Here is a 72089-nt window from a genome sequence, read left to right as displayed (position 1 = left end):
GGAAAACCACTGTTTGGGCACACTGCAGGGTTTGGAAGAGAAGGAGCGCCATTTGACTTTATGAATGTAAAATTAGCTTGAATAATTAGCGGATGCCATGTTGCGTTTGGGGAGCCTCTGATGTGCCTAAACAGTGGAAACCCCCCACAAGTGACCCCATTTTGGAAACTACACCCGTCAAGGATTTTATCAAGGGGTATAGTGATCATTTTGAACCCAGAGGTACAACACATAATTTGATAACATTAGGTCATCATATTGAATAAGTTGTCATTAGTCTTGAGCACCAGTGCTCATTACTTGAGTTTGCATCAGGTACTCTGGTATGCACCAAATGTCGCGGGTGCTCAAGTGATATTCTCGAGTCCCCGCCCCGCATGTTTCATGGTTATTAGGCACCAAAAATGAAACATGCGGGGATCAATTGTGCATGACAATTAAACTTCGTCTTTTGCCTAGTTTTTTTTTATTTTTTTACCTTGTTCACTAAAGGGGTTAATTAGTGGGACAGTTTCATAGGTCAGGTCGTTCCGGACATGGCGATACCAAATATGTGTACTTTTATTGGTTTGTTGTTTTTTTTCATAATAATTTTTATTCATGGATACAGTATATAAATTTTTTCTTTTAGATTATTTTTTCATTTTTTTTTACATTTTTACAATTTTTTTTTCACTTTCTGAGTCTTTTTTTTTACTTTTACACTTTGTCCCACTATGGGACTTTCACTTTTTTAACCCAGATCGCTTGCATAGCATAGAAATGCTGCAGCAGCATCTCTATGCTATGCCGACTGCAGTCCTGCACACACACGTTAGCTAGACCGCGCACTGAGAACGATCTACCTAACTTCCTGCTGTCTGGTGACCTGGATGTCATCATGACAACATCGGGTCAGCATGACAACCACCGGGACCCGGCACAGACAGCGCTGGACGACGGAGAAGCAGGTAAGAGGCTGCGCTTACCTCCCCTTGCTCCCAGAATGCTGCGATCAACTTCGATTCGCAGAATTTTGGGGGTTATCGTGCTGGGAGCTGTGCAGGACAGCTTCGGGCACATCGCACCGGGTGTCAGCTGTGACAATCAACTGAGACCTGGTGGCGATCGCCCCGCACAGCATGTGTGCGGGCGCGATCCCGTGATGCTCAATTGTACATACCTGGTCCAATAGGCCCGAACCAGTGCAATATACTATTACTAATCACATTAGAAAGGGGTTAAATAACTTGAAAACTTTTCAATACAGTCCTAGGAGAAGTTGGAGTTTTAAGCACATTTTTTTCCATGCAATTAGAGGTTTACAGTATTGAAATTCGCCACAAACCAAACTTTAAAAAAAATGGTGAAATTAGCAAATTTGAATTTCTAAATATTTGCTCATTTCTACCAAGTACTATTCAATACTATAAACAGTATCATGTTAAAATATGGGAGCCTTTCTGCATTCAAAGCTGACTAAACACTGAGAGCACTGGCAAAAATACAAATACCCAAATATGTGAAAATTTGAATCAACAAAATATTATATTATGCCAACTCTCAAAGTGTTAAATTATAAAACAGTTTATTAATATATAGATTTATTAAATAAATACATATGTGTGCACATTAGCCATATACAGGTGCATCTCACTAAATTAGAATATCATCAAAAAGTTAATTTATTTCAGTTCTTCAATACAAAAAGTGAAACTCATATATTATATAGAGTCATTACAAACAGAGTGATCTATTTCAAGTGTTTATTTCTGTTAATGTTGATGATTATGGCTTACAGTCAATGAAATCACAAAAGTCATTATCTCAGTAAATTAGAATATTTTATAACAAAAGCTTGAAAAATGTTTTCAAAATCCGAAATGTTGGCCTATTAAAATGTATGTTCAGTAAATGCACTCAATACTTGTTCGGGGTCCTTTTGCATCAAATACTGCATCAATGCGGTGTGGCATGGAAGCGATCAGCCTGTGGCACTGCTAAGGTGTTACGGAAGCTCAGGTTGCTTTGATAGCAGCCTTCAGCTCATCTGCATTGTTGGGTCTGGTGTCTCTCATCTTCCTCTTGACAATACCCCATAGATTCTATATGGGATTAATGTCAGGCGAGTTTGCTGGCCAATCAAGCACAGTGATACTGTTGTTTTTAAACCAGGTATTGGTACTTTTGGCAGTGTGGACAGGTGCCAAGTCCTGCTGGTGAATGAAATTTCCATCTCCAAAAAGATTGACGGCAGAGGGAAGCATGAAGTGCTCTAAAATTTCCTGGTAGACAACTGCACTGACTTTAGTCTTGATAAAACACAGTGGACCTACACCAGCAGATGACATGGCTCCCCAAACCATCACCGATTGTGGAAACTTCACACTAGACCTCAAGCAGCTTGGATTGTGTGCTTCTCCACTCTTCTTGATTTCCAAATGAAAATTGGAACTCTGGGACCTTGTGGAGTGTGTCATTGACTGCCTTCTGGACATCTGTTAAGTCAGCAGTTATCCCCATGATTGTGGAGCCTACTGAAACAGACTAAGGGACCTTTTTAAACGCTTAGGAAGCCTTTGCAGGTGTTTTTTGTTAATTATTTTAATTTGTTGAGATAATGACTTTTGTGTTTTCATTGGCTGTAAGCCATAATCATCAACATTAACAGAAATAAACACTTGAAATAGATCACTCTATTTGTAATGGCTCTATATAATATATGAGTTTAACTTTTTGTATTGAAGTACTGAAATAAATTAACTTTTTGATGATATTCTAATTTAGTGAGATGCACCAGTATATATAATATTATATCTGAATGATTATTAATGAGTCCAATCCAGAACTATATAGCTGCGGGTACCTCACAGAAATATAGAAAAAAAGAAGGAAAATAATAAAAATATCTAAAAATTATCTAAAATATATAGATAAAAAAAAAACATAAAAATAACAGCCAATGATCGGACAGAATTCGAAATATGTTGTAAATGAATGACTGTTATTGTTGACAAATAATTGCAGCTATGAGTTCACCCTGGCCAAGTAGATGGTTAACAGTAGCTGGTTAACAGTATTTAGCATCCTCTGTGGGTTTACTCATGATTTTTTGTTTAACTCAAAATGTACATGAAAAAGATTGTAGTTGTGATTTGCTGAATATGTGGATCCACATGATGATGATAGATATATCTAAAGAATATGATTGAAATCCACATGGTGTCACTGAGTAGTTTAAAAATTAGTCTGCTTCCGCTTTGGGTTACTCACTGTTTGAGATTTCGCCCACCGTGCATGAGCCAGGTAATAAAATATTGCTCCACATGAATATTGATAGAGACTAATGTAAAATCATGTAATAGCTGGATTGTTATATGCAATTTCAAATGCATTTTTAAATATCACTCTGCAATCCACCTTGCATTCTACGGCATTGTTGAGCAAAAGGAGAAAAATAAAGCAATAAAATCTAAAATAATTGTGTCATGCGTGAATCTGGTCATGCGTGAATCTGGCCTAAAATTTTGGATGGATTATTCTTGAGGCGCACTGTGCAGCTTTCTTGCAAATAGAGTTTGCTCTTCAAGGTAGGGACTGGGATTATATCATTCACGCAATGAATGTTGGTAAAATCTTCATTAAGTACTCATATACTGTGCATGTTATGCAACTGATTAGAGATGAGCGAATAAATGTGAATGGAATAGAATTCTACTCCAGTTTAACAAAAAAATAGTTTTACAAAAATTTGAATTCACCAAAATGCTTCCGCGTTGATGCAACCACTGGCAGCCATTTCTCTTAACAGTAAAAGGCTATCAGAATGTAAAAAATAAAATCTTTATACTCACCTCTGTGAGATGTCTGGTCCTCACTGCATCTTTAGATTGCCTTCACTCATGCAGAAATTCCTGGGCCTCTCACGCACTTCCGACTTTGATGAGGGCTCAGGTGGGTTCTGTGAAAGTTCATGAAAAGTCAGCATTACATGCACAGAATGCTCCAGCAAAGCCAGAAGTCCCAGCTCAGCATGAGAGGCCCAGAGAATTCAGCTTGAGCGGTGGTGACCTGAAAATGCGGCAAGGACTGGATGAGTAAAGGTGAGGAGCAGAGGAGTCAGAGAGGTGAGTAGTGAGGTGACTATAAGTATCGTTTTTATTTTTTATATATTACGTCTATTATGCTATGAGGTTTAGAGAGACCACAGAACATAATAAGGGACATTAAATTTGTGAAGAATAACTTTTGAATGAATCAAATTTCCCAGAAAATAACCCACGAACATGCAGTTTAGAATTTGGCCTGATCCTCTCATGCAGTATATATATTATTATAAAATGTTCTAACATTCATAGGCTTTTTTTCACATAGTTTTATTATAGCTTTATGTGAGAGAATTTTCTTTTAGCACAAAAAAGTATTAGATCCTATCATGATAAAGTCGGAAAACCTGATAATTGATTCCCAAAATGTTTTCTTGCATTTCTCTTACGGGATCCAATTAGATTTTGCAAAAAATGCATGGCTTTATATAAATAAAAAAAAGCTTAAAGATTAACTATAGCAAGTGAATATACAGAATTATTTACAGAAATAAAATTATACATTACATAGATTGAATAAGATAGTCATTAATTAACAAAACACAAATGAAAACTGGCACAAAGTGTCCAGCTAATAATTTAATTTATATATTATTATCACTGGCATAGAAACTAGGCTAATGAGGGCAGTGGAGTCAGGCTAACCTGAAAGATTTAGTGGATGCTAACAATAATCACTACAAAACAAAATCTTTAAAACTTACCACATAACTTGAATAACTAATTGCAAAATGGCATAAATAAGAGAGCCAGAAGACTTTTTGTCTAGTGTTTAACAGGCTATATTCCTGTTTTTTCCCTGTTGCATTTGTACAGTCTTTTGTTCTACACATCATCAACCCTAAAATCTCACTCTAGACCTCTCCATTTCTCTAGCTGTCCTTAACTTTTAAACCAGAATTTTTTCATATTCTCTAACTCTTCATTCATTAACTCGCCATTTTTAACTGTAGGGGTCTCCTTCTGCCACTAATATCTAGGGATTAATAATCAAGCTATAAAGAGTCATTTAATGAAAAGTATTTTTTTAATCAATGTACATTTCCAACATAACCCCTTACCAATGTTCGACATACTGGTGTGTTCAATGTCGGCTCCCTCCCTGTCTTTGATGCAGGCTCATGAACTGACCTTGCTTCTTTGCCGGCTAATGATGGCTGTATTATTCAGCCATCATCTGCTTTTAACAGATGCAAGTGGAGTGGACTGCTTGTTAACCTGTTACCTCCAAGATGATCTTCTCCAGGGCTTATCAAAAAACCAAACAACCCATGCAAAGCTCCCTACTACAATCTAAGGTTCGGGATTGAGAGCAACAGCTACGTTTTATTTCTTCTTATAATAATCAATTTTTGGAATTTGGAAATATTTTGAATGATCCCTGGAGATTCTGGTGAACAGAAAGATTTATAGTGAAATTATGGGTCACTCATTGATGACTGTTGAAAAAGTACCAAATTTTGTGGATCATTTAGTAGCAGCCTTTTCAGATGACCTACTACATGACTCAACTGGGGTACCAATATTAAGGGATATTTTCCTTCTGGAAACTGCAACGTATGTCAGTATGTATACTCCATTAATAACTTTTATTATGAAGTCAACTAACTCTAAATAATTTAGGTTAAAGTCATACTTTAAGTGTAAAACTACTCATGTCAGGTTGTGGGACTTGAAAGAATGTATACCAACATTAGGGGTAGTGACTTTCATAAACAGTTGCTGTGATCTGAATCTAATTGGATATTTAATCTTAACACTGTGTCCCCACATGGTCTTTAAGGGGTTGTCCGGTCCAAATCGATAAGTCTGCAGTCACTCTGTGTAACTGTAGACATATGTATCCCCCCAGTGCATGCACTGTTCACTACGAGGATTTGCCGATTTCTGAACCGGGACTGGAGGGTATGTATGAGTTATACAGTATATGATCCCAAAGTGTAGATGATCCAGTCGTAAGTAAATTTGTCATGAATGTATAATGGGGACCATGTATGAAATCAAAAAACAAAATTGCTGGGGATAATAGTGTCACGTGTGTATCAGAGGTGACAGACAGTCACCCTGCAGTTGGTTGCAGGAGAGCTCTACATTTGGCATTACAGACCTCTTCTTAGATGAGAGGCTGTCTCTAGGACCTAGCGGCTACCTCCCTCTGGTAATTAGCTCCCTGGCCTGGGTTTATATATACCTGGTGTCTCTGAGAGGGAGGTGCCGGCTATATTAATTTCTACTTGTGAAGGCTTAGCAAGAGCAGTACTTCGTCCTCTCTGGAGCTTGAGGCTGAGTTCGCATTTGTCTGGAGTCATCTAAAGCTAAGCATTCTCCCCCTGTTTGTCTACCTTTGTTCTCTATAGAGTTTGGTGGAGATCGACTAGTGCTCATCTACTCTCATTCCTAGCCTTATCCATACGCCAGGGAAAGACAGGGCGAGGCACGCGTGCGGCGATTGATGAAGAAGCAATATAGGGATGGTAGTTGAGACAGGGTGACACTAGACCAGTCTAGGAGGTCTCCACTTCCCCCTTTCCCATTGTGTCCGGGCTCCCTTTCCCTCTTCCCTCCGTGTTGCACTTAGTCTTTCCCACACCTAGTGTGACAAATAGACCATCTATGAAAAAAAAAATAAGAAAAGATAATAAATGCAACCAGCGGATATAAAATCTATACAAAAGAGAACCATTTAACCCAAAAATCTAGTAAAAGCAATTTGTCCTTAAAGGGGTTGTTCATTCCAAATCCAAAAGTCTGCAATCACTCTGCGTGACTGCAGACTTATAAATTCCCCCAGTGCACACACACTGTGAGCTGCGGGGATTTGCGGGTTTCTGTCCTGGGGCCAGAGGGTGTGTATGTGTTATATAAATTACTGGCCAGGGCCTGTCTAGTGGGCATGGACTCGCTCCTTATACTTATACTCCCTGCCATCCCATGGGTGTGTCCGAATAGAGGGCATGGCCTTGCTCCACACAAGTGTATGGAAGCAAGGCCACACCCACTGGTCGGGAGTATGTACAGTACAGACCAAAAGTTTGGACACACCTTCTCATTTAAAGACTTTTCTGTATTTTCATGACTATGAAAATTGTACATTCACACTGAAGGCATCAAAACTATGAATTAACACATGTGGAATTATATACTTAACAAAAAAGTGTGAAACAACTGAAAATATGTCTTATATTCTAGGTTCTTCAAAGTAGCCACCTTTTTCTTTGATGACTGCTTTGCACACTCTTGGCATTCTTTTGATGAGCTTCAAGAGGCAGTCACCGGAAATGGTTTTCACTTCACAGGTGTGCCCTGTCAGGTTTAGTAAGTGGGATTTCTTGCCTTACTAATGACTTCTGCACAACTCAACTGATGGTCCCAACCCCATTTATAAGGCAAGAAATCCCATATACTCTCTCTCCACTTGGCTATAGGTAATGTGCCCTTCCTTTTTATGCCTCATTGTGGTCTCGGTGACTTGCCGTTTGGACCCATATGATTGTAGACCTTTACTAACAGGACCTTGACAATGGTAGTATACTTAACAAAGTGGGTAGACTATACCAGTGGGTAATTCTCTTTATATAGATTGGGCAACAGGCATATGCGGTTCCTATAGTTTCTATATGAGGTACCAGTACTGTAAGTTTCTACAGGTGGATACTGAGCACTAGCACTTTATGCTCCTTCGTTCTATTTTTGATACTAGTCCATTGAATTTGAGCTGTAGGATAATACCTCACAATATCTCATAATATATGCTTTTAGTCTAACTAGCTCATATATTTAGCCCTTGGTTTGGGACCCACGTATTCATTCCTGCATAGCTGATAAATACATTTTCCTGCTTAATTTTTAATGCGTGTGTAAAAAATATTTTTAATGAATTTAATAATAAAATATGCTTTTTAGCTTTCAATTGTGTCGTGTCTCCAGTTTATCCCTGTTTGCGGCTTTAAGGGATAATGTGTTTTGTTACATAAATTGCTTGGAGTGACTATATTCAGTTTTGTGACAGATGTTGGTTAAAGTAATAGACATGTCTTCTTGTGTTTAGAGAGATGTTGACTAAAATCTTGCTTTTAATAGGGCTATACTCATTTATGCAGAGCACTGTAAATGCAGATTGAAGAAACAAACAGGAGTTCGCAGAAATGATTGCCAGCTGTGAGATCTGGTTGGTGAAGCAATCCCCAAGGTTCACAGCAATTGGATATAAAACTTACTAACAAACACAGCTGTCATATTCGGCCTTATAAAGCCTTAGAGGGCAGTGTCACTAAAGTTCTCCAGGCAACTTTTGAAATACAATGTGGACCACAGCAAAAGGCAGCTGCCATAAACATAGGAAAAGACAGCAGGGTCTGACCCTGGAAATCAAAACAGGTGAGTAACACATTCATTTCCAGACTACCTTATACACAGATTGCAGCTTGAGCCAAGATTCAAACTTTTCTCTTGTGGTAGTGTCCCTTCAGTAATATAGGCTGAATGTAAGTTATGTGTGTATAGCTGTCTTCATTAGCTCACATTTAAGAATAGCTTCCATCCTGCACATATTTCCTCTACATGTGCTTTCATCCTTTTCTATAGGCAGGTGGGTGTCCATACTCAGTCCCCAGCCGCCCTTATTTGTCCCGGTAACCTTCCCCACACTTTTCTTAGCCTGGCCTGCTTTAGGACTGCATTGGCCATGCCCACCAGACAATCACACTCCTCCGGTGGGCCCTGGCTTCTCCATCAGGGGAGTTGAGAGTGCCAAAGTGAAGAGCATGATGATAATGATAGAAGTTAGCATCTGCTTTGCTTTCTTGGAATGCAAGCGTAAGTTTGCAGCCTGCCACCCACCCACCCCCAGGCTGCAATGAAATACTGCTAGCTTGCTTGCACTTGAAATGAGGCCTTTTAGGCTTGTGAAGGCAGACGCCGGCCAACATGTCATGGCTGCGTCGGCGGCCTGGTATCCATACTCAGTCCCCAGCCGCCCGGCGGCCGGGTGTCCACACTCGGTCCCCAGCCTCCATGGGGCGGCCAGGTGTCCATACTCAGTCCCCAGCCACCCCTATTTGTCCCGGTAACCATCCCCTCACTTTTCTTAGCCTAGCCTGCTTTAGGGCAGCATTGGTCAAGCCCACCAGACAATCAGACTCCTCTGGTGGGCCCTGGCTTCTCCATCAGGGGAGTTGAGAGTGCCAAGGTAAGGATCATAATGATGATGATAGAAGTTAGCATCTGCTTTGTTTTCTTGGAATGCAAGCGTTAGTGTGCAGCCATCCACCCACCCACCCCCAGGCTGCAATGCCATACTGCTAGCTTGCTTGCACTTGAAATGAGGCCTTTTAGGCTTGTGGAGGCAGACGCCGGCCACCATGTCATGGCTGCGTCGGCGGCCTGGTATCCATACTCAGTCCCCAGCCGCCCGGCGGCCGGGTGTCCACACTCGGTCCCCAGCCTCCATGGGGCGGCCGGGTGTCCATACTCGGTCCCCAGCCACCCCTATTTGTCCCGGTAACCATCCCCACACTTTTCTTAGCCTGGCCTGCTTTAGGGCAGCATTGGTCGAGCCCACCAGACAATCAGACTCCTCCAGTGGGCCCTGGCTTCTACATCAGGGGAGTTGAGAGTGCCAAGGTGAGGATCATGATGATGATAATAGAAGTTAGCATCTTCTTTGTTTTCTTGGAATGCAAGCGTAAGTGTGCAGCCATCCACCCACCCACCCCCAGGCAGCAATGCCATACTGCTAGCTTGCTTGCACTTGAAATGAGGCCTTTTAGGAATGTGGAGGCAGACTCCGGCCACCATGTCATGGCTGCGTCGGCGGCATGGTATCCATACTCAGTCCCCAGCCGCCCGGCGGCCGGGTGTCCACACTCGGTCCCCAGCCTCCATGGGGCGGCCGGGTGTCCATACTTGGTCCCCAGCCGCCCCTATTTGTCCCGGTAACCTTCCCCACACTTTTCTTAGCCTGGCCTGCTTTAGGGCAGCATTGGCCGAGCCTACCAGACAATCAGACTCCTCCGGTGGGCCCTGGCTTCTCCATCAGGAGAGTTGAGAGTGCCAAGGTGAGGAGCATGATGATGATGATAGAAGTTAGTATCTACTTTGTTTCCTTTGAATGCAAGCGTAAGTGTGCAGCCTGCCACCCACCCACCCCCAGGCTGCAATGCCATACTGCTAGCTTTCTTACACTTGAAATGAGGCCTTTTAGGCTTGTGGAGGCAGACTCCGGCCACCATGTCATGGCTGCGTTGGCGGCCTGGTATCCATACTCAGTCCCCAGCCGCCCGGCGGCCGGGTGTCCACGCTTGGTCCCCAGCCACGAGGGGGCGGCCGGGTGTCGATAAACAGTCCCCAGATGACCCTATTTGAAGGACAGCCTAACCACAAACACATGGACAAGTGAATGTGTCCAGGTATGGTCCATCTCACTGACGCCTTCACACTGAGTTAATATTGTGGAAGACAGGACACAGTTGGACACTGGGATGCAACAAGTCCTCCAGACATAGAGGATTGCGGCTCCTGGGTCAATCAGACTTCAACACAAAGTTCAGAAGGTAGACAGCAGCAGTGGTCGGCCTCCTACACAACGAGTAAATTATTCATGATCATGAGACCATCCATCTCCTTAGCTTTCTGTTCCTTGGAGTGCAAGCGCATGTATGTAGTAGTGGCTAGGCCTGAGGTGGTCAGCGTTTTGGCGCATATCCTACCTCCTACGAGGATTGCTGGATATTTTCCTGCTACTATCCCAGTTCTATGACTCCCGTTAAATCAAAGCTTCAGGAGATGAATGATGACTGAGGTGGTGGCAAAGGAGAAAGAGCAGGAGGAACAGGGACCATTCACATCAACATCAGGCCAGTAAACCACACATGTCTTGTAGGAAATGTTTCTGTACCAAAAGGAGCAGTTCGGCTACACAGTTATAGGGCATACAGTGAGTGCAATGCCTACCAAAAATTTTGAGGCACTCCAATGCCCCTTTGAAGTGACATGGAGGTCAGAGGGCCTTAACTAAACCTTTTTTTCCATTTATAGCAACTGGGTCTCCTGTACACTGTTGGCCTAAGCAGTGAATGGAAGGCTTTCCAAAAATTATGAGGAACTGCAATGCCCCTTGAAACAGACGTGGATTACAGCATACTAAAAACATTAAACCCATTATTGGGGAGTGGGTCTCCCTTAGTGTTCGCCTATGCATTGAAAAGCAAAATCTGACTAAAATTAGGAGGAAATGCAATGCCCGTTGGAAGAGTCGTGGAGGTTAGAGTTAATTAAAAACAATATTTCAATGCCCGTTGGAAGAGCTGTGGAGTTCAGAGTGGTTTAACAAGATGGTTTTAATGCCCCTTGGAAGAGACGTGGAGGTCACAGTAGCTTAACAAGACGGTTTTAATGCCCCTTGGAAGAGTGGTGGAGGTCGCAGTGGAATAAAAAGACAATATCAATGCCACGTGGAAGAGACGTGGAGGTCACATTAGCTTAACAAGATGGTTTTAATGCCACTTGAAAGAGTGGTGGAGGTCGCAGTGGAATAAAAAGACAATATCAATGCCCCATGGAAGAGACGTGGAGGTCACAAAAGCTTAACAAAACGGTTTTAATGCCCCTTGGAAGAGACGTGGAGGTCACAGCAGCTTAACAAGATGGTTTAATGCCCCTTGGAAGGGTGGTGGAGGTCGCAGTAGCTTAATAAGACGGTTTTAATGCCCCTTGGAAAAGATGTGGAGGTCACAGTGGAATGAAAAGACAATATCAATGCCCCTTGGAAGAGTGGTGGAGGTCGAGGTAGCTTAACAAGATGGTTTTAATGCCCCTGGGAAGAGTGGTGGAGGTTGCAGTGGAATAAAAAGACAATATCAATGCTCCTTGGAAGAGTGGTGGAGGTCGCAGTAGCTTAACAAGTCGGTTTTAATGCCCCTTGGAAGAGACGTGGAGGTTACAGCAGCTTAACAAGACGCTTTTAATTCCCCTTGGAAGAGAAGTGGAGTTCAAAGTAGCTTAAAAAGACGGTTTTAATGCCCCTTGGAAGAGTGGTGGAGGTCGCAGTGGAATAAAAAGACAATATCAATGCTACGTGGAAGAGACGTGGAGGTCACATTAGCTTAACAAGATGGTTTTAATGCCACTTGAAATAGTGGTGGAGGTCGCAGTGGAATAAAAAGACAATATCAATGCCCCATGGAAGAGACATGGAGGTCACAGCAGCTTAACAAGACGGTTTAATGCCCCTTGGAAGGGTGGTGGAGGTCGCACTAGCTTAACAAGATGGTTTTAATGCCCCTTGGAAGAGATGTGGAGGTCACAGTGGAATGAAAAGACAATATCAATGCCCCTTGGAAGAGTGGTGGAGGTCGAGGTAGCTTAACAAGATGGTTTTAATGCCCCTTGGAAGAGTGGTGGAGGTTGCAGTGGAATAAAAAGACAATATCAATGCTCCTTGGAAGAGTGGTGGAGGTCGCAGTAGCTTAACAAGTCGGTTTTAATGCCCCTTGGAAGAGACGTGGAGGTTACAGCAGCTTAACAAGACGGTTTTAATTCCCCTTGGAAGAGAAGAGTTCAAAGTTGCTTAACAAGACGGTTTTCATGCCCCTTACAAGAGCCATGCAGTGCAGCATTTTAAAAACATTATTCCCATTATTGGGAGTGGGTCTCCCATAGTCTTTTCCTATGCCTTCCAAGCAAAAGCTGCCAAAAATTTGGATGGAGGAACTGGCAATGCTGGCAAAAAAGAGCCATGCAGTACAGCATATTCAAAACATTATTCCCCTTATTGGGGAGTGGGTCTCCCATAGTCTTTTCCTATGCCTTCCAAGCAAAAGCTGCCAAAAATTAGGACGGAGGAACTTGCAATGCTGGCAACACGGACCACGGCCACCCTGGTGGTATAGTGGTGGTGGAGGCTGCGGATAAGGAGAAGAGCAAAAAACAGCCGAAATGAGGAAGAGTATACCCATGTGTGGGTGTGAAGCGGTGAATGGGAATACACCTCCCGAAATAGCACAGTGGATTTGACTTTATGTTACTCTGCTGTCATTTGGTGGTGATGAGAAGTCTGGCCCAATCCAGCCCTTGTTCATTTTGGTAAAGGTCAGTTTGTCAGCATTGTCAGTTGACAGGCGAGTGCGCTTATCAGTTATAATTCCCCCAGCGGCACTAAAAACACGCTCTGATAACACGCTAGCGGCAGGGTAGGCCAGGACCTCCAAGGCGTACAGAGCGATTTAATTCCAAGTGTCCAGCTTGGATACCCAATAATTATAAGGCACAGAGGAATCACGGAGGATGCTGGTACGGTCGGCAAGGTACTCCCTCACTATCTTTTGAAACTTTCCACTCCTTGTGAGAGTACCCCGCGCCTCAGGGCCTGTAAGCTGGGTGGGTCTCAGAATGTTGACAGTGTTCCCCTGCCTCTGCTGGATTGGAGTTGCGTCTCTCTCACCTGTACGCCTTGGTTGGTCAATGAACTGTGACCTCTGCCGCTAGAGTGTTCAGATGGGAATTTTTTTAACAGTTGTGCAGCAAGGACTTCTGGTACTGCCCCATTTTTGTAGACCTCTCCACCTCAGGAATAAGAGAGTGAAAGTTCTCCTTGTAGCGGTGGTCTAAAAGTTTCACCAACCAGTAATGACTGTCACCCAACATTTTGACAACGCGAGGGTCACGGTTAGGGCAGCGTAACATAAAGTCAGCCATGCGTAAAAGACTGGTAATGGGCAAGACTTCCGTGTCCTCACCAACATGATGACTGACCATGCTCTCCTCCTCCTCTTCCTCCCCCCCCCCTCTATACTCAGGCCACCCATGCTGAACCGACGCTATGACAGTTGTACAGGTACTACCGTCTACAGCGTATGATACCAGCTCCTGATATTCCTCCTCCTCCTCCTCCTCTCCCTCATTGTCCCCCAATGCACGTTGGGATGAGATGATGCTGGGCTGTGTGTAATCGTCCGTTACGGCTTCTTGATCCATCTCATCATACTCTGGCTGCAATGCCTCCACTTTAATTCTCTGCAGAGAGCGTTGCAAAAGACAGACAAATGGGATGCTGACGCTAATGATGGTGTCATCGCCACTCACCATCTTGGTGGACTCCTCAAAGTTTGTCAGGATTGTACATATGTCAGACATCCAGGTCCACTCCTGAGGTCTTATGTGTGGAGTCTGACCTGAATATCGACGGCCTTGTGGCAGCTGGTACTCCACAGCTGCTCTATTCTGCTCACAAATCCTTTGCAACATGTGGAGGTTAGAGTTCCAACGTGTGGGGACATCACACACCTGTCGGTGTGCCGGAAGCTGCAAACGCTGCTGCAACACAGCAAGGGCAGCGGAAGCTGCAGCCGACTTGCGAAAATGAGCTGACAGGCGGCGTACTTTGACGAGCAGATCTGGCAACTCAGGGTACGATTTAAGAAACAGCTTAACCACGAGGTTAAGCACATGAGCCAGGAATGGTAGGTGTGTGATCTCGCCTCGCCTCAGAGCCGCCACTAGGTTACGGCCATTGTCACACACAACCATGCCTGGATGTAGGTTCAGCGGTCTCAACCACAGATCTGCCTGCTCTTTCACAGCTGTCCACAACTCACAAGCAGTGTGAGGTTTATCACCTAAGCTTATGAGTTTCAGCACAGCCTGTTGCCGCTTTGCTGAGGCAGTACTGCAGTGCTTCCAGCTTGTAACTGATGTGGTGATATCTGAGATGGAGGCTGAACATGAGGAGGAGGAGGAGGATGATGCGCAGGAACTGTACACTGTGGGTGCAACTCTGACTGACATAGGGCCTGCAATCCTCGGTGCGGGGAGGATGTGTTCTGTCCCAAGGTCCGACTGGGTACCGGCTACCACTATGTTTACCCAGTGTGCCGTCAGGGAGATGTACCGTCCCTGGCCACAAGCACTTGTCCACGTGTCCGTTGTCAGGTGGACTCTCCCAGTAACTGCGTTGTTGAGGGCACGGCAGATGTTATGGGACACGTGCTTGTGTAGTGCGGGGATGGCACACCGGGCAAAATAGTATCGGCTGGGGACTGAGTACCGAGGGACGGCCACCGCCATAAGGATGCGGAAGGATTCCGTCTCCACCAGCCTAAAAGGCAGCATTTCCAACGCAAGCAGTCGTGAAATGTGCAAATTTAGGACTGTGGCCTGTAGGGCGTTGGCTGCGAATTTGCGCTTTGGTTCAAAGGTCTGAGATACGGACAATTGAACGCTGCAGTGGGATGTGGACGTGGACATTGATGCTGTTTCTTGAGAAACTGCCATAACAAGTTAAGACTGAGAGGAGGGGGCATCTTTGCATGCAGTATGGAAAGGGGATTGTCTTGCACGCAAAAAAGGGGGTTCTATTACACGCACAACAGTGGAAGAAGCAGTGGTTACACCCACTGACACTTGTCGTGAACCCTGGGGTTCGCCCCACAAAGTCGGGTGCTTTGCTGACATGTGCCTGATCATGCTTATGGGGGTCAAGCTGGTAGTTTTGTCACCCCTGCTCATGCTGGCATGGCAGGTGGTACAAATGGCCTTTTTGGGGTTATCAGCAGAGTCTTTAAAAATGTTCCAGACTTTGGAAGACCTATCGGTTGTACTGGCAATGTCCCTCGTGCTGGTGTTACGGGGAACTGTTGCCCGCCTTCAGTGTGCGGCCACCACACTGCTTCTTCCTGCCTGTTGGGGTACTCTGCCTCCCTCCCCCTATGTGCTGCTGGCCTCGCTCTGCATGTCCTCATGCCACATTGAGTCAGTTACTAGATCATCCACCACCTCCTCCTCTTCCACTTGCTCACCACAATCCTCCTCCTCACTTTGTGGCAATTCTGTCTCGTCATCGTCCACCTCTTGTGACAAATTGCCAGCGTCGACTTCCTCTGGCCGTGGCTGTTCAAATATTTGGGCATCGCTACATTGGATCTCCTCTTCCACCACATCAAGCGGATCAGGCGAGGGGCCCAAATATGGAAATGGACCAGTGAACAGCTCTTCAGAGTGTCCAACTATGGGATCACTTGCTGTCTGACGACACTCGGCATGGTGGGAGGAAGGAGCATCAGGGTGAGGAGGAGTATGCGGTCGAGACTCACGGCTACTAAAACTTGACCGTGTGGAAGACAGACCGGAGGTGGTGGTGCCCTGGTAGCTGGAAGTATTATCTGCTATCCCATTAATAACCTGTTCACACTGATCAGTTCGCAAAACTGGTGTTGTAGTGTTCCTCCCTAGTAATTTGGTCAAGAAGTGGGAGGGAGAAGATGTGGCTGTTGGTTGTGGAACATTTTCACCTTGGCCACGGCCCCGTCCTCTACACGCACCATCACTAGAACGTCCAGTTCCACGTCCCTTGCCACACGCCTTGCCCATTGAAGATGAATTAAAATAGCTTACACTCGCACTATCAATGGAAAAAGGGTAATAAAAAGGAGATTAGAACCATGGAAGAGGAAAACCACAGTTCTATCTCTCTGGCCTACACCAGAATCTTTTAAACAGATATATTTGTGTCTGAACAGTCAGGGAGACACTATTACTGTTTTTTTTATGTAAAAAAGGCCAAAAGCTGAATAATACAGAGATTTGTACCGTGGAACTGCAAAACCAAAGTTCTAGTTATCTGGCCTACACCAGAATATTTTAAACAGATATATTTGTGTCTGAACAGTCAGGGAGACACTATTACTGTTTTTTTTTATGTAAAAAAGGCCAAAAGCTGGATAATACAGAGATTTGAACCATGGAACTGCAAAACCAAACTTCTAGTTATCTGGCCTATACCAGAATATTTTAAACAGATATATTTATGTCTGAACAGTCAGGGAGACACTATTACTGTTTTTTTTTAGGTAAAAAAGGCCAAACGCTGGTTAATACAGAGATTTGAACCGTTGAACTGCTAAACCAAACTTCTAGTTATCTGGCCTACACCAGAATATTTTAAACAGATTTATTTGTGTCTGAACAGTCAGGGAGACACTATTACTGTTTTTTTTATGTTAAAAAGGCCAAAAGCTGGATAATAAAGAGATTTGAACTGTGGAACTGCAAAACCAAACTTCTAGTTATCTGGCCTTCACCAGAATCTTTTAAACAGATATATTTGTGTCTGAACAGTCAGGGAGACACTATTACTGTTTTTTTTTATGTGAAAAAGGCCAAAAGCTGGATAATACAGAGATTAGAACGGTGGAACTGCAAAACCAAACTTCTAGTTATCTGGCCTACACCAGAATATTTTAAACAGATATATTTGTGTCTGAACAGTCAGGGAGACACTATTTCTGTTTTTTTTTATGTAAGAAAAGCCTAACGCTGGATAATACAGAGATTTGAGCCGTGGAACTGCAAAACCAAACTTCTAGCTATCTGGCCTACACCTGAATATTTTAAACAGATATATTGGTGTCTGAACAGTCACAGACACACTCAATTTTTTTTTGGGGGGGAGCGGGGAATACCAAAAGGTTAATAAGATGGATATTTGTACAGTCTGACTGAGGGAAAAAAAATACAGGATTTAGATGGAAAAAAAAGGATTTTTCCTGGCCCCTGAGACCGGGGGATAAGTCTAGCAATTTGACCAACAGGAGCACACAGGACTGTAATGCAGCGTTTGCTGGTATAACCACTGCTTCTCCTATACAGCCTGCCTGCCTGGTATCTGGGATGGATATTAGTTCTGAGAAGGACTGTTTGTTTGATTTGGCAGGCTTTGGAAACCCTACACTAACTATTTCGCAGTATAAATCTCTCCCTAGCTCTGCAGCACTGACCCTACACTGTCTGATCCGGAGCGACTGTGTCCAAGATGGCAGCGCCCGGTTTTAAATACTCAAGGTGACGCTGTGCGGCCAGCCAATTACTGTAATGCCCACAAACAACATGGCTGCGGCATTACAGTGACTGGCTGGCAATCCCTGCATGTACATTGGCTCTGTAAAGAGCGCCAAACGTGCAGGGTGGAGACCCGAGCTCCCGCCCGAGTAACTCGGAAATGCTTGGTGCTTGCCGAACATCCCGAGTAGCGAGATGCTCAGGCGAGTACCGAGCAGTGTCGAGCATACTCGCTCAACATTAGATAGCACTCGTGCTTGTGGCCAGGGTGCCAGGGGATGCCTGGAGCTTAATTGAAAAGAATCTTTGTGATTCTAAGCAGAGGATGAAAACTGAAGTAGATATTTCTATCAGATACCAGATAAAGATCCAAGCTAAAGATCAATGCAAGTGCATAACAAGGGGAAAACGTCCTACACATGTCCACCACACCCAACAAGCATTTCACTAATGGCTTCATCATACTAATGCATTGTAACCTAATTTCAGATTAATATAGAAACCCTCTTTTCGACTTTAACTGTAAAGAATGAAAACAAAAAATGGACGCATGCTATCAGCTATAAGGTATATATGTATGTATACCTTAATCAATATTTATATGACAATTGAAAACTTCAATTTAATTTCCTCTATACTCACATTATGCCTGAAGAACAGATTTGTCTCACTCTCTTGGGCCTTGGCATACATATTCAAAATGCAGGTATGAACAAGTTTACATTATTGCACATCATTAAAGTTGCAGTACTAAGTCACAATGTTATATAAATATATCTGAACATAGCTCTATACAACTGAGCAATTTTGTATTTACAGTGCCTACAAGTAGTATTCAACCCCCTGCAGGTTTAGCTGGTTTGATAAGATGCAAATAAGTTAGAGCCTTCAAACTGCAAACGAGAGTAGGTTTTATGAACAGAAGCATAAATCTTACAAACCAAAAAGTTATGTTGCTCAGTTGAATTTTATTAAATTTTAAACATAAAAGTGTGGGTCAATTATTATACAACCCCTATGTTTAATTTTTTGTGGAATAACCGTTGTTTGCAATTACAGCTAATAATTGTCTTTTATAAGACCTGATCAGGCCGGCACAGGTCTGTGGAGTTATCTTTGCCCACTCCTCCATGCAGATCTTCTCCAAGTTATCTAGGTTCTTTGGGTGTCTCATGTGGACTTTATTCTTGAGCTCCTTCCACAAGTTTTCAATTGGGTTAAGGTCAGGAGACTGACTAGGCAACTCCAACACCTTGACTTTTTCCCTATTGAACCAGGCCTTGGTTTTCTTGGCTGTGTGCTTTGGGTCGTTGTCTTGTTGGAAGATGAAATTACGACCCATCTTAAGATCCTTGATGGAGGAGCGGAGGTTCTTGGCCAAAATCTCCAGGTAGGCCGTGCTATCCATCTTCCCATGGATGCGGACCAGATGGCCAGGCTCCTTGGCAGAGAAACAGCCCCACAGCATGATGCTGCCACCACCATGCTTGACTGTAGGGATGGTATTCTTGGGGTCGTATGCAGTGCCATCCAGTCTCCAAACGTCACGTGTGTGGTTGGCACCAAAGGTCTCGATCTTGGTCTCATCAGACCATAGAACCTCAGAGTCCTCCAAGTGATCATGAGCAAACTGTAGACGAGCCTTGACATGACGCTTTGAAAGTAAAGGTACCTAACGGGCTCGTCTGGAACGGAGACCATTGCGGTGGAGTACGTTAATTATGGTATTGACTGAAACCAATGTCCCCACTGCCATGAGATCTTCCCGGAGCTCCTTCCTTGTTGTCCTTGGGTTAGCCTTGACTCTTCGGACAAGCCTGGCCTCGGCACGGGATGACACTTTCAAAGGCTGTCCTGGCCGTGGAAGGCTAACAGTAGTTCAATAAGCCTTCCACTTACGGATGATGCTCCCAACAGTGGAGACAGGTAGGCCCAACTCCTTGGAAAGGGTTTTGTACCCCTTGCCAGCCTTGTGACCCTCCACGATCTTGTCTCTGATGGCCTTGGAATGCTCCTTTGTCTTTCCCATGTTGACCATGTCTGAGTGCTGTTCACAAGTTTGGGGAGGGTCTTAAATAGTCAGAAAAGGCTGGCAAAAGAGATCTTTAATCCACACATGTGAAGCTCATTATTCTTGGTGCCTGAACTACTTCTTAATAATTTAGGGGGACCAAACAGAATTCTTGTGGTTTGAGGGGTTGAATAATAAATGACACTCTGAATTAACTTTTTACGTTTTTAAAAAAAAAAAAAAAAAAAATTTGCTGCAGTGCATTTCCCACTTCCAGGCTGATCTACAGTACAAATGTCACAATGCCAAGTTAATTCCGCATGTGTCAACCAGCTAAATCTGCAGGGGGTTGAATACTACTTGTAGGCACTGTATATTCATGTACAATTTTGTGTGTGATTGTGTATTTGTTTACACCTTGAAACAGCAAAAATAAAAAACATCAATAGACAGTATATCAATATATAAAGGACATAATATTTTCATGACTGCAATGGAGCAATGTAAGTAATCACCTCCAAAAAAATTCTTCCAATGATAGTATCTGAAGTACACATTAATCCCATGACTGCTGTCTATCTAACAGCTCAATAAAGGCAAAAGAAAGTAGTGTTTATTCCAGAAAACAAGAGGAGGAGAATGCCTAGTGAAGTAGATACATACAACTGTGCAGATGGCAAGGATAAGCACTAGTGATGAGCGAGCACTAAAATGCTCTGGTGCTCGAAGCTCGGGTTGAGCACATTGGAATACTCGGGTGCTCGACCCGAGCAACGAGCCCAATGTAAGTCTATGGGAAACTCGAGCATTTTTCTGGTGGTCCCCCCAAGCAGTCTGCAGAAGGTCAAAAATTGCCCAAATCGATGGGAACAGTGCTCAATTAAACGTCAGGCAGGCAGAATATATAGGCAGACAGGCAGGCAGGGTATATAGGAGGGTGCATGAAAAACATAGCAGGGCACTTGGAACACACGAAGCCCCACGTTATTTTTTTTTAAATTATTTCATGAAATTAATGAAATAATTAAAAAAAAATTGACGTGGGGCTTCGCTCTAATTTTGTGTCCAGCCAAGTACAGCATCCAGGAAAGGGTTTCCCCCAACCACCAGCTGCCTATTTGTACCTGGCCGGACACAACAATATAGGGAAGCCCTTTTTTTTATTATTATTTTATGAATTTCATGAACTAACTAAAAAAAAAATATGTGGGGCTTCGCCCTATTTTTGTGTCCGGCCAGGTACAACTAGGCAGCTGGGGGCTGGAATCCGCAGCGCAGGGAGGCCCAAGCTTTCTGGGCCCCACCAGCTGCAAATTGCAGTCCGTAGTCACCCCAGAAAATGGCGCGTTCATAGAAGCGCCATCTTCTGGCGCTGTACCCAACTCATCCAGGGTCCTGGTGCGGTGGCTCACTGGGTAATAAAGTGGTTAGGGCCAGCTTGGCATAATTCATGGGGTCACGCCAATATTAGACATGACCGCCATGAATTTCTTGTAAAGTATTTAAAAAAAGCACAACACCCAGAATAAAGTCTTTTAATTGAAATAAACACACAATTTTTTAATGTTCTTAATTAAACCATACTTACCATCACACCCACTCCAGCTGAAGCCAATGTCTTCTGCAATAAAAGTAAAATAATAAAGCAACCTCATCCTTACCTTTCCATGGTTCCCAGGACAGCTTCAGCTCTGCTATATTCACATGACAGGCTGGATCGCAGCTGAAAGAAGCCATCCAGCTTGCCATGCCGCAGACACTGAGAAGTGCAGGCATGCTTGCGCTCCTCAGTGTCTCGCTGTGACGGCATCCAGATGAGCTGAGTACATGTCCAATGAACTCAGCTCACCTCATGCACGTCACTGACAGCGTGGGAGAATTCTCCTGCGCTCAGAGCTTGAGCAGGAGAGTTGTCCCACGCTGGGATGGCATTGAGATGACAGGCTGGACCGCAGCTGAGCACTGCCATCCAGCTTGTCATCCTTCAGAGACACTGCAGAGCGCAAGCATGCCTGCGCTTCTCAGTGTCTGCGGCATGGCAAGCTGGATGGCAGCTTTCTGCTGCTATCCAGCCTGTCATGTGAATGTAGCAGAGCTGAAGCTGTCCTGGGAACCATGGAAAGGTAAGGATGAGGTTGGTTTATTATTTTATTTTTATTGCAGGAGATCCTTGGCTTCAGCTGGAATGGGCGTGATGGTAAGTATGGTTTAATTTAGAACATTAAAGAATTGTGTGTTTAATTCAATTAAAGGACTTTATTCTGGGTGTTTGTGTTTTTTTAACTTTGACTATGGGGTTAGTAATGGGGGTGTCTTATAGACGCCTCTCCATTACTAACCTGGGCTTGATGTCAGCTGGCATTATAAGCTGACATCAACCCCAGCCCTATTACCCCACTGCCACCGCTACAGGGCAGTGGGAAGAGCGAGGCTAAGTGCCAGAATTGGCGCATCCTATGGATGCGCCATTTATGGGGCGGCTGACGGCTGGTGTTTCTAGCCTGGGAGGGGGCCAATATTCAATGCACCCTTCCTGAGCTATTAATATCAGCCCCCAGCTGTCTGCCTAGCCTTTGCTAGCTATTAAAATAGGGGGGACCCCACATCATTTTTTGAGGGGGTCCCCCATTTTAATAGCTGGTAAAACCTAAGTATTCAGCTGGTGGTTGATATTAGTAGCCTGGGAAGCTCTGTGGGTATTTCCCCCTTCCCAGGCTTCAAATGTCTGCCCCAGCAGTCTGCTTAACCTACGATAGAGACTAAAATTACGGGGAACCCTACGCCAATTTTTTTTTTTAATAAATCCTTTATTTTAACACTAAATGACAAGTACAGTAACCAACACTGTCACTGTACTTATTATATATGTGACTGACATGTTTCTATCTATCTAATCTATGTGTGATGCTCTATTCTTTCTGTTCTAAATTTTCGGGTACTGATGTAAGCCGCTGATGAATTGCCGGCCGGCTTTTTCAAAGAGACGGGTGCATTGAAAACACTAAAAAAATTTTTTAAATAAATTCTTTATTTTAACACTAAATAACAAGTACAGTAACCAACACTGTCACTGTACTTATTATATATGTGACTGGCATGTTTCTATCTAATCTATGTGTGATGCTCTATTCTTTCTGTTCTACATTGTTGGGTACCGGTGTATGCCGCTAGTGAATTGTCGGCTTTTCATGTTTCACTGTGAGCACTGTTCCCATCGATTTGGGCAATCACTGTAATGCCACAACCACCATGGCTGTGACAATATAGTGAGTGGCAGACAATCCCTGCATGATTGGTGCTCTAAAAAGTGCTAAACATGCAGGACGGGGACCCGAGCTCACGCCCGAGCATCGCACAAGTACTCGGCGAGCTCCAAGCATCACGAATACTGAGATGCTCGGGCAAGTACCGAGCAGTGGCGAGCATGCTCGTTCATCACTAATAAGCACCACTTTCTGCAGTAAAAGAAAGATGGAATGAGAACCAGACATTGAAATATACATTGAAGATTAATTTGTATGATAAAATGAAGACTGGGGAACAAAACATATCAGTTCTTTGCTCAAATTGAACCTATGAAATATTAGGTAATTGACTACAGCATACATTTTTGAGATGGCGGCAAAAGGCATATGATAACACATGAAGATCACGTCACCTTGGCAGGTCTGGTTCTAGGATTATGAAGTTTCTATAGAATTTTGCATGTGCATATTGCAATACAATCTGGGATGGCTGCAAGAAGTGAGGTGCAAAACAAAGTTTAATGGTCTGGGCCTAATGGAGAAGAAAAGGGAAAGAAACATCTACAATCAGAAAAGATGTCACTGGTAAAAATTGCTATATACACAAAAATAACCCTGCAGTCTGGATGTGGATCATATAAATATGTATATGCCATTAGGAAAAAAATAACCATCTTATTCCAAGGTGGTGAAAACATTCTTTTGACCAATAGGATGTGGCCCTTCACAGTCTGATATTGTTAGCAATGATTGGCATTTTTCAAACTGTGTTAGTAAAAAAGCCGTTTGACAAAGAGAATGATAATGCCTACTCAGTGGCATAAATCTTCCAGGAAGTCAATGGAGAACCCTTAAGAAACCCCTATAAAATATAACCTTTAATAAATATACTCTAAATAACATACATATACACTCAAAGTCAAGAAAATAAGGATAAGGTGATTGGTAACAATAAAACCAAAAATATATACTGTATAGGAGAAAATAAGATGCAGAGTATCTAAAGGTCTCTATTAAGTTCCTCTTAATATCCCTACCAGGCCGTGAAGGTTGCCACCTTAGATCAAAATGCAATGATGCCCCCACTCAGTGTAGAATGGCCTTACAGAATCCTAATACGCACCCTCTCTGTAAACCCAATGCAACACTACAGAAGTAAATACAAAAAAAAATCAATATACCAGAATTGATAATAACAGGAAATAAGTATCAGCAATAAAATCAAATGTCAATATCCCATAGACACCACAATATTCATTCCACATGCTAGAAGATAGCTAATCGCACAGGAAGATGACGTATATCTGGAGTGCAATATGTGTTCCAATAGATCGGCGCAACCCATGGAACCCATATTGCTTTCCATACACGGCATGACTCTGAGCAGGTGGAATTGTCGCAATCTAGGTCAGTATATTTAAGATGGACAGACCTAGGGGGAAAATGTGCCGGGTAAAAATTTCTGAAACCAATAAAATTCACATAACAGCTAAGTATACGTGTTTACAGATTATTGTTGCATTTTGGAATTTATATACATATTGATTATATGTGATATTGCATCTAGGTGTTGTAGTAAAGCCAGGTAGGCAAGGGTTAAATTCTAGCTCTACAGGTTCTGATCAAATCACCAGGCTATACCTGCATATAACTAGGTTAGCTGTTCTCCTTAGTCAGTCAGCTCAGGGAAGCTAACCAGACTGGATGTGTCTTGGAGCTAAAGAGAGAGACAATGTCATGACACAGCTGTCCGATGACCAGGGGCTCCTACCCTGTCCCTAACACTAGAGAGTGGCATAGCTTGCCCTATTCCTCGGGATACCTCTGAAGGTGAGGATGCCGGGGCCTCCACCCGCACCCTAACTCCTGAGTAAGTCCTCCGTCTGGTCACTCACCCCACCCAGAGTGCTACTGTGCACCGTATTACACCAACCCGACAAACAGGGTTACACAGACAGGGGTAAACAGAAAACTCCAGGCACACAAAATATTCACGCACATATAACAGAGGAAGGCACCGGGGTGTGAAGGTAGGGGAATAAACCAAAAATGGAGAAGGATAAGGAATTATCACGCGTACAAGCCAGACAAAAGTCACATATAATTGCTTCAAATCTCCTTCTAATAAGAACTCCTCTCCCTCCGTTAGCCATGCAGCAAAAGCTATCTCTGACAATGATTAGTTTCAGAGCTCAGATTATAAAGTGAAAAGGAGTGGCTAACCGAGCTCAGCTATGAGCAAACGGAATTCCAACATTGCCACTTGTAATGCACACGCCCGGACTGACTGGCGTGTGCGTGTTTATGTAGTGATTCCACTGTGCCATGAACCGGAGAGTGCCTGGAGGGGCGTAACTAAGTATTTGCCCGATCCGACCAAGGTCGCACGACGGCATACGACGCCAGTGCACCAGGGAGGAACCGAGCAGAGGAACCAGGGTCTACTCCAGGTCAGACTCCGGACACGGCTGTTGACCCACACCGGGGAATACAGGAACAGGCAGACTAGAGCACAGGCTGGGTAGGGTCCAGTACAGACTGGGAGACAAATTCGAAACCGCAGACGCGGTAGACAGAGCTGAGCAAAGCGAAAACCGCAGACGCGGCGGACAGAGCTGAGCAAAGCGAAAACCGCAGACGCGGCGGACAGAGCTGAGCAAAGCGAAAACCGCAGATGCGGCGGACAGAGCTGAGCAAAGCGAAAACCGCAGACGCGGCGGACAGAGCTGAGCAAAGCGAAAACCGCAGACGCGGCGGACAGAGCTGAGCAAAGCGAAAACCGCAGACGCGGTGGGAACAGGGCTCTGTTCACACGGAACAGACTAGAAGGGAAAGGCAGAACCAGATACCCACAGGGTACTTGCAGAGAAGTAGCGAGTGGACCACAAACTCACAAACGGAAGTACAGTGACAACGAGTAGGAGTTAGGTACGAGTTCAGACTCTGCAGAAAAAGGAATGGAACGGACATAGAGAAAAAACAGGTAAAAGATAGGAGAGAGTTCAGACTGGAACTGAGTGTACGGAGGAGACCAACACTGCAGCGGGATACAGGAGCGGGTCTGGGAATACGGCCCCCAGAGAGGCAGGACGAACAGGCAAGGAGCGTGTTCAGACTGGCCTGGAAATACAGCCTCCAGGAAGGCGGAACGAACAGGCAAGGAACGAGTACAGACTGCAGGTTAAGGTACACAGATAGGACACAGTACAGACACGGGAACTGATACCGCAAGGCAGGAGACATAGACAGGACTCAGTTCAGACACGGGAACTGATACCGCAAGGCAGGAGACATAGACAGGACTCAGTTCAGAAACGGAACTGATACCGCAAGGCAGGAGACAAAGAACGGGACCTGGCACCTTCAGAGTGCAAGCACACACTGAATGAAACACTATGCTCAGGCAGGGGTTGATTGCCGCAGCTGGGTTATATACCAGTTGACAGACATCAATAGGCTGAGGATGCACAAGGGGTGTGACCCACAGCAGGTACAAAAAGCAGGAAGTGATCGGGCGCCGCCCTTAAGCAGCAGAAACAGACACAAACAGACAGCATGGAGGGAAGCCAGAGAGACATTCTGGACAGGAGATCAAGTGCGCGCTCTTGCACAGTGGGAGATGGACCACTATGCAAGGACGCCGCCAGGTATGTTACAGTACCCCCCCCTTACGCCCCCTCTTCTTCAGGCCTGCCAGAATCTTCCGCAGGGAATTTGAGGGCCAATTCTTCACTTCGAAGAGATCACTTCCACTGTCCACCGGAAAAACTGGTCTCCTCTGGGTAGCTAGGATGCTACCTCCCATCCAGCCACCCTTAGCAACAGACGAAATGGGTGGAGTACCAGTAACAGCACACAAGGAAGTCTCACTCCACATACTTTCAGGTGGCATCCCAGAGGGTACAGGAGACAACTGGAAGTCCTCCACCGGGTTGGAGGGGGACAGAGACTTGGGGGTAATCTCTGCTTCGAGGTACATCTTGTCAAGCTCACAGGAAGAAATAGACGGGTTATCAGGTACAGGATGAGGAAAAGTCACTGTCTCTTTGTTATCTGGTGGTACCCCGGAGGATTCAGGAAACAACTGGAGGTCCTCCGCCGGGTCAGAAGAGTGCAGAGGCTCAGAGAAAACATCTGCTTCAGAGTACACTAGGTCGGACTCACTGGACGAAGCAGGCGAGGTATCGGGTACCGAGTATAGGAAAGTCTCTGTCCGTTTACCACCAGGTGGCACCCCGAAGGGTTCTGGAGACAACTGGCGGTCCTCCGCCTGATCAGAGGGGTGTAGAGACTCATGGGTAACCTCTGCTTCGGAGTACACTAGGTCGGACTCACTGGATGAAGCAAGCGAGGTATCAGATCCAGGATATAGGAAAATCTCTGTCCATTCACCACCAGGTGGCACCCCGAAGGGTTCTGGAGACAACTGGAGGTCCTCCGCCTGGTCGGAGGGGTGTAGAGACTCGGGAGTAACCTCTGCTTCGGAGTACACTAGGTTGGACTCACTGGACGAAGAGAGCGAGGTATCAGGTACAGAGTATAGGAGAGTCTCTGTCCTTTCGCTACCAGGTAGCACCCCGAAGGGTTCTGGAGACAACTGGAGGTCCTCCGCCTGGTCAGAGGGGTGTAGAGACTCATGGGTAACCTCTGCTTCAGAGTACACTAGGTCGGACTCACTGGACGAAGCAAGCGAGGTATCAGATCCAGGATATAGGAAAGTCTCTATCCATTCACCACCAGGTGGCACCCCGAAGGGTTCTGGAGACAACTGGAGGTCCTCTGCCTGGTCGGAGGGGTGTAGAGACTCGGGAGTAACCTCTGCTTCGGAGTACACTAGGTTGGACTCACTGGACGAAGCGAGCGAGGTATCAGGTACAGAGTATAGGAGAGTCTCTGTCCTTTCGCTACCAGGTAGCACCCCGAAGGGTTCTGGAGACAACTGGAGGTCCTCCGCCTGGTCGGAGGGGTGTAGAGACTCGGAGGTAACTACCACTTTGGGGTACCCATTGTCAGGCTCACAGGACGAAGCGGACAAAGTATCGAGTACCGGGTGTAGAGAAGTCTCTCTCCATTTGTCATTGAGTGGTATCCCGGAGGATTCAGGAGGCAACAGGGGATCCTCCGCCAGGTAGTAGAGGTGCACAGACTCTGAGGTAACCACAGCTTTGGAGCATCCTTGGACATGCACACCGGTTAAAGTGGGTGAAGTATCTGATGCCGGGTGCAGGAAGTTCTCCTGTGTGGAGTCTGGATGGGCAGAAGTCTCTTCGGGCAGGAGAACTGGTGCACTACCCACGCACATTACCCGTTGGGGCTTCTCCGGGATACAGGGAGATGAAGCTTCAGTAGGGACTTCAAGGTTGGGGTTAGGAGGTCTCAGGGAGGACAGACCCTGGCGTGACGGCTTGCCTCTACGTCTAGCACGTCTGGACTGCCTCTTGAGGTTGGGAGAAGTATTCCGGAAAGCGTAGTCACCCTGTGAGGATTCTGGGTGGGCAGTAGTCTCATTGGGCTGGAGGACTATTGCGCTACCCACACACATTACCCATTGGGGCTGCTCCGGAATATTGGGAAGTGAAGCTTCAGCAGGAGCCTCCGGCTTAGGATCATCAAAGACCATTAGAAAGGCCACCAGGAAGGCCATTAGGTCCAGGAGGATCGGATCCTGTGTTTCAAATAGGGGGTTGATCCATTCCAAGGCATCACCCGCCAGGTAAGACATAATGAATGCCACCTTAACCCGATCGGTGGGAAAACATAGAGGGTAGAACTTGAAGTGTAGCATGCATTGCTCCACAAATGCACGACTTTGTCTTGGATCCCCATAATAACGTAGCGGATCCGCAGGAACGAGAGCAGATAGATCCATCTGGACGGGTGCGTAATTCGCCTGGAACTCAGCTAAAGGGAAAAAAAAAATGTTTTTTATTTATTTTAATGCATGTATTCGCTGGAAAACTTCTCAGAGATCGAAGGCCGTGGGGCTCAACGGGAACCATGGCCTGAGCATGCTGTAATGCACACGCCCGGACTGACTGGCGTGTGCGTGTTTATGTAGTGATTCCACTGTGCCATGAACCGGAGAGTGCCTGGAGGGGCATAACTAAGTATCTGCCCGATCCGACCAAGGTCGCACGACGGCATACGACGCCAGTGCACCAGGGAGGAACCGAGCAGAGGAACCAGGGTCTACTCCAGGTCAGACTCCGGAAATGGCTGTTGACCCACACCGGGGAATACAGGAACAGGCAGACTAGAGCACAGGCTGGGTAGGGTCCAGTACAGACTGGGAGACAAATTCGAAACCGCAGACGCGGTAGACAGAGCTGAGCAAAGCGAAAACCGCAGACGCGGCGGACAGAGCTGAGCAAAGCGAAAACCGCAGACGCGGCGGACAGAGCTGAGCAAAGCGAAAACCGCAGACGCGGCGGACAGAGCTGAGCAAAGCGAAAACCGCAGACGCGGCGGACAGAGCTGAGCAAAGCGAAAACCGCAGATGCGGCGGACAGAGCTGAGCAAAGCGAAAACCGCAGACGCGGCGGACAGAGCTGAGCAAAGCGAAAACCGCAGACGTGGCGGACAGAGCTGAGCAAAGCGAAAACCGCAGACGCGGCGGACAGAGCTGAGCAAAGCGAAAACCGCAGACGCGGCGGACAGAGCTGAGCAAAGCGAAAACCGCAGACGCGGCGGACAGAGCTGAGCAAAGTGAAAACCGCAGACGCGGTGGGAACAGGGCTCTGTTCACACGGAACAGACTAGAAGGGAAAGGCAGAACCAGATACCCACAGGGTACTTGCAGAGAAGTAGCGAGTGGACCACAAACTCACAAACGGAAGTACAGTGACAACGAGCAGGAGTTATGTACGAGTTCAGACTCTGCAGAAAAAGGAATGGAACGGACATAGAGAAAAAACAGGTAAAAGATAGGAGAGTGTTCAGACTGGAACTGAGTGTACGGAGGAGACCGACACTGCAGCGGGATACAGGAGCGGGTCTGGGAATACGGCCCCCAGAGAGGCAGGACGAACAGGCAAGGAGCGTGTTCAGACTGGCCTGGAAATACAGCCTCCAGGAAGGCGGAACGAACAGGCAAGGAACGAGTACAGACTGCAGGTTAAGGTACACAGATAGGACACAGTACAGACACGGGAACTGATACCGCAAGGCAGGAGACATAGACAGGACTCAGTTCAGACACGGGAACTGATACCGCAAGGCAGGAGACATAGACAGGACTCAGTTCAGACACGGGAACTGATACCGCAAGGCAGGAGACAAAGAACGGGACCTGGCACCTTCAGAGTGCAAGCACACACTGAATGAAACACTATGCTCAGGCAGGGGTTGATTGCCGCAGCTGGGTTATATACCAGTTGACAGACATCAATAGGCTGAGGATGCACAAGGGGTGTGACCCACAGCAGGTACAAAAAGCAGGAAGTGATCGGGCGCCGCCCTTAAGCAGCAGAAACAGACACAAACAGACAGCATGGAGGGAAGCCAGAGAGACATTCTGGACAGGAGATCAAGTGCGCGCTCTTGCACAGTGGGAGATGGACCACTATGCAAGGACGCCGCCATGTATGTTACAGTACCCCCCCCTTACGCCCCCTCTTCTTCAGTCCTGCCAGAATCTTCCGCAGGGAATTTGAGGGCCAATTCTTCACTTCGAAGAGATCACTTCCACTGTCCACCGGAAATACTGGTCTCCTCTGGGTAGCTAGGATGCTACCTCCCATCCAGCCACCCTTAGCAACAGACGAAATGGGTGGAGTACCAGGAACAGCACACAAGGAAGTCTCACTCCACATACTTTCAGGTGGCATCCCAGAGGGTACAGGAGACAACTGGAAGTCCTCCACCGGGTTGGAGGGGGACAGAGACTTGGGGGTAATCTCTGCTTCGAGGTACATCTTGTCAAGCTCACAGGAAGAAATAGACGGGTTATCAGGTACAGGATGAGGAAAAGTCACTGTCTCTTTGTTATCTGGTGGTACCCCGGAGGATTCAGGAAACAACTGGAGGTCCTCCGCCGGGTCAGAAGAGTGCAGAGGCTCAGAGAAAACATCTGCTTCAGAGTACACTAGGTCGGACTCACTGGACGAAGCAGGCGAGGTATCGGGTACCGAGTATAGGAAAGTCTCTGTCCGTTTACCACCAGGTGGCACCCCGAAGGGTTCTGGAGACAACTGGTGGTCCTCCGCCTGATCAGAGGGGTGTAGAGACTCATGGGTAACCTCTGCTTCGGAGTACACTAGGTCGGACTCACTGGATGAAGCAAGCGAGGTATCAGATCCAGGATATAGGAAAATCTCTGTCCATTCACCACCAGGTGGCACCCCGAAGGGTTCTGGAGACAACTGGAGGTCCTCCGCCTGGTCGGAGGGGTGTAGAGACTCGGGAGTAACCTCTGCTTCGGAGTACACTAGGTTGGACTCACTGGACGAAGAGAGCGAGGTATCAGGTACAGAGTATAGGAGAGTCTCTGTCCTTTCGCTACCAGGTAGCACCCCGAAGGGTTCTGGAGACAACTGGAGGTCCTCCGCCTGGTCAGAGGGGTGTAGAGACTCATGGGTAACCTCTGCTTCAGAGTACACTAGGTCGGACTCACTGGACGAAGCAAGCGAGGTATCAGATCCAGGATATAGGAAAGTCTCTATCCATTCACCACCAGGTGGCACCCCGAAGGGTTCTGGAGACAACTGGAGGTCCTCCGCCTGGTCGGAGGGGTGTAGAGACTCGGGAGTAACCTCTGCTTCGGAGTACACTAGGTTGGACTCACTGGACGAAGCGAGCGAGGTATCAGGTACAGAGTATAGGAGAGTCTCTGTCCTTTCGCTACCAGGTAGCACCCCGAAGGGTTCTGGAGACAACTGGAGGTCCTCCGCCTGGTCGGAGGGGTGTAGAGACTCGGAGGTAACTACCACTTTGGGGTACCCATTGTCAGGCTCACAGGACGAAGCGGACAAAGTATCGAGTACCGGGTGTAGAGAAGTATCTCTCCATTTGTCATTGAGTGGTATCCCGGAGGATTCAGGAGGCAACAGGGGATCCTCCGCCAGGTAGTAGAGGTGCACAGACTCTGAGGTAGCCACAGCTTTGGAGCATCCTTGGACATGCACACCGGTTAAAGTGGGTGAAGCATCTGATGCCGGGTGCAGGAAGTTCTCCTGTGTGGAGTCTGGATGGGCAGAAGTCTCTTCGGGCAGGAGAACTGGTGCACTACCCACGCACATTACCCGTTGGGGCTTCTCCGGGATACAGGGAGATGAAGCTTCAGTAGGGACTTCAAGGTTGGGGTCAGGAGGTCTCAGGGAGGACAGACCCTGGCGTGACGGCTTGCCTCTATGTCTAGCACGTCTGGACTGCCTCTTGAGGTTGGGAGAAGTATTCCGGAAAGCGTAGTCACCCTGTGAGGATTCTAGGTGGGCAGTAGTCTCATTGGGCTGGAGGACTATTGCGCTACCCACACACATTACCCATTGGGGCTGCTCCGGGATATTGGGAAGTGAAGCTTCAGCAGGAGCCTCCGGGTTAGGCTCATCGAAGACCATTAGAAAGGCCACCAGGAAGGCCATTAGGTCCAGGAGGATCGGATCCTGTGTTTCATATAGGGGGTTGATCCATTCCAAGGCATCACCCGCCAGGTAAGACATAATGAATGCCACCTTAACCCGATCGGTGGGAAAACATAGAGGGTAGAACTTGAAGTGTAGCATGCATTGCTCCACAAATGCACGACTTTGTCTTGGATCCCCATAATAACGTAGCGGATCCGCAGGAACGAGAGCAGATAGATCCATCTGGAAAGGTGCGTAATTCGCCTGGAACTCAGCTAAAGGGAAAAAAAAAAAAATATATATATTTATTTTAATGCATGTATTCGCTGGAAAACTTCTCAGAGAGCGAAGGCCGTGGGGCTCAACGGGAACCATGGCCTGAGCATGTTGTAATGCACACGCCCGGACTGACTGGCGTGTGCGTGTTTATGTAGTGATTCCACTGTGCCATGAACCGGAGAGTGCCTGGAGGGGCGTAACTAAGTATCTGCCCGATCCGACCAAGGTCGCACGACGGCATACGACGCCAGTGCACCAGGGAGGAACCGAGCAGAGGAACCAGGGTCTACTCCAGGTCAGACTCCGGACACGGCTGTTGACCCACACCGGGGAATACAGGAACAGGCAGACTAGAGCACAGGCTGGGTAGGGTCCAGTACAGACTGGGAGACAAATTCGAAACCGCAGACGCGGTAGACAGAGCTGAGCAAAGCGAAAACCGCAGACGCGGCGGACAGAGCTGAGCAAAGCGAAAACCGCAGACGCGGCGGACAGAGCTGAGCAAAGCGAAAACCGCAGACGCGGCGGACAGAGCTGAGCAAAGCGAAAACCGCAGACGCAGCGGACAGAGCTGAGCAAAGCGAAAACCGCAGACGCGGCGGACAGAGCTGAGCAAAGCGAAAACCGCAGACGCGGCGGACAGAGCTGAGCAAAGCGAAAACCGCAGACGCGGCGGACAGAGCTGAGCAAAGCGAAAACCGCAGACGCGGCGGACAGAGCTGAGCAAAGCGAAAACCGCAGACGCGGCGGACAGAGCTGAGCAAAGCGAAAACCGCAGACGCGGCGCACAGAGCTGAGCAAAGCGAAAACCGCAGACGCGGCGGACAGAGCTGAGCAAAGCGAAAACCGCAGACGCGGCGGACAGAGCTGAGCAAAGCGAAAACCGCAGACGCGGTGGGAACAGGGCTCTGTTCACACGGAACAGACTAGAAGGGAAAGGCAGTACCAGATACCCACAGGGTACTTGAGAGAAGTAGCGAGTGGACCACAAACTCACAAACGGAAGTACAGTGACAACGAGCAGGAGTTAGGTACGAGTTCAGTCTCTGCAGAAAAAGGAATGGAACGGACATAGAGAAAAAACAGGTAAAAGATAGGAGAGAGTTCAGACTGGAACTGAGTGTACGGAGGAGACCGACACTGCAGCAGGATACAGGAGCGGGTCTGGGATTACGGCCTCCAGAGAGGCAGGACGAACAGGCAAGGAGCGTGTTCAGACTGGCCTGGAAATACAGCCTCCAGGAAGGCGGAACGAACAGGCAAGGAACGAGTACAGACTGCAGGTTAAGGTACACAGATAGGACAGAGTACAGACACGGGAACTGATACCGCAAGGCAGGAGACATAGACAGGACTCAGTTCAGACACGGGAACTGATACCGCAAGGCAGGAGACATAGACAGGACTCAGTTCAGACACGGGAACTGATACCGCAAGGCAGGAGACAAAGAACGGGACCTGGCACCTTCAGAGTGCAAACACACACTGAATAAAACACTATGCTCAGGCAGGGGTTGATTGCCGCAGCTGGGTTATATACCAGTTGACAGACATCAATAGGCTGAGGATGCACAAGGGGTGTGACCCACAGCAGGTACAAAAAGCAGGAAGTGATCGGGCGCCGCCCTTAAGCAGCAGAAACAGACACAAACAGACAGCATGGAGGGAAGCCAGAGAGACATTCTGGACAGGAGATCAAGTGCGCGCTCTTGCACAGTGGGAGATGGACCACTATGCAAGGACGCCGCCAGGTATGTTACACCACTTAACCCCTGTTTTGCCTGAAGAAATAAATACACATTTAAAATTACGGAGAAGTGCGTCTTTTCGGAGCTGGATTAGGAGCCATCCGACGCTGAGGTCTTCTGGCTCCAAACTGTCATGGTAAGCCCGTGACAGTACCCCCTCTTCTGCGAGGGACCTCCGGAACCTCAGGACCAGGCCTATTGGGGTGAGCCGCATGAAAGACCCAGACCAGTCTGGCTGCATGAACCTCAGAAGCTGGTACCCCCATCCTCTCCTCAGGACCATACCCCCTCCAATGTACCAGATACTGAAGCAACCGACGAACAAGACGAGAATCCAAGATCTTAGCAATCTGAAACTTCAAATTACCATTGACAATGACAGGTGATGGAGGTAGAGGTGATTGTACAGAAGATGCAATGTATTTTTTGAGGAGAGAATGATGAAAAACATTATGAATCCTAAAGGCAGGTGGTAGAGTAAGGTGAAAAGCTACGTGATTGGCGACGGCTATGATTTTATAGTGACCGATAAACCTGGGACCCAGTTTCCACAACGGAACTTTCAACTTAATGTTCCTAGTGGACAGCCACAATAAGTCACCCACAGGTCCGTCCCACCAAACATCTCCGATCAGCCACACTCTTATACATGGATCCAATCTTCCTCAAATTATTAGTAACCCCCTGCCAAATGGTAAAAATTCTAAATGAAATCCGTTCCTCCTCCGGTAATCCAGAAGGGCGATTACCAATAAAATAACTAAACTGAGGATGGAACCCATATGCCCCAAAAAACGGGGACTTTCCAGTCAATTTTTGACAACGGTTATTTACCGCAAATTCGGCTAACAGCAAATACTGTAAGTAACCCAGTCCTCCTGACTTTCAGATACAAAACACCTGAGGTATGTCTCCAGATTCTGGTTAACCCGCTCCATCTGACCATTAGACTGGATGAAACGCAGAAGAAAATGATAAATGGATCCCCAAATGGGTGCAAAATGCCCTCCAAAACATGGAGACAAACTGCACCCCAAGATCAGAAACAATGTTGGTCGGGATCCCATGTAACCTAATTATTTCCCTGATGAAAACTTGCGACAAGGTTTTGGCATTCAGTAAAGCTGGTAATGCAACAAAATGAGACATTTTACTGAATCTATCAACCACGACAAGGATTACAGTATTCCCCGCCGACACGGGAAGATCCATGATAAAATCGACCGATAAGTGAGTCCAAGGTTTACTAGGAATCTACAAGGGTTGGAGAGCCCCATGACGGACAAGTAAGAGGGGTTTTAAAACGTGCACAGACACTGTAGGTGACTACATACTCTCCGACATCCTTATGAGCACCTGGCCATCAAAAATGCCAAGTAATTAGATCCGCGGTGGCTTTATTACCAGGATGTCTGGCCAATACCGAATCGTGATGTTTGCTGAGAACTCTAAGACGAAGATTTACTGGAACAAACAGTTTACCAAGTGAACAGGCAGCAGGGGCCTTCCCCTAAGCGTCAACAACTTCTCTTTCCAGATTGGAGCATATAGACACCATAACCACCCCCTTTTGAAGAATAGGCACCGGTTCACACTTATCGCCTACCCCAGGAAAGCAACGGGATAAGGCAACTGCCTTAATGTTTTTGTTCCCTGGCCTATATGTGACAAAGAAGTTAAACCTGGTACAAAACATTGCCCATCTAGCCTGACGAGGTGTTAGACGTTTCGCCGATTCCAGGTATACCAGATTCTTATGATCTGTGACTACCATCACAGGGTGGACCGCCCCCTTCAAAAAATGACGTCACTCCTCAAAAGCCCATTTGATAGCTAAGAGTTCCCTGTTACCAATATCATAATTTCTCTCAGCAGGTGAAAGTTTTTGAGAGAAATAAGCACATGGTTGCCATTTAAAAGGAGACGCTCCCTGCGACAACACAGCCCCCACTCCCACCTCAGACGCATCGATCTCAACGTTAAAATAATGAGAGACGACAGGCTGTATAAGAATCAGCGCAGAAGAAAAACACTTTTTCAACGTATCAAATGCCTCCCTGGAAGGACTGGACCACCTGGAGAAGTCCGTCCCCTTCCTGGTCATATCTGTAAGCTGTTTGGCTACTACCGAAAAATTCTTTATGAACTTGCGGTAGTAGTTGGCGAAACCTCAAAACCTTTGTAAGGCCTTCAAATTCTCCAGACAATCTAAATCCAATACCACCCTGACTTTCGCTGGATCCATATGAAAACCAATGGAAGACACCTCGTTTCCTAGGAATGGGATCTCCTCAATTGAGAACATACACTTCTCAGGTTTGACATATAATTTATTGTCTCGAAGAATGTGTAATAACTGCCTGATGTGTACCTGGTGTGACTCAAAGTCAGGAGAATAAATTAGTATGTCATCCAGGTAGATCACCACCAACCTGCCTATCAGATGGCTAAAGATGTAATTTATAAAGTGTTGAAAGACAGCGGGCGCGTTCGTCAACCCCAAAGGCATCACAAGATACTCATAGTGTCCTTCAGGCATATTAAACGTGGTCTTCCACTCATCTCCCTTTTTAATGCATATGAGATTATACGCCCCTCTGAGGTCCACCTTAGAGAACCATTTAGCCCCGACAATTTGGTTAAAGAGGTCTGGAATGAGCGGAAGAGGATATGGATCACGGACAGTGATCAGATTGAGCTCAAGGAAATCCAGGCAAGGGCGTAACATCCCATCTTTCTTTTTAACAAAGAAAAACGCAGCATCAACGGGGGAAGAGGAAGGTCCGATATGAAACTTAGGCATGCTTTCCGTGATGTAATCCATCATGGCCTGTGTCTCCGGACCAGATATATTGTAGAGTCTGCTCTTGGGCAGCTTGGCCCCAGGTACAAGATTTATGGTGCAATCATAGGGATGATAGGGGGGAAGTTCTTGGCACCCCTGCTCCAAGAAAACATCCCAAAAATCTGACAGGTAACTAGGCACAGACCGGGTATCCACCCTAGCCAACTGGGTACCCAAGCAGTGTCCTTGGCAATACCCACTCCATTTTACTACCTCCTGAGTCGGTCAATCTACCACTGGATTGTGCAGAGCGAGCCAAGGGAGACCCAGTATCACGGATGAGGGCAGACCCTCTAGCACACAACAGTCTAACACCTCGGTGTGTAAGGCCCCCACTTGAATCCACAAGTCACGGACTTTATGTGTAAAGTGCCCCAGTCTCAAGAGGGCAGAGTCGGGTATATGTCTGGACAGGGCATATGGGCTGAGGCCTTAGGCCTGGACGAACCTAGAGTCGATCAAATTAAATCCTGACCCACTGTCCAGAAAGGCCGACACCTCCACCTTAACTCCCCACACATGAAATACGGCTGGCAGGAAAAACTGTGTCCTACCTACAGGGATGATAAGTACACCCGGGTTGCTAACCTCCTCGCAACCCGGGCCATCTAGTTTTCCGGCGGTTGCTTACTATGTGGACGGGAAGGGCATGTACCCAAGAAATGGCAATTTTTTCCACAAAAGAAACACACTCCCCCCCTTACGTCGGACTATCGGCAATTTCCCAGAGGAAGATGTCACACCCACCTGCATGGGTTCCTCAGGTAACTCCACATTGACCTCTCTGGACCCCCTTCCCACATGGGGCGGTCTCCTATGTCTCTGGCGAAGATGGCGATCAACTTGAATTGCCTGAGACATGGTGGTCACAAGGGAGTCAGGAGTCTCATACAGGGCCAAAGTGTCTGTTACGCTCGCGCCCGGACTGACTGGCGTGAGCGTGATTAGTGATCCCACTGTACCATGAACCGAGGAGTGCCTGGAGGGGCGTAACTAAGTATCAACCTGATCCGACCAAGGTCGCACGGTGGCTTAGTCGACTCCGTGGACCAAGGAGGAACCGAGCAGAGGGACCAGGTGCGACCCCAGGTCAGACCCCGGTCACAGTTGTTGACCCACACCGGGGAATGCAGGAACAGGCGGGTTAGACTGGCATACAGGCAGGTGGGTATTGGCAAGTGCGGCTGGTATGCAGACAGTCGGATACTGGCAAGTACGGCTGGTATGCAGATAGGTGGGCACTGGCAAGCACGGCTGGTATGCAGACAGGTGGGCACTGGCAAGCACGGCTGGAGTGCAGACAGGGAGATACTGGCAAGCACGGCTGGAGTGCAGACAGGGAGGTACTAGCAGGTTGGAGTGCAGGCTGGATAGGGTCCAGTATAGACTGGGAGACAGGTACAGAGCCGCAGATGCGGTAGACAAGCAGAGTAAAGCGAAATCGCCGGAGCGGAGGACAAGGCAGAGCAGAGAGGAACTGCTGGTGCGGTGAGGAAGCAGAGAGGAGCAAAAACCGCAGGTGCGGTGGAGAAGGCAGAGCAGAACGGAACTGCCGGAGCGGTGGACAAGGCAGAGCAGAGAGAAGCCGCCGGAGCGGTGGGCAAGGCAGAGCAGAGAGAAGACGCTGGAGCGGTGGGTAAGTCAGAGCAGAGAGAAACCGCCGGAGCGGTGGGTAAGGCAGAGCAGAGGGAAGCCGCCGGAGTGGTGGGCAAGTCAGAGCAGAGAGAAACCGCTGGAGCGGTGGGCAAGACAGAGCGGAGCGAAACCTCAGGTGAAGTGGACAAGGCAGAGAGGACAGGGCTCTGTTCACATGGAACAGACTGGAAAATACAGGAAGATGGCTAGAACACAGGAAGAAGATACGGAGGAAGGGAAAAGGGACAAGAAGAACCAGATGCACACAAGGTACTTCCTATGAAGTAGCGAATGGACACAAAACTCACAAACAGCAGTACAGAGACAACGAGTTGGAGTTAGATACAGGTTCAGATACTGCAGGAAAAGGGAAGGTACGGACATAGAGACAAACAGGTAACAGGCTAGGATACAGTTCAGACAGGAACTGCTACTGCAATGAGATACAAGAACGAGCCTGGGTATACAGCCCCAGAGTGGTGGAAACAGACTAGAAGTCACAGGTAACAGGCCTGGGTATACAGCCCCCAGAGTGGCGGAAACAGACTAGAAGTCAGCGGTAACAGGCCTGGGTATACAGCCCCCAGAGAGGCGGAAACAGACTAGAAGTCAGAGATAACAGGTCTGGGTATGCAGCCCCCAGAGTGGCGGAAACAGACTAGAAACAGGACAGGACCTGGCAATACAGTTGCAAAGACAAATTGAGTGAAGGTGATGCTCAGGCACCTCCTTCTGGGTGGAGGGGGTTTAAACATCCAGTGACTGACAGCAATAGGCTGGGGACGCATTAGGAGTGCGCCCACAGCAGCTTTTTGAATCAGGAAGTAACTGGGCTGCCGCCCTAAGCAATCAGACAAGAGACATGCACACAGCATGAACTGGAGCAAGGTTTGCAGGCTGGACTGACAGGTAAGATTGCGGTCTTGCATAGTGGGAGGTGGTGCACTATGCAAGCATGCCACCAGGGATGTTACAGTGTCCTTCACCCTTAACGTAAGCCCCTCACAGAACAGACTATATAGTGCGTGGTCATTCCACTTGCTATCTGTGGCCCACCTCCTGAACTTGGAGCAATATTCGTCCGCCGGCCGGTCTCCCTTCCGAAGTTGGCCTAATGTGACCTTGGCTAAGGAGACACGATCGGGGTCATCATATATAAGGTCCAGAGCCCAAAAAAAAATCTCCACAATCTGAAGCAATTGAGTCAGATGGGAGAAAAAACGCCCATGCTTGGGGATTCCCTTGAAGGAGTGAGATTACTATCCCCACGCGTTGCTCCTCTGTGCCTGAGGAAACCGGATGTAGCCTGAAGTACAGTTTACAGGCCTCTCTGAAAACCACATACTTGCTCCCCCCCCAGAAAACCTGTCAGGCAATGCGACCTTGAGCTCCACTATGGTTTGACTGAGAGACGAAACACCCACACCCGCTGTATTAGGGGACTGCAAAACCACCGTGCTTAAATCCGCCACCTCCAAACTGAGCTGCTGCAATTGCCTCGTTAGAGCAGTAATAGGATCCAACATTGATCAGAAGAAACTGTTGCGGTCAGAGCTAATGTTACGACAAAGCTGGGGCTCCTACCCTGTCCCTAACACTAGGGGCCGCCCTAGTTTGCCTTATTCCCTGGGATACCTCTGAAGGTGAGGATACCGGGGCCTCCACCTGCAGCCTAACTCCTGAGTAAGTCCTTCGTCTGTTCACTCACCCCACCCAGAGCACTACTGTGCACCGTATTACACCAACCCAACAAACAGGGTTACAAAAACAAGGGTAAACAGAAAACTCCAGGCGCACAAAATATTAACTCACATATAACAGAGGAAAGCACCGGGGTGTGAAGGTTGGGGAATAAACCAAAAATGGAGAAGGATAAAGAATTACCACGCATACAAACCAGACAACAGTCACAAATAATTCCTTCAACTCTCCTTCTCATAAGAACTCCTTTCCCTCCGTTAGCCATGCAGTAAAAGCTAGCTCTGACAAGGATTAGTATCAGAGCCCAGATTATAACCTAACCGATCTCAGCTGTGAACACAGGGAATTCCAACATGGCTGCTTAAGCCCTGTTCTGCCGGAAGAAATAAACACACATTTAAAAAACGGAGAAGTGCTTCTTCTCGGAGCTGGAGTAGGAGCCATTCGACGCTGAGGTCTTCTGGCTCCAAACTGTCGCGGTAACCCCATGACAAACAAACCATTATTCCTCTTTGAGAAGAGTCTGCACAGGCCGTGTACAGAGAACTGCGAGTATTAGTGGTTGCTATGGACCACAGCTGTTTTGTTTGACTGAGTTGGGTCAAGCTCAGCCTTGTATGACTAACCAGGGTCTGTGTTTTGTTTAGTTAGCATCTGGACAAGGCTAGGGATTTATATTTAAGAGTTTGTTTTTGTTCTGTGCAACCTGTGGAAAGCAGTTAAAACTGCACATCAAAAGTTTGCATATAATAAGACTACTATGCTCTTAATCAATTCTGGACTGTCCATATGATGATGTCATGTCTTTGGAAGCTTCTGTGGATGTATTTTAATGCACACCTGAAACACACTGCTTCTTTGTGTAGCATCATGGGAAAGTCTAAAGAAATCAGCCAAGATTTCAGGAAGAGAATTGTGGACTTGCACAAGTCTGACTCATCCTTTGGTACAATTTCAAGATACCTGAAGATGCCTCGTTCATCTGTACAAACAATTATACGCAAGTACAAACAAGATGGGAATGTCCAGCCATCATACCGCTCAGGAAGGAGACATGTTCTGTGTCCTAGAGATGAACGTGCTTTGGTCCGACATGTGCATATCAACCCAAGGACGAAAGCTTGTGTCAATATCCACAGTGAAACGAGTAATATATCAACATGGGCTGAACGGCCACTCTGCCAGGAAGAAGCCATTACTCCAAAAGAAACATAAAAAAGCTAGATTAATGTTTGCAAATGCACACAGGACCAAAGGCCTTAATTTTTGGAGACATGACCTGTGGTCTCATGAAACTAAAATTGAACTTTTTGGGCATAATGACCACCATTACGTTTGGAGGAAAAAGGGAGATGCTTGGAAGCCTAAAAACAACATCCCAACTGTGAAACACTGGGGTGGCAGCATCAGGTTGTTTTGCTGCAGGAGGGACTGGTGCACTACACAAAATATATGGCATCATGAGAAAAGAAGATTATGTGGCAATACTGAAGAAACATCTCAAAACATCAGCCAGGAAGTTAAAGCTTGGGCAGAAATGGGTCTTCCGAATGGACAATGACCTGAAGCATACTGCCAAAATGGTAACAAAGTGGCTTAAGGATAACAAAGTCAATGTTTTGGAGTAGCCATCACAAAGCCCTGATCTCAATCCTATTGAAAATTTATGGGCAAAGCTGAAAAGGCAGGTGCGAGCAAGGTGACCTACAAACCTGGATCGGTTACACCAGTTTTGTCAGGAGGAGTGAGCTCAAATTCCGACCAACTATTGTGAGAAGCTTGTGGAAGGATATCCCAAACGTTTGACCCAAGTCATTCAGTTTAAGGGCAATGGTACCAAATACTAATGAAATGTATGTAAACTTTTGACTTTGCAGTAAGTAATGAAAATGCCTTAAAGCATTCTTTCCCTCTCTCATTATTCTGGCACTTGGCAAATATTAAAAAAATTTTGGGAGAATTTTCATTTCTTCTTCTGTCTCTTTGCTTTTAATTTTAGCATAGTAACTCGCAAGACAATGAGGACCCTTGATGTTTGTTGCAAGCTTGCGGATTTTGGCCAAAATATCAACCAATACTGCATGTTATATTTATATTTAAACAGTATGCAGCCAAGCCCATCAATGTTGGCATTGTAAACTAGGGTAAATCAAAAAAATGGCTCCCACAGAAAAGAGCCCGATTGACCAGAGTTTTTTTACGCTAAAAAGATTATATTTTTATTCAACACATGTAACAATATTTAAAACAACACAGTACTGCTATAAAGAGGAGACACAATCCACATCAATAATCTTATTACCATAAGGAGTTGTTTCTAAGGTGTATATCATATCAGATAATAATGGCAGCAGTACAATTACATTACCCCTACATTATTTATATAAAGTGATACATGCATTGTGCAAACAGGTTATATCCAGTAATTGGTTAGTCCTAATGACAAACGCCTAAAGTGACCATATAGGGGATTAATATGGCCCTACGCCACATAAATCTAAATCATAAAAAAGTATTTATACTGGCAAGTATGGACATAATTTAACACCTGATTACTACACCTATATACCAAATATCAGAACAACTACTCAAATAGTAATTGCACTACTTACAGGTAAAGATAGATATGGAGTGTGTGTCCTCGCGTCCTTACGCGCGTTTGCCCTCGCTTTCCTCACTAGGGTGTCTGGCCTGGTGTGGTGCACTTATATAATGCTGGGCAGCCCACCTGATCTAATAGTATGCAGGTCACTAATAAGCTGTAAGCCAGACACTGTGCACTACATATGTATGACCAGTGTCCCATAAAAGCTTTATTTGTGTGCAATTTCAATACTAAACAATCACCCCCTCCATGAATTGGTGGGTTGTGAGTGGTTGTCTCAGCAGTATATTGCACCTGGGTTGTCTCCACCTTTATCAAGGGGGTTTGCTGCATTAGTTTCTGTGACCAGGGCAGGTATATACTGTTGTCTATTTTTTTGCTATGTTAATACAGGGTGTGTTAGTAGTCTAAATGTGATACTGAAACTACATGAAATTTCCCATGTTACACTACACTGATGCACATTGCTGGGAAACATTGAAGGTAAAAAGCCTGATTTTGGACAACCCCTTTGGCATAAATACAAGCCTAGGTAGGTGTCTGAATTGCCAAACTTTTCCATTTTCTATTTAAACCCTTAATCTAAGATGTTTTACCAGTTGTTTATGTTAGGAAAATGTAATCTGTAACATGTACTGTTTTCAGATGTATTAATACAGTTATATGAAAAAGTTTGGGCACCCCTATTAATCTTAAGCTTAATGTTTTATAAAAATTGGTGTTTTTGCAACAGCTATTTCAGTTTGATATATGTAATAACTGTTGGACACAGTAATGTTTCTGCCTTGAAATGAGGTTTATTGTACCAACAGAAAATGTGCAATCTGCATTCAAACAAAATTTGACAGGTGCATAAGTTTGTCAACTCACCAGAAAAGTGACATTAATATTGAGTAGATCCTCCTTTTGCAAAAATAACAGCCTCCAGTCGCTTCCTGTAGCTTTTAATGAGTTCCTGGATCCTGGATGAAGGTATTTTTGACCATTCCTCTTTACAAAACAATTCCAGTTCAGTTAAGTTTGATGGTCGCCGAGCATGGACAGCCCTCTTCAAATGATCCCACAGATGTTCAATGATATTCAGGTCTGGGGACTGGGATGGCCATTCCAGAACATTGTAATTGTTCCTCTGCATGAATGCCTGAGTAGATTTGGAGCGGTGTTTTGGATCATTGTCTTGCTGAAAGATCCATCTCCTGCGTAACTTCAACTTTATCACTGATTCTTGAACATTATTGTCAAGAATCTGCTGATACTGAGTGGCATCCATGCGTCCCTCAACTTTAACAAGATTCCCGGTGCTGGCATTGGCCACACAGACCCAAAGCATGATGGAACCTCCACCAAATTTTACTGTGGGTAGCAAGTGTTTTTCTTGGAATGCTGTGTTTTTTTGCCGCCATGCGTAATGCCTTTTTGTATGACCAAACAACTCAATCTTGGTTTCATCAGTCCACAGGACCTTCTTCCAAAAAGAAATTGGCTTCTCCAAATGTGCTTTTGCATACCTCAGCCGACTCTGTTTGTGGCGTGCTTGCAGAAATGGCTTCTTTCGCATCACTCTCCCGTACAGCTTCTCCTTGTGCAAAGTGCGTTGTATAGTTGACCGATGCACAGTGACACCATCTGCAGCAAGTTGATGCTGCAGCTCTCTGGAGGTGGTCTGAGGATTGTCCTTGACTGATCTCACCATTCTTCTTCTCTGCCTTTCTGATGTTTTTCTTGGCCTGCCACTTCTGGCCTTAACAAGAACTGTCCCTGTGTTCTTCCATTTCCTTACTATGTTCCTCACAGTGGAAACTGACAGGTTAAATCTCTGAGACAGCTTTTTGTATCCTTCCCTTGAACAACTATGTTGAATGATCTTTGTTTTCAGATCATTTGACAGTTGTTTTGAGGAGCCCATGATGCCACTCTTCAGAGGAGATTCAAACAGGAAAACAACTTGCAAGTGGCCACTTTAAGTAGCTTTTCTCATGATTGCATACACCTGGCTCTGAAGTTCAAAGCTCAATGAGGTTACAAAACCAAAAAAAGTGCTTTAGAAAGTCAGTAAAAAGTAGGTAGAAGTATTAAAAACAAGAAAATGATAAGGGTGCCCATACTTATGCACCTGTCAAATTTTGTTCGAATGCAGATTGCACATTTTCTGTTAGTACAATAAACCTCATTTCAAGGTAGAAACATTACTGTGTCCAACAGTTATTACATATATCAAACTGAAATAACTGTTGCAAAAACACCAATTTTTATAAAACATTAAGCTTAAGATTAATAGGGGTGCCCAAACTTTTTCATATAACTGTAACTGACTATAAACTGTTTAAATAGGGTTTAAGGTTTGATCAGCTTGGAAGAAAGTCTGTGATCAAAGTGTGCTATGCTGCTCCTATCTGGAAGGAATAAAATCTTACTAATCATATTAGTACTTTATAGTAAAATATTTCAAAGAGAATATTTATATATGTTAATTCTTTTGATGTAGATAATTAATTTTAATGTTTGTGTTTTTATTTTTGCATTCATAAGAAAAACAGGGGGCACTGCATATCTTATGTTTCTTTGGGCACACAGTATTTAGAATGATGTTAATTAATCTTGAATTTATACTTTAAAGATGCTGTATGTAATTGACAGAGGCAAAAAGTACTATCAAATATGTTAGGATGGGAGGATTTGAGATATAATTGTGATATTTTTACAAAATATGTCCGTATTTTTCTGCAGATAAAACATAGAATGCTATAACTCATATTGTAAAAAATTATAAATATTCTGATGTGATTAAACAGTATATTGTTTAGTCCTTCTGTCAAGAAATGTGGATAGAAATGTTTTTAGGCCAAGTGTCTACATTCTACATTCTATTTCAACATAATGTTCAATACATTGGTGGTTGGAAGAATGAAAAATAGAGAACTCACAGTAAAGGGGGTCTGTCACCAAATTTCACAATAGAAACTGCTCACATTATTATATACATCTCTTAGACCTGATGAGGCTGTTGTACATAAAATGAAAATCCTCTATGACATCGCTGTATAGTCCTTTTTGAAAGCTTAATGGGGTTGTCCACTACTAGGACAGCCCCTTCTCAATCTAAATGTTTGCACCCTTTAAAATAAAACACAAAGGCCACAGCCCCACTATCAGTATTTGGTCAGTATTCGGTCAGTATTTTTTCTCAGGAGTGGGAGCCAAAAACAGGTGAGGAACAATCAGAGAAAAGGAATAATAGAAACAAGTGCACAAATTCTGCATTTATCACCCACTCCTGGTTTTGGCTCCCACTCCTGAGAAAAAATACTGACCGAATACTGACCAAATACTGATAGTGGGGCCATGGCCTTATACTCACCTCCCATGCCGGAACAGTGAAGCCGATGCTGATTGGCCACAAGTCTCGTATGACGTAACAGCCTCACGTCAGCCCGGGAACCAAATGCCATCCATTCTGGAACGGTGCCAGCACGTGAGGTGAGTATAGATGATTTTATTTTAATGGGGACAAACATTCAGATTGAGACCTGATGAGGCTGTTGTACATAAAATGAAAATCCTCTATGACATCGCTGTATAGTCCTTTTTGAAAGCTTAATGGGGTTGTCCACTACTAGGACAGCCCCTTCTCAATCTAAATGTTTGCACCCTTTAAAATAAAACACAAAGGCCACAGCCCCACTATCAGTATTTGGTCAGTATTCGTTCAGTATTTTTTCTCAGGAGTGGGAGCCAAAAACAGGTGAGGAACAATCAGAGAAAAGGAATAATAGAAACAAGTGCACAAATTCTGCATTTATCACCCACTCCTGGTTTTGGCTCCCACTCCTGAGAAAAAATACTGACCGAATACTGACCAAATACTGATAGTGGGGCCATGGCCTTATACTCACCTCCCATGCCGGAACAGTGAAGCCGATGCTGATTGGCCACAAGTCTCGTATGACGTAACAGCCTCACGTCAGCCCGGGAACCAAATGCCATCCATTCTGGAACGGTGCCAGCACGTGAGGTGAGTATAGATGATTTTATTTTAATGGGGACAAACATTCAGATTGAGAATGGGTTATTCTAGTAGTGGACAACTCCTTTAATTTCAATCTTTACCTATTTAGCATAATTGACAGCTTCTCAATGTTCTTCTTCCCTACTGTTGCTGAGATCACACAATGCTCAGTAGAGGTTCCCACTGTCATTCGGGTTGTGTGAATGAATAAATTTGTACTCATGAGCTAATGTGAACTCATATACAGTATGTTCATTTTAAAGTCAGAATTATACAAAGTTTTTTTCAAAGCATGTACCCCAGTCTTATCAGGTTAAAATATCTAATGTCAAAAATCTATTGTCAATTGTCAGACATAACTATTACTTTACAAATGTGGCTTCATATCACTATATTGATTACACCTTTCAAGTAAAGATGAACACTAACTAGCCTCCTATGGAATTTACATAATTGATAATCTTAAGCCTTTTCAAGCCTTATGTTTAAAAGCGATTCCAAATGTATTGGAAAGCAGACACAGTATTTTAATTAAACTGTACGAATATGTATTTTTATTTATTCAGTTCATGGTTAAAACATTCATTCGCCAAACTTTTCATCGAAGATTCATAAAATGGTTTGAGGTACACGTAGGTTTTGAAATGTAAATGTTTTGTAATCAATCTTAATTAAGTTTAAGAAAAAAATAGAATCTGAAAATCAAATTTACATCAGAAGAGTTGTACGCAATCAATTGCTAAAACAGTGTAATATATAGTCATTTGAGTTACATGATGAGTGATGTTACTAAAGACTTTTCATATGAAGAATATAAAAAAATATTTTTCTGTGTTCCATGAAATCTGTAATTCAAAAATTCCAAAGATCAAATCAGTAGAAAGTAACATGGTACAAATATAACCAATGAATTGGATGTTTACATTTATGACAACATCCTGTTTTATCTACTCAATTTCCAACTTTACTGTTATAAAATATTTTATTTTTTTGCACTTTTTCAAATTGGGATTTTCAGCTAATTATTGCACACATTAGGCGGTAATTAATATTTGGCAATACCAGGACTTACCTCAACAGACTGACAACATATCTATATATCAGAATTTAACCCCTTCATCACATATGATGTATAGTTATGTCATGTGTCGTGTCCATGACTTTGATGCGGGCTCGCAAGCTGAGCCCACATCTTTCCCGGCAGATGATGGCTTAATTATTCAGCCATCATCTGCCTCTAACAGCTGTGGGTGGAGCAAAGCCCATCAGCACTCCCGTAACGTAATCATGTGATACCGATAGGTTGCAGATTGATGATTCTCCTGTGAAAGTCAGGATTTTTTCTATATATAGCAATGCTGATGCACTGCTATGTATAATACAAGAGATCGGATGAACCCAACTTCAAGTCCCCTAAAGGGATGAACAAATATAGTGAAAAAATGAAAAAAAAACGTTTTTACAAATATGAAAAAAAATAGAAAAGTTCAAATCACTCCTCCTTTTCTCCATGAAAATAAAGCAATTAAAAAATACACATATTTGGAATCACAGCATTGGTAAAAGTCTGATCTATCAAAGTAGAAAATAAATTAATTTGATCCGTAAATGGAATAATGAGGAAAAAATTGAAATGCCAGAGTTAGTTTTTTTTGGCTGCCGAAACATTGCAATAAAAATCTATAAGAGATGATTAAAACATCTTATCTACTCCCAACTGGGATCAGTAAAAATGTCTGCTAAAAGTGCAAAAAAAAATAAGCCCTCACGCAGCCCCATATCTGAAAAATTGAAAACGTGCAGGTCTTGGAAAATGGTGACACAAGCAAAATTTTTGTCTTTTACAAATTTCAGATTTTTTTTTCACGGTGTAAATAAAAAAAAACTATATACAGTATGTTTGGTACTTGCATAATTGTACTGACCTGGAGAATCATATTGCCTGGTCAACTTTATTATATAGTGAACATACTAGAGAAAAAAAAAATAAACAATTGTTGAATTGCACTTTTTTTGCAGTTTAAACACACTTCTAATTTTTTTCTTGTTTTTCAGTGCATCACATGATAAAATACATGGTGTCATTCAAAGTACAACCTGTCCTACAAAAAACAAGCCCTCATATGGATATGTGGACAAAAAAATATAAAAAGTTATGGCTCTTGAAATAAGGGGAGGAAAAAACTAAAATGAAAAAACGGAAAATAGTCCTGTCGTGAAGGAGTTGATTTTTGGTCAGTCCAGGTATTCAAATACATATCACAAAATATGACAATGTGAACCTGGATGAAAAATAAAGCTGATGTCATTTGGCACTGAACAATGCTGACTGGCACACAATGTCCACTAGTGCACATACAATATCATGGAAAAATAGAATTCTGCCATGTCCTGTTGCTTTACTTTCTCACACCTCTCACTTTTCCCCTAAAACACACCAACCCCAATTCATAAAAGCTTTTATGCCAGGACTCTGGGGAAAAAAGCTTTGAAAAGTAAATAAAATTCAGTTCAATGCGAGGCTACACTAACATTTTGCAACTTCTGATATTCTTAGACCATCTTTTTCCAGCTCCAACAAAGTGGGTGAAGATGGCATTGGATTGGGGCGTGGCAACCCCCACTCCTCATATTAATGATAAGTGGCAGCGTTCCTTAAGCCACAAATATTTCTCCAGTCCTAAATTGAATATAATTTGTGGCCTAAACAGCCTAAAACATCTGGAAAGGCCACACTGATGTAAAAAGCAGAAAACTAACTAAACCACAAGGACAACTGGAAAAAAAGGCGAAAATCATTTGATGAACTTGTTGCAAATCAAAAAGTCACTAAATGAGAGGTATTCACATGAACTGGTTAAAATGCAATGATGAATCAGGCCCACACAGTCTGTAAATAACACGGGCATGTGAATAGAGCCATAGATTTTAATGAGTACATGCTCTATTTGTAAAAATCACAAGTTTGATCACTTGTATTATATACTACAATTCTTCAAGTTGAGGTTCATGGGAGTACAAAAATGGTATTGATAGGCGGGGCCTTCAATAGGCCCTTAGCTACCATGATAAACCCACGGCACTTTGCAATTGCATCATCGTGGGCTGTGCGGAGGGGCAATTGAGTGGTGCACGCAGATCTCAAACAGTTTAAATCTATCAGAGATTGGAAATAGTATCCATATGGCTAAACAGCAGAGACTGGAGCTAGTCCTCAGGTTGCTGTTGTCACAGTTTTTTATGGAGTGGGCTCAACTCACAGAATTATCACAATACAGATCATGCAAGAGAATAATATACTGACCTATGGATTCATGCTTATCTACTACTTTTTGGGAGTTTGTTGATGGTTCAAAGATATAAGGAATGTATTCCTGGCATAGATTAGTTAATTTAATGCCAGTTCATCTCACTCCCTCAATGGTGTTGCTAAAAATGTGATTTGGGTATTTCTTTTATCGGAACAAAATTGAGTAAAATAGAGTAGTAACCAAAATAGGGAAAACAATTCATCTTCACCTGAGTTTGTCAGCCCTTCTTGGTGAACAGAATCCTTAAGAAAAAAACACAGAAGAATAGTGATGCACAAGAGTTGGATGGACTATAGATGATATTGGATAATGAAGTTTTACGGATTTATGCAGCATTTTCTCCATTGAGTTAAAATTATTTATTAAAATTGCACTGCTGTCTTCTTTAAAGATGATCAGTGTGCTCTGCATCAGTTATTTTCAAAGTCTGATGTGGCCTCATCAGTTAAGCAACCCTAATTCTTGAGCCAGACAAGGAGACAGTTTTTATAGAGATGATTTTAAAAACGTTTAAATTGCAAATGAAAAGGAGAAAATCGACAGTCCAACAGGTAAAATATGAAAAAACTTTATTGGATCATTTAAAAAAAGGGGAAAAATTTAAATTTTTTACGCGTTTCTGGCGCTAGGGTTGCACCCTTAGTCATAGCAGATGAGAAAAGGACAATGAAGTCATATATATACAAGCATAAAATCACAGCCACAGTTCACATTGAAGACAATTAGATCAAATACAGACAAGGGAATTATTGCAAGCATCACATGTACAAGCCAAAAATGCAAAACAGCATTATGGTGAAAAATAAGATAGAATGAAACCTCATACTCTTGTCCATGCATATTTGTATCCAACTCTGTATATAAACTGTTTATTGCAGGAAATTTGTGTGAAAACAACGATGTTAGTTGCCAGGGGATTAGCCCATATAGAAACACAACACCGGAATTAAGTATGTAGGTTTGAGATCACAGAGTTAAAACATCGCAAATGCCATCAACCGTAGCAACGGAAGGTAGGGTAGTATACTGTAACATGTGTTGGGAGGAAAAATGATGTGTAAAATATTTTTTAGCCTCGTTTTTGACATGCTTTTGTTGCATATTTTTCCCCACTCATTAGTATGGGTGAAATACGCTGCAAGACTTGGCGTTATGCAGATTTTAATCTGCTGCAAATCTGCAAGGAAAAATAAGCTGCATGTGCAGGAGACTTCAGGGATTTCATTCACTTTGCTTGTACTGTAAAATCTTGAATTGTTCTGATTTTGAGGATGCTCAATGCTCAATGTGTCTGTAAAAGCGGGCAGCACTCTGACACTGCACACTGATACAGGAATATAGCCTTATTATGTATAGCACAGTCCCTTAGTATATAGTGGTGTACTCATTTATTATGTATTTTGCCGTCCTTAGTTACATAGTTTCCTCTTTTATTATGTATAACACCCTCCCTTATTATGTACCATCCTCTCTAGTTATGTATGGGGCGGTCCCTTATTATATAACTTCCTCTACTGTTATGTACAGTGCTTACATAGCATATTATCGTTATTGTTAATCACAGCACCCTTTCTTTATTATGCAGACCTCTCTTGTTAGTTATAAAATGACTGCTGATGGAGCAGCACCTGACCAGGAAACCAGTCCATCAGCCTCCTCGATTAGAAAATAAGCTTTCCCATGCTCCATGAGCCTTCATTTCAGTTTATTTTTAACAAGAGAGGATGGTATGTAATAAAAAACAGGGCTCTGTATGATCCTATATGTAAGGGACCGTGCTGTGCATGATGACAAGAGAGGGCACTGTGTAATAAGGGACGGTAATATACATAATAAAAGAGACTATGTAAGATACATGTGTGTGCTTCTATATATATATATACATATATATATATATATATATATATATATCTGTAGCTTTATTGCCATAAAATTAGGGGGCCCCAGACACATTTCCACTGGAATGCAACAATTGCACGCTTCTCGATCGAGTTCCATAGAGACGAGCTGTACATTAGAATAGATAAAAGCTTTCGTTGCAGGAGTATGACAGCGGATTGAAAAAAATTGGTAATTTGCTAACTTGCATATTTTTATGCAATTTAATAATTTGAGAATACCCCTTTAATTACTAGATCTTATCATGTATATATGTATAAAAAAACAACATTACATGTATTATTTGTTTATGGAATTCATACCATGAAAAATATAAGATAACATGAGGACACAAGGGTATTGTGAAAATAGCAAAAGTGCCCTTGAGTGTATATACAGCATAAAGCAGAATGCAGTCTGCTACAGCTTATACTCCACTATGCTATTTTGCATTTAACACAAATTAATCAAATGTGTGCACAAAACATAGTACACTAATTTCCCACCAAAAATATTTTATGCTCCTTTTTCATAATAATAATAATAATAATAGTTTATTTTTTATAGCGCCAACATATTCCGCAGCACTTTACAAATTTTAGGGGGGACTTATACAGACAATACAAAATAAGCATATCTCATATCAAAAGGAGTGAGGGCCCTGCTCGCGAGCTTACAGTCTATGAGGAAGTGGGGGAGACACAAAAGGTAAAAAGTACATATATTGTATAATGCAGCCTTGATATACTGAATAGGATAAATAATAATACATGGACTGGTCGCCAGCCAGTATGTGTGCAGTCCTGACAGAGGCTTTTATGTGCATGGTTGGTTTGAATCCGAAGTTGAAGAAGATTTTAATATGGGGAAAAGCTGGGATGGACAGAGTGTGTTTAGGTGATACGCCAGTCTAAAGAAATGTGTTTTTAGGGTTCGCTTGAAACTGTGGGTATTGGGAATTAATCGAACTGTCCTGGGTAGTGCATTCCAGAGAATTGGCGCAGCACGCGAGAAATCTTGGAGACGGGAGTGGGAAGTTCGGATTATGGAGGATTTTAGTTTCAAGTCATTTGCAGAATGGAGGGCACGTGTAGGGTCGTAGACTGAGACATGGGAGGAGATGTAGGGGGGTACTGAAGCATGGAGCGCTTTGTGGGTAAGCGTGATAAGTTTAAAACAAACTCTATATTGGATGGGCAACCAATGCAATGACTGGCACAGGGAAGAGGCATCTGAGTAGCGGTTGGTGAGGAATATGATCCTGGCTGCTGCGTTCAGGACGGATTGGAGAGGGGAGAGTTTAGTAAGAGGGAGACCGATTAGTAGAGCGTTGCAATAGTCAAGACGAGAATGAATAAGAGCGACAGTAAGAGTTTTTGCCGAGTCAAAGGTGAGAAAAGTCCTGATTCTTGAGATGTTTTTGAGGTGTAGATGACATGAACGAGCGAGTGATTTGATGTGAGGAGTGAAAGAAAGATCTGAATCAAAAATGACCCCAAGACAGCGGGCTTGTAGCTGGGGAGTAATGGTTGAGCCACAAACGGAGATGGCAATATCGGGCACAGGTAGATTAATGGAGGGAGGAAAGACGAGTAGTTCAGTTTTTGACAGATTCAGTTTTAGGTAGAGGGAGGACATAATGTTAGACACAGAAGAAAGACAATCACTGGTCTTTTGTAGTAATGCAGGGGTGATGTCCGGAGCAGAGGTGTATAATTGGGTGTCATCAGCATAGAGATGGTACTGAAAACCGAATCTACTGATTGTTTGTCCAATAGGAGCGGTGTATAAGGAGAAAAGAAGGGGGCCTAGGACTGATCCTTGAGGAACCCCGACAGTAAGAGTAAGTAGGGAGGAGGAGGAGCCGGCAAAAGACACAGAGAAGGAGCGGTCAGAGAGATAAGAGGAGAACCAGGAGAGAACCGTGTCCTTGAGGCCAATAGTGCGGAGCATAGTGAGGAGGAGCTGATGATCCACAGTGTCGAATGCTGCAGAGAGATCCAGGAGAATCAGCAGGGAGTAGTGACCATTAGATTTAGCTGTTAGTAGATCATTAGAGACTTTAGTGAGGGCAGTTTCAGTAGAATGTAAAGAGCGGAAACCAGATTGTAAAGGGTCAAGAAGAGAGTTGTCTGAGAGATAGCGGATTAGACGGGAGTGGACCAGGCGTTCCAGGAGTTTAGAGATAAAGGGAAGATTGGAAACAGGTCTGTAGTTGGCCGTGCAGTTCTGGTCAAGGGATGGTTTTTTAAGTAATGGTTGTATGCTGGCGTGTTTAAAAGAAGAAGGAAAGATACCAGATGAGAGGGAAAGGTTGAAAATTTTAGTTAGGTGAGAGGTGACAGCTGGAGCAAGGGACTGAAGGAGATGTGAGGGAATAGGGTCGCTGGTGCAGGTGGTAGGGCGAGAAGATGCAAGGAGCCTGATCACTTCATCTTCCGTGACTGGTCTATGGGTCTATGAATTGTTTTTAGAGTTTTTTTTTATAAATATTCCATTGATAGCAAAATATTTCTGATAGTTGTTCTCCAGTGCCTCCAAATCTTCATTCTGAAGATGCAATATGAAGATTACTACTGTACATTGTTGATTTATAACCAAAAGAGATGTCTATGGTGTATATTGAATGATTTATTCTAAGTGTCTCTTTTGTTTCCATAAAAAGCTGTCAATTACACTTCAGTCGCATCCAGGCATCAAGGAGCACTCTCATTAAGCTTTTAATTCATTAAATGTGTCTACATGCATGTAATGTAGTGTGATTGTATTAGTATACTCACCTGCCACTGCTTTCTCTGGTGTCCAACGCCTGTTATGATCTGCAACAAGTACTAAGGAAAGAAAGGAGAAAGCTATCCCTACAGTAAGATTAAGCTGAATCCCTACAATGTAGCAGGCGGCCCACCGATGAAGCATTGACCTCGACCAAAAAAGGCTTGGTCTCATCAGGCTGCATAAGGATAGGGGCAGAACTGAACTTCTCTTTGAGATACTTAAATGCTTCAATGGCCTCAGTAGTCCACTGGACCGTATTCGCACCTTTCCTGGTTAACAATTACAGATAAATTCTTAATGAATTTCCTGTAATAATTGGCAAAACCCAAAAATCTCTGTATAGATTTCAAACCAATAGGCCTAGGCCATTCCTGTACAGCCTGAACCTTCACCAGGTCCATCTCAAAGCCCTCGCTGGAGACAATGTAGCCCAAAAAACTAATTTTCTGCACAGCGAACTCACATTTCTCCAGCTTAGCAAAGAGTGAATTATCACTCAATAAATGCAAAACTTCACATACACTCTGCCAATGGGACTCCAGATCTGGCGAATAAATCAAAATGTCATCTAAATACACAACCACATTGTTACCAATCAAAGGTCTCAGGATGTCATTAATAAGGTTCTGAAAAAATGCAGGTGCATTGGTAAGACCAAAAGGAATCACCAGATTCTCAAAATGACCTACCGGAGTGTTAAAAGCAGATTTCCATTCATCACCCTCCTTCACTCGTAACAAATTGTATGCCCCCCGGAGATCAATCTTAGAGAACCACTTGGCCCCCAATAACTGGTTTAACAAGTCAAGAATTAACGGTAATGGGTAGGAATTGCATACGGTAATCTTTTTAATTTCACAAAAATCCAGACATGGACGTAAACCCCCGTCCTTTTTTTTAACAAAGAAAAATCCAACTGCCAAAGGCAACTTAGAAGGTCTAATATGACCAGCAGCCAGGCTAGTCTGTATGTACTCCTCCAAAGCCTTTCTTTCAGGGATAGTCAAATTAAACAAGCGACTCTTGTCTCTTGTCCTGTTAAAATCAATGGGGCAATCATAATCCCTATGAGGAAGTAAAACTTGCGACTCCTCCTCTGAATAAACTCTCCAAAAATCTTGAATAGGTACAGGTAATTCCCCTTTTTCCACAACCACAATGCGACCATTACAACATTTATCATAGCAGTTCGGACTCCAAGACTTTATCATATTAGTAGACCAGTCCAGCAAAGGATTGTGCAGTTTTAACCAAGGCAATTCTAGAACGACCGGAGAGGGTAAATTAGTTAATACAACCAAGTCCAAAATTTCTTTGTGTTCATTGAGGGGAAATGCAGCAACCTTGTGAGTAATACATTTCAAGGGAGTGTTTTCAATTGCAATCACAGAAATAGGTGATGACAAAGGTTTGGATTTCAATTTAAGTTTTTCCAAAAACCCTTTATCAATCACATTAACCCTCCGTCACATACAATATCGGTTCTAACGAGTTCACATACAATGTGACTGTCAGGCGCAGGCCAGAAAAATACCTATAATATCTAATGTTTGCAATTTCAGTGCTCTAAAAGCGATCAGTGACCTTCATAGGGATGTAATAAAAAAGACTACACATAATCAGGTGCAAAAAAAACTCATTTACTTAACATAAAACTAATAACTCTGAAATACAAACATTTCAAAACTCCCGCCAAATAGTCCCCAGTTCGACTCTGTCAAAAAACTCTACAAAGAAAATTTATGGAAACAAACTTAATTTTAACGTACCTTAAGTACTATTAAGCACATATTCAATCAGAATTAGATCCTGAAGTTTCCCCAGAAAAATTACACTTGCTGAGCAAAGAGCAAGAATTACACATCATTTTTGCATGTGTCAGGCAGATTGCATTATGACATTTGTGACATTCATAATTAGAAAGCCTTCTGATTCCGCTTTCCGTGGTGCAGGTGGTGCATCTCCTTCTTTTGGGAGGTGGTGCAGGTGGTGAATTTTCACTATCATCTTCTGGGCGGAATCTTTTGAGCTGAACTTGAAGGCGAGAGGGGATACCGATTGTTTTCATACTTCTCCTACGTAGCTCTCCAAGTACTAGTTCATGGGCCAATTTTTTCAGATAGAATTGTCTACGGAGTGGTTCAAGCTTGTTTTCAAGGTAAATGACTTGTGAATTTATACCACCCAAATTCAACATAGCAAAAAATATGACCATTGGCCAGCGTTTGGTGTTTCTGCTGACGTTGAAAGTTGAGCACATCTGATAAGCTGTATCAACACCCCCTTTGGTTGCATTATAAAATGTAATTATCTCCGGGTTTTTTTGTGCCTCAGTCCCAGGATCGATGGCATCATCATCATGAAGTGTTGATAGAAGAAGTACAATTTTTTTTGCTTGTGGTACATAGGAAACCAAAACCTTTCCATTATGGAATGCAAACATACTGCTGTACTGTTGACTCCCTTTCACACTTACAAACTGTGTAGGCAATTCTTTTTTATTTTTTTTACAGTTCCGACATATGAAAGCTTCTGCATTTTCAGATAATCAATCAGATCACAATTTGAAAACCAATTGTCAGCTGTTATATTGCTACCCGATCCAAATAAGGGCTCAGCCAGTCTTTTTACAACATCACTGGGTTTGTTGCTGACACAGTAAGGACCTTCTGGTTGTTTTCCTGCATAAATTTCCAGGTTGTAAGTGTAGGTCTTACTGGCATCAACAAGGGCATACATTTTTATTCCATATTTGTTAGGCTTTGATGGAATATATTGATGAAAGGCACATTTACCACAAAAACCAGGGAGCATTTCGTCAATAGTGAGATTCTCCCCAGGGCAATAGCTTTTTTTACAGTTTTCAACAAATTTTTGGAATATATCACGAATTGGAGCAAGTCAGTCATGTGTTTTACGTTCGGTTCGGGTAGTTCTGTCGTCAAACCGAAGGCAACGAATTAGAAGCCTGAATCTGTTTATGGACATAACAAGGCCAAATTTTTCAACTCCATCCCCATCTTTACTCCAAAGTTCCTCCAAACTTTGTCTATTTGCCCTATAAGCTCCTGCAAGGTATAATAATCCAAAAAAAGCACGCAGTTCTATTTCATCTGTGGCCTTGATGGTTCTGTTGCAGATGAACTTGTCCTTTATAATGTCTATATATTGGTTGGTATACAGTTATATGAAAAAGTTTGGGCACCCCTATTAATCTTAAGCTTAATGTTTTATAAAAATTGGTGTTTTTGCAACAGCTATTTCAGTTTGATATATGTAATAACTGTTGGACACAGTAATGTTTCTGCCTTGAAATGAGGTTTATTGTACTAACAGAAAATGTGCAATCTGCATTCAAACAAAATTTGACAGGTGCATAAGTATGGGCACCTCACCAGAAAAGTGACATTAATATTTAGTAGATCCTCCTTTTGCAAAAATAACAGCCTCTAGTCGCTTCCTGTAGCTTTTAATGAGTTCCTGGATCCTGGATGAAGGTATTTTTGACCATTACTCTTTGCAAAACAATTCCAGTTCAGTTAAGTTTGATGGTTGCCGAGCATGGACAGCCTTCTTCAAATGATCCCACAGATGTTCAATGATATTCAGGTCTGGGGACTGGGATGGCCATTCCAGAACATTGTAATTGTTCCTCTGCATGAATGCCTGAGTAGATTTGGAGCGGTGTTTTGGATCATTGTCTTGCTGAAAGATCCATCCCCTGCGTAACTTCAACTTTATCACTGATTCTTGAACATTATTGTCAAGAATCTGCTGATACTGAGTGGAATCCATGCGTCCCTCAACTTTAACAAGATTCCCGGTGCCGGCATTGGCCACACAGCCCCAAAGCATGATGGAACCTCCACCAAATTTTACTGTGGGTAGCAAGTGTTTTTCTTGGAATGCTGTGTTTTTTTGCCGCCATGCATAACGCCTTTTTGTATGACCAAACAACTCAATCTTGGTTTCATCAGTCCACAGGACCTTCTTCCAAAAAGAAATTGGCTTCCCCAAATGTGCTTTTGCATACCTCAGCCGACTCTGTTTGTGGCGTGCTTGCAGAAACGACTTCTTTCGCATCACTCTCCCATACAGCTTCTCCTTGTGCAAAGTGCATTGTATAGTTGACCGATGCACAGTGACACCATCTGCAGCAAGTTGATGCTGCAGCTCTCTGGAGGTGGTCTGAGGATTGTCCTTGACTGATCTCACCATTCTTCTTCTCTGCCTTTCTGATGTTTTTCTTGGCCTGCCACTTCTGGCCTTAACAAGAACTGTCCCTGTGTTCTTCCATTTCCTTACTATGTTCCTCTCAGTGGAAACTGACAGGTTAAATCTCTGAGACAGCTTTTTGTATCGTTCCCCTGAACAACTTTGTTGAATAATCTTTGTTTTCAGATCATTTGACAGTTGTTTTGAGGAGCCCATGATGCCACTCTACAGAGGAGATTCAAACAGGAGAACAACTTGCAAGTGGCCACTTGAAGTAGCTTTTCTCATGATTGCATACACCTGGCTATGAAGTTCAAAGCTCAATGAGGTTACAAAACCAAAAAAAGTGCTTTAGTAAGTCAGTAAAAAGTAGGTAGGAGTATTTAAAACAAGAAAATGATAAGGGTGCCCATACTTATGCACCTGTACACATTTTCTGTTAGTACAATAAACCTCATTTCAAGGCAGAAACATTACTGTGTCCAACAGTTATTACATATATCAAACTGAAATAGCTGTTGCAAAAACACCAATTTTTATAAAACATTAAGCTTAAGATTAATAGGGGTGCCCAAACTTTTTCATATAACTGTATGTGACAGTAGAGTCCAGAATGTCATCTGTGAATAAACTTTTCCAGCATTCAACTGCTGTTTTTGCATTACTTGCTGTTCCTATAACTGCAGGAAGGTGAGTAATAATGTTTTGAGGTTCCCTACGTTTTTTCTGGAGTGGCTTCTTGTTCCATTGTTTTTTTTTATCTTTTCCCATATAATAAGATTCTACATCTTCATCCTCATCACTGTCACCATCTTGCTCTGTTTCAGAATCCACTTCACATACTTCCACCTCATCATGAGAATCAATCTCACTTTCCTCTCCTAAATCCTCATTCAGTGTGGGGTCCTCAACATCAAGGTTTTTGGATAAATTGTACATTTTCCTCTCAATTTCAGCAGATAATCTGAAGCAAGAGAAGGAATATGTGTTAGGAAACTACTGCATATGCCTGAGCAGCACACTTTCTTTTTTAATCTGCCTTATTTCTATGAAATATCCTCACATTTTGTGCTATACATTCATAAAACAAGCTAAATAAACAATTGTGATGAATAAAAACATAAAATACCAACCTTATTGAGTGTGACATGTTCACATACAATGAGCCTGAGAGATTAGCGCAGTTATATATGTCCTCCTGAAGCTCTGCAATCCAACTGTGGTATGAGGTTTCACAGAGCTGCTAGAGACAGGAGACTACCTGGAGGGAGGGAATTTCCTCACAATCTGGTGAGGAAGGAGAAATGAAAGTAAAAGAGATGTGCCTGTCAGGCCTATTGTATGTAACGGAGGGTTAAGTGTTGAACCATAATCCACAAATACCTGAAATTCAATCAAATTTTCCTGCAAAGTAGTACTCCCTGAAAGAAATACTCCTGCAGAGCGTAAACAAGCTATAAGGGCGTACCTAACCTTTTTTTTTCTTTACTTAAACGAAGCTCACAATACTTAATCAAATGGTCAGCTTTACCACAATAAAGACACAATCCCTCGGCAAACCTCCGGTCTCTTTCCTGAGAGGAGAGCAACTTCGCCTCAACTTCCATAAGTTCTCCGCCGTCTGAGCAGATTTTCTGGGGACTAGGACCTGGCATTACAGGAATCTTTACCTCATTCTGCCTAGATCTCAGCCTCCTATCCACACGGACAGCTAATTGCATGGCATCCTGCTGAGTCTCAGGTGCGGGGAATGCAATTAGCAAATCCTTAATCCTTTCACTCAGACCAGCAAGAAATAGACATTTCAGAGCAGGATGATTCCATTTGACTTCTGAAGCCCACCTTCTAAAGTGTGTGCAATCATTTTCAACATCACCTGACCCTACGTTCAAACTCCTGAGTTATGCCTCAGCAGATGAAATTCGATCAGGATCATCATATAATAGACCCATAGTAGAAAAAAATTGTTCTACAGACCTTAAGCATGGATCATTAGGTTAGAGAGAAAAGGCCCACCCCTGTGGTTCATTGCGCAAAAGTGACATAATAAAACCAATGCGCTGTGATTCATTCCCAGAGGACCTTGGTCTCAAATGAAAATATAACAAACAAGCATTTTTAAAGGAAAAAAAATCTTGCTGTTTACCATAAAAAACATCAGGCAGTCCTACCTTGGGTTTCCCAAAATGTGCTCCAGAACTGCTACTCACGTGTTGCTGGAGCTCGGCCACTTCCAGAGACAATCCCTGCAAGCGTTGAGCCAAAACTTGGACGGAAGCCATACTGATCCTCGAATTTCTTTCCTTTAGTTTTTTTTGGGCTGGACTCACTTTTATGATCTGCAACAAGTCCTAAGGAAAGAAAGGGGAAAGCTATCCCTACAGTAAGACTAAGCTGAATCCCTACGATGTAGCGGGCTGCCTGTTCCTAGCGAACAGACCCGCCTTAGTCCTCGGGTAGTCTGAACGAAGACCTAAAGCATAAAGGGGAGGGGTCCCTAAAAGAACTAAGGACTGGAACAAAAATGTGACACCTCCTAAACAGAGAAGTTGTTGCAGAACACAAAAAGATAAACTGACAAAAAGGTAGTAGAGGTCCCAGAAGGAACAAGCTAACTGACAGAGAAAGGCACAGAAGCACCTGGCTAGCAAAACAGTCAAACAACACTGAAGTCCAGCAGAGCCAAAAGGGCGGAGCAGGAATATAAAGGCAGATGGTCACGTGACCGCAAAACACAAGAGGAAAAAACAAATAGGAGGGTTATAACTACACCTTTCTACTCCTCTTTTTAGTTATGTCCGCCAGATCACCTATGCGTGAGCCAGAAGTCTCTTTTACAATGTAAGTATGGAGCCTTATTTTGATGCTCCATAGGTTTAGAATGTAAAAGTCACTTCTGAAGATCAGGGGATTGGCGCTGGAGAATGAAGAAGGCATCAGTAGGTGACTATATTAATATACTTACTCTACATTACATGCATATATACACATATTTATTAGTAGAAAACTATCATGGCTTGACTCAAGGGCTCGATTCGGTGACCTCTGGGTGTGGGTTGGTTTTCCTCTCTGTTGAACCACAGTCTGTGTTGTCTCTGTCCAACTACTTAAAATGCTCTTGTCTTTGCTTTGTTGTGTTGCTTCTAATTAGTGATGAGCGTTGTTCTACTCGAACTGTTCGCCAATCTCAAATTCGAGCTGTTTTGGGCGGTGTTCGAGCCGTTCGGCGAACACGAACGATTTGAGAAAAATTCGGCTGTTCGAGGTTATGTTCGATAACTGTTCGTGCACCAAAATCATAACTGGATTTTTTCTCAGTAATGATGAAAATTAATGTTAATACGCAGTTTGAGTGTACAGCGGGGTGGGGGGAGGGGCAGGGGATGGATCTCTGCAGGAATAATGAAGATCTCCATTTTTTTTTCTCTTTCCCGCATTTGCAGTGGGGAGGTGCAGTCTGTCAGCCTATCAGCAGCGCACACACGGAGCGAACTGCTGTTTTTCACACAAGCAAGGGCATGTGTCATTGGCAGTGTATGTCACATGTCCTTGCCCTATAAGACCAAGCCATTTTCCCCGTCGCCACCATTTTCTCACTGCTGCAGCTGCGTGTTAGACGGCACCGCTGTTGCTGTGTGCGCTATACCTTGTTAATTTCAAGCCAATTTTCGCACAAATCTACATATAGCTTGGGAGTAGGGAATAGTTGTGATTGCAGTCCTTTTAAGGACTAGGTTACAGAATTTCCTACGACTTTTATCAGGCAGGTCTGTGCTCTTAAATAGATAGATTGTGGGAGTAAAGACTAATTGTAATTGCAGTCCTTTTCAGGACTAGGTTACATCAGTTCCTATCAGTTTTTGCCAGGCAGGTCTGTGCCAGTGCTGTGCAAGTTTTTTTCACAGCATTTGGCTGAATCTAGCAAAGCTAATCCTTTTTGGCCTATTGCAGAGTGTGTTAGTCAGTGGAGTAGCCTATCTGTGTTGCAAGATATACCACCTGTGTATAGAATACCAATTTTTTTACTGCACCTAGTGAAGTAAAATCTTTTGGGCATAGCATCATTCTATTAGTCCATCTATACTGACCTCCATCAGGTTGCAAATTGAATATAATTTTTTTCTGCATCTAGCTCTGAAAAAATATTTGGGCTTCTAGCAGTGTGTGTGACTTGTTCTATTAGTCCATCTATACTGACCTCCATCAGGTTGTAAACTGAATATAATTTTTTTCTGCATCTAGCTCTGAAAAAATATTTGGCCTTCTAGCAGTGTGTGGGACTTTCTCTATTAGTCCATCTATACTGACCTCCATCAGGTTGCAAACTGAATATAATTTTTTTCTGCATCTAGCTCTGAAAAAATATTTGGCCTTCTAGCAGTGTGTGGGACTTTCTCTATTAGTCCATCTATACTGACCTCCATCAGGTTGCAAATTAAAAATAATTTTTATCTGCATCTACCTCTGAAAAAATATCTGGGCTTCTAGCTGTGTGTGGGACTTGTTCTATTAGTCCATCTATACTGACCTCCATCAGGTTGCAAACTGAATATAATTTTTTTCTGCATCTAGCTCTGAAAAAATATTTTACCTTCTAGCAGTGTGTGGGACTTTCTCTATTAGTCCATCTATACTGACCTCCATCAGGTTGCAAATTAAAAATAATTTTTTTCTGCATCTAGCTCTGAAAAAATATTTGGCCTTCTAGCAGTGTGTGGGACTTTCTCTATTAGTCCATCTATACTGACCTCCATCAGGTTGCAAACTGAATATATTTTTTTTCTGCATCTACCTCTGAAAAAATATTGGGCTTCTAGCTGTGTGTGGGACTTGTTCTATTAATCCATCTATACAGACCTCCATCAGGTTGCAAACTGAATATATTTTTTTTCTGCATCTACCTCTGAAAAAATATTGGGCTTCTAGCTGTGTGTGGGACTTGTTCTATTAATCCATCTATACAGACCTCCATCAGGTTGCAAACTGAATATAATTTTTTTCTGCATCTAGCTCTGAAAAAATATTTGGCCTTCTAGCAGTGTGTGGGACTTTCTCTATTAGTCCATCTATACTGACCTCCATCAGGTTGCAAATTAAAAATAATTTTTATCTGCATCTAGCTCTGAAAAAATATTTGGCCTTCTAGCAGTGTGTGGGACTTTCTCTATTAGTCCATCTATACTGACCTCCATCAGGTTGCAAATTAAAAATAATTTTTATCTGCATCTACCTCTGAAAAAATATTTGGGCTTCTAGCTCTGTGTGGGACTTGTTCTATTAGTCCACCTCTACTGACCTCCATCAGGTTGCAAATTCAAAATAATTTTTTGTCTGCATCTAGCTCTGAAAAAATATTTGGCCTTCTAGCAGTGTCTGGGACTTTCTCTATTAGTCCATCTATACTGACCTCCATCAGGTTGCAAACTGAATATATTTTTTTTCTGCATCTACCTCTGAAAAAATATTTGGGCTTCTAGCTGTGTGTGGGACTTGTTCTATTAGTCCATCTATACTGACCTCCATCAGGTTGCAAATCGAATATAATTTTTTTCTGCATCTAAGCCAGCCAATAGTTTTGGCCTAATACCACAGTTTGGCCACTCAGCTCTGCTCGGTTCCCATCCATTGTTTTTTTGTGCAAACAACTCCAGAGTTGTGAATTAGTTAACCACCAAAATGAGTGGAAAAAGGCCTGCTGCTGGTGGAAAGGGGAATAGGCGTGTTGGGAAGGGGAAAAAAGGTTGTGTCCGTGGGGTAGGTGTTAAAGCAACAGTAACATCTGCAGAAGAAAGACCATCTTCCAGCCAAACTAAAATGTCTACTTCTTTTAGCGGACAATGTGATAAGATCCCTTTCTTACGGCCACGCCAATCGCTACAATTTCCAGATGAGGCACAAAAACAGCAGGTGCTTCAACGGATATCAAGTGCTCCTTTAAGTGGGCTCTCCTCCACATCAACTTCAACATCACAAATACTCCAGTCCTCAAAGGTGTCACCCCAATCGCACTTGCTTCCTCACAGCTCCCAAATCTCCAGCTGCCCGTCTGAGTATGAGGTAGAACAGATGGTTGAGTCTGCAGAGCTGTTTACTCATACTATAGCCTGGGAATCAGAGGTCGACTCCAGCGCTTCTGTGAATCCAGACGAGGAAATGATCTGCACTGATGCCCAGAATCTTTATGAGTCGGATCCAGGACCAGACGCAGAAGGTTCTGACCATAATGTAGACCCTCATTCCCAAACTGTAACTCCTGTTGGTGGAGACAATGAGGAAGACGATGATGAGACTCAAATACCTGATTGGAGCGACAACTTTAGTTTTTTGTCAGGGCAGGAACAGGTTGGCTCTGAGGACGACGAGTGTGATAACGCACAGGGTGATGATGATGAGGTTGGAGATCCCACTTACTGTCAACCCACAGTCAGCCAAGAGATGAGGTCAGCAGAGGAGGTGGAGGAAGATGCTAGTGACGACGAGGTCAGGTTGCGCCTTCCTGGACAGAGACGTAGTACTGGAAGCACGTCAACAACTGCATCCTGAAACACAACTCTGCCTCTCACCACAAGTCGTGGTGGCTCTTCAGGTCGCATGTGTGCTAAGCCTTGCATAGCCTGGGCATTTATTCAGATCGATAAAGATGACCCAACTCGTGTTATCTGTAACATTTGTCAGCAAAAGCTAAGTAGAGGCCAAAAAATACATAGTTTGAGTACTTCATGCATGAACCGGCACATGGACATGAAGCATAAGTTGCAGTGGGAAGCTCAGTGTGCTACAATGCGGCCTAGCCGGCCGGGCCAACCACCGTCTGCCATATCTTGTGCATCCGCGGCCTCTTCATCCTCTGTGACTGGGGGAACAGCAGTCACACCTGTTTTGGGGCGCAGACCTGCCACCTCTTTACCCGCAACAGCCAGCGTGATTGGCAGGTCATCATTTTCTTTGGAGGTGGTAACACCAGCTGGTGTTGAGCGCTGTCCGACATCGATAGCACCACCTTTGGATCAAGGCAACCTAACATGTCCGCCTGCATCTTCCTCACAGACCGGCAGTTTGCCGGGGACACCCTTATCAACCCCGTCTAAGCACAATAGCCAGCCCTCGGTCCCTCAGATGTGGACAAGTAAAAGACCATTTCCTCCTAGCCATGAGAAAGCTAAGAGGTTGAATTTCACCATCTGCAAGCTCTTGGCTACAGAAATGCTGCCTTTCCGCCTGGTGGACACAGAGGATTTTCGAGACCTTATGTCCGTCGCAGTGCCCCAGTACCAGATGTCCAGTCGGCACTACTTCTCAAAGAAAGGTGTGCCTGCGCTCCACCAGCATGTCGCACACAACATCACCGCTTCTTTGAGAAACTCTGTGTGTGACAGGGTGCATTTCACCACAGACACTTGGACAAGTAGGCATGGACAGGGGCGTTACATGTCGCTGACTGGGCACTGGGTAACTATGGTGACAGCAGGACAAGGGGCTGCTGTCCAAGTCTTGCCGTCCCCACGAGTTGTGCGTCAATCCTCTTTATGTCAAAGTTCCTCCACTGCTTCTGCCTCCTCAACCTCCTCTCGGTCTTCCACCTGCACCCAAAGCCTGTCTGGTCATGCCACAAGCTTTCTAACTGCGCAGAAGGGATCCTGCACACCTCCTTACTATGCTGGCAGTAGGGCTCAACGTCATCAGGCGGTTTTTACTTTGAAATGTCTGGGAAATGTGAGTCACATAGCTGAGGAGTTGTGGTCAGCTCTGGAGAACCAATTTCATGAATGGTTGTCTCCACTGGACCTGAAACCAGGGAAGGCCGTGTGCGACAATGCTGCAAACCTGGGTGCGGCCCTTTGCCGGGGAAATGTCACACACGTGCCTTGTATGGCTCACGTGTTGAACCTGGTTGTCCAGCAATTTTTAGCCCACTATCCCAGACTAGATGGCCTTCAGCAGAGGGCACGGTCGCTGTGTGCTCACTTCCGCCGTTCGCATCCCGCAGCTCAGCGACTTACATCTCTACAGAAGTCGTTGGTTTTGCCACTTCACCGGCTAAAATGCGATGTGCCTACCCGGTGGAATTCAACTCTGCACATGTTACAGCGACTGTGGCAGCACCGACAAGCCCTGGTGCAATACGTTCTGACGTATAGCCTGGGCCAACGAGATCCAGAGGTGGGGCAAATCACGCTGGAGGAGTGGTCTCAGATCAGGGACCTATGCACCCTTCTGCACAGTTTTGAAATGGCGACGAAGATGTTTAGTGCTGACGATGCCATTATCAGCATGACTATTCCGGTGATTTACATGCTGGAGCACATGTTAAACAGAATTCGGAGTCAGGTGGTGGCACAAGAGGAGGTGGAGGAAGTAGAGGAGGAGGAGTTGTATGCGGAAGGGCTAACATCTGCAAGGTCCAGACGGTCGGCAGCACCAAGGCGGCAGGCATGTGAGGGTGGGGGAGATGGTTTTACCAGGGCGCATGGTAGCAGCCAAACTAGTGAGGAAGGTGCAGGAGCCCAGGAAGAAGTGGAGGACGAACTGATGGAAGACTCATCAGATGAGGGAGACCTTGATCACATTTCTGTTGTGCGAGGTTGGGGGGAGAGGACAGAGGAAGGAAGCATGATTGTTAGCTCGCCACCAACACAACAGGGACTTGGTGCTCCTGGATGCGCAACACACATGAGTGCCTTCTTGCTGCACTACCTGCAACATGACCCTCGAATTGTGAGAATTAGAAATAATCCTGACTACTGGGTTGCCACACTGTTAGATCCCCGGTACAAAAGTAAATTTGCCGAAATTATTCCTGCCATAGAAAGGGATGCACGCATGCAGGAGTATCAGCAGAGACTGTTGCAGAATCTTACATGTGCTTTTCCACAAAACACCAGTGGTGCACGTAGTGAATCTCACAGTTCCAACTTGCCAACCGTGGGACTGTCAAGTGTTCAGCACTCAAACCGTAACAGAACCACAGTATCTGCTGGTAACATCAATTTTGCGGAATCATTTCACCACTTTTTTAGCCCATCCTTTGCAAGGCCACAGGAGACAAGAAGTCTGACACATAGTCAACGCCTAGAGACGATGGTACAGGAGTATCTCCAAGTAAACATTGAAGCCATGACTGTGTCACTGGACCCTTGCTCTTTTTGGGCTTCCAATCTGGATAAATGGCCGGAGCTAGCCACTTACGCCTTGGAGATCTTGTCATGCCCCGCAGCCAGCGTTCTGTCTGAACGTGTGTTCAGTGCTGCTGGTGGTGTGCTGACAGATAAGCGCACGCGGCTCTCCTGTGATAATGTAGAAAGACTCATGTTCATAAAGATGAACAAATCATGGATCCAAAATGACTTTTCTACCCCTGTGTCATCCTGGGGAGAGTAAAAGCTTGATGATTGGTTAAAATCACCCTACCAACCGTTTTAAGCTTTCAAATTACTAATCATGTTAATCTGTATCTTGGCTGGAAAATAATTTGGGCTTTGTAGCAGTGTGCAGCACTGATTCTATTAGGCCATCTATAATAAGCTCCACCAGATTTAAAATTACTAATCATGTTTATCTGTATCTTGGCTGGAAAATAATTTGGGCTTTGTAGCAGTGTGCAGCACTGATCCTATTAGGCCATCTATACTAAGCTCCACCAGATTTAAAATTAATAATAATTTTTTGCTGCATCTAGCCCGGAAAATAATTTTGGGGCTCCGAGATGCGCAAGACACATAAGTGCCTTCTTGCTGCACTACCTGCAACATGACCCTCATATTGTCAGAATTCGAAGTAATCATGACTACTGGGTTGCCACACTCTTAGATCCCCCAAACTTTTCGATCAACCTTTTCATTTTAATAAAGACCAAAAATATTGTCATTTTTGAAATTATAAGCATTAGCAGGTTATTAGAAACTGAAATCAAACAGTTTTCAACTCAAAACTTTATTCTAGGTGATGTTACATTTTCACATAGGACCCCTTGTTCGAAAGGAGCTTCTGAACTCTCTCGTCCATTGAATTTGTCAGGTTTTGGATGGTTTCTGCTTCAATTGTTTTGCATGAGGACAGAATACCCTCCCAGAGCTGTTGCTTAGATGTGAACTGCCTCCCGCCATCATAGACACTCGTTTTGATGATGCTCCAGAGGTTCTGAATGGGGTAGAGGTCAGGGGAGCATGGGGGTCACACCATAAGTTTGTCCCCTTTTATGCCCATATCAGCCAGAGATGCAGATGTTTTATGTGCAGCATGAGATGGTGCATTATCATGCAAAAAAATGATCTTGCTGTGAAATACACGGTTCTTCTTCTTGAACCATGGCAGGAAGTGCTGTTTGAGAAAATCCACATACATTATGGAGTTCATCTTTAGCGCCTTCAGGGATCCTAAAGGGGCCGACAATCTCTCTCCCCATGATTCCAGCCCAAAAAATTACTCCACCTCCTCCTTGTTGGCGCTGTAGGCGTGTTTGCGTGGGGTGTCCATCAACCAGCCATCCTCCACTCCATCCATCTGGACCATCGAGCGCTGCACGGCACTCATCCGTGAACAAAACAGTTTTGAAATCAGTCTTCATGTAATGTTTAGCCCACTGGAGCCGTTTCTGCTTCTGTGAAGTGGATAGAGGAGGTCGACAGGATGGCGTATGCACAGCTGCAAACCTCTGAAGGACCCTGCATCTTGTTGTTCGGGGGACATTGGAGGCACCAGCAGCTTCAAAAACTTGTCTGCTGCTATGACAAGGCTTTTTTGCCGCTGCTTTTTTAACCTGACGTAATTGCCTGTAGGAAAGAGTCCTCAATTTGCCCTTATCAGCACGCACACGTGTGTACTGTGAATCAGCTACATACTTCTTGATTGCCAAGACACTTCATCCTGATCATCGCACAATGTAGTCATGCCTTGACCTAAACACTCCACAATTTGTTGCTTCTCAACAGCCGACACATCCTTTTTCTTTCCCATTTTGGCAGAAAATGTAGGCTGCTTAATAATGTGAGACAGCATTCTTAAGTAGTCTTGCCTTTCATTGGACACACCTGCCAAACTAATTAGCACAGGTGTCTGCAATTGCTTACAGTGATATAAAGAGCCCTGACACACATCACCATCAATGAGTTTAACTGACAAACAAACAAATTCTTCCCTTATCACTCCTAAACACTTTTTGCATAATAATTTGGAACACAGTGTACATGTGCTTTTCCACAAAACACCAGTGGTTCACGTAGTGAATCTTACAGTTCTAACTTGCCAACCGTGGTCTGTATGGAGTTGTTCAATAAAGGGCCCAAAATTAAGATAACATAGATGGGAGAGGTCTCTATGAATAGGAATTCCTAAGTATTTGATACCCTGTGAGGGCCAGGCAAAGGGAAAGTTGGACTGGATGGAATCCTATATGGATTTGGGGAGGGAGACATCGAGGGCCTCAGACTTCGCTGCATTGATTTTAAAATTTGACCATGTAACAAAGTGATCTATTTCAGCCATAACAGCATGGATGGATATATATGATTGAGTGATATATACTAGGACATCATCAGCAAATAGAGAGCACTTGTACTCGGTGCCTCCCACCTCAATCCACCTAATATTGGGGTTATGGCGAATTGATGAGAGCAGGTGCTCCGTCACTAGGATGTATAAGAGAGGGGACAGAGGACATCCCTGCCTTGTCCCATTGGTGATTGTGAAAGGTGATGAAAATGTTCTGATGCACCCCCTGGGCCTTGGGACACCCGGAGCCGGACCCTTTTTGGTGGATGCTGGTGGTTGTAGTCTTCATGGCGGCGACCCGGTTCCGTGGCTCAGGGTGGTCAAACCAGTGGCGGAACTATTTATGTGGTTTTGATGTTTAAATGTCCGACTACGCCACCCGTGGATTGCAGTCAGAGTGAACCGCCGCTGCAGGGCAGACCGCTGAGGCTGGTGTTGTGGGTGCAGCAGAGCGTAGCATAACTCCCCACGGGAGGAGTATGGCCTCAGGGCAGCGTATGCGGAGGATGGGGGTGATGGTGCAGGGCAGCAGCAGTAACGACACGGAGTCAGTGATGCAGTCCAGGGCCTTTACTCACAGTTCTTATTATCCAGACCACGTCTGCAGGTAACGGCTGCCCACGTCGTACTGTGCTCACCAGGTGAGGGGCTCAGACAACTCCCAGATAACTTTGGAGCGCTTCACAGGACCCCCTTTGTGTGTCCTTTGTCCGGCCTTTCTTACCAACCCTTCTGTCCGGCTGCCTCGGGCCTCCTCTTGGTAAACTTGGCGCCAGTTTCCCTGACCCTATGTGGTGCCTTCCTAGCGGGTGTAGCGAGGGGCTGCGCCACATAAAATGTCACAGCCTCCTGTTTCTAGCTGAGGGTCATTTC

This window comes from Phyllobates terribilis, unplaced genomic scaffold, assembly GCF_046119375.1.
Source record: "Phyllobates terribilis strain yellow unplaced genomic scaffold, ASM4611937v1 Scaffold_1__5_contigs__length_1240528914, whole genome shotgun sequence".
NCBI classification, from domain to species: Eukaryota; Metazoa; Chordata; class Amphibia; order Anura; family Dendrobatidae; genus Phyllobates; species Phyllobates terribilis.
Note: the sequence above shows the minus strand (reverse complement) of the source record.